Raw genomic sequence first — 72,089 nt, 5'->3', positions numbered from 1 at the left:
CTCCTACGGTCTCTGAATGAGGATCGGATAAGTGAAAGGGTGAGTTTCTTTAGAGAGAAGATAGAACTCTTAGAGAGAAGAAGGAGAATTCGAAAGATCAGGATTTTTGGAGAAGATGAGTGCATGCAGAGAGTGTGAGAAGAAGGTTTCAGAAGATCATTTTTCTCCCCATGTAACACGAACGTCCGCTCTCCTGCTGACACCTGCATTCCACTATCTGATTTCAGATTCTCGTTTCTTGACACTTGGCTTCAGCGCAGAGGGGTTTTGAGTGCGTTTTAATGAGATTAGACAGGTGGGTTCTGGGTGCATATTTACGAGGTCTGACAGGGTTCTTCAGAAACGAGAAAGGAAGGTATGTGTAGAGAGTGGAGCGTTTTCTGAAAACTTCAGTTTTGCTTCCCCCGCTGATAACAGTTGAAAAACTGTTATTTTCATGATTAAAATTGACACTAAAAGCAACCTTCACACTTAGAAATTAGCTTGAAATCATGTTTTTCTTTATATTTTTATAAATAAGAGAGTTGGACAGGTTTATGCTTGATTTCAGTGTTTTTGTGCAGGTTTTAAGGTGAATTTGGTAAAATAAGTGAAGAAGGAGAGAGATGAAATCAGAAAAGACAATAAAAAGTGCAAAAGGAGAAGCCGAAGTCACCGCTCAGCGGCAGTTTACCGCTGAGCGGCACTCAGGAGTTTGCGGGAGGTCCGCTGAGGGGAGAAAACAAGTCACGCACTCACCGCTGAGCGGTATTTTACCGCTGAGCTGTACTATGGAAGTCACGGGAGATCCGCTGAGGGGCAAAATGGCCGCTGAGGGGAGAAAACAAGTCACGCAATCACCGCTGAGCGGTAGTTTACCGCTGAGCGGCACTTTAATGGGCTTGGACTTGACTTTTTGTAATTTACGAATGATACATAAGCTTTAGGGTTTCTTAGGGTTAGGTATCTCTGGCTGGAACGAGGCAAACACTCTCTCTACCACCCCTTTGAAGGAGGATCTTGGATGCTGAGGCTTCCGCTTCACCTTTTTAGGGTTTATTCTTTCATTCTTTCATTGTAATTCATCTAGGTTCACCATGAATATGGTGAACTAACCTCTTTATGTTTGTTGGGGAATCAATGTAGTCTTGTGAAACTCTCATATATGGAATCTGTGTTTACATCTTTTAATTAAGACTTATGCTTTCTTTCATCATTAGTTAGGGTTTTTCCTCTTTGTTTAATGCTTGCATGGTTTAACTCATTCGATGCATGATTATTGGTTTTTGTTGATACGGGAACGTACGGGGAAATCTAGATCCGGGGAATTTCTCCCAATTTTATATTGGTTGTCGTTAAGCTCTTGAACTTATGAACTAATCATTAGGAATGCTAGGAATTGTATGAACTCGTGATTAGGGAGAAGCCTTCTGGAAAGGTACATTAGAGAGTGGCATTAACAATGGTGATTTGATCGTTGAATTCCTAAAATATATGAGAGTGGATAAGATGAAATTGAACCCCAACAACATATCCATACATAAATTTCATTGAAAGTGTTTATCTTTTGCTTTTTGCCATTGATCACAATTCATGCATACATGTTTATTTTCTGTCTTGCATTTTAAACCCCAATTAATTCATTTGTAAGTCTTAGTTAATTAAGAAATCACATAACTAAACTAGGCCGTGAGTCCTTTGGGAAGAACGATACTTGGTCTTACCAAGTTTTATTACTTGAACGATTCGGTCATACTTGCCGATTAAAAACAAGTTTGTGACATCATAATTTGGTGTTCATAAATTTGTCCATCAAGTTTTTGGCGCCGTTGCCGGGGACTCGTGGTTTAACTGGTTAATTTGTGTGATTATTAATTATCTTTGACTTATTTTTTTATTTTATTTTTAAATTTCGAATTTTTATTTTATTTTATTTTTCCTATTTTTTATCTTTATTTTCTTTTATATTATTTTGTGCTAACCAAATCTTCTAGGGTTTTGTGTTCTTGTGTATGCAGGAGGCAATTCGAACTAGGAGCAAGAAAACAACAGAACCGTTGCTTGAAGGATTAGAAGACAGTAGACGGAGGAGAAGAATCAGAACATCTAGAGAACTTTTCCCTCCTCCGGAAACTCTGTTGCAACCATCACCACAAGGTTCTGACAATAGCACAGAAAATATGGAGAATAATCATATCAGAAGAACTCTTGCTGATTACACCAATGTAGCTGGACCTCAACATTTTAACAGCATAGCTAGACCTAGAGTCAATGCAGCCAATATGGAGGTCAAACCAGCATTGATCCAACTGGTGAAGAGTAATCAATTCAATGGGTTATCTCATGAAAGCCCATATGAGCACCTGACTACATTTAATGAAATTTGCAACACAGTGAAAATCAATGGGGTGCCAGACGAAGCAATCAAACTTAGTTTGTTTCCTTTCTCATTGGGAGGCAATGCTAAGCTTTGGTTGAACTCTTTTCCAGAAGGAAGTTTCACAGAGTGGGAAGCAGTGGTAACAAAGTTTTTGAACAAGTACTTTCCACAATCAAAGGTGACAAAAGGCAAGCAAGAGATATCTTCATTTAAGCAGGGCATGGAAGAATCACTGGGGCATGCATGGGATAGATACAAAAGTCTGCTAAGAAAAACACCCACGCATGGCTTTGAAGAACAAGAAGTAGTCTTAACTTTCCTTGGAGGGCTTGGTTCACAAACCAAGATGATGCTTGATGCCTCAGCAGGAGGCAATATTAAATGGAAAACTCCAGAGGAAGCTATAGAAATTATTGACAACATGGCTACTAGTGATAATGAGCTCAACAGCGAAAGAGGAGTTCCTATGCAACAAAAAGGGGTTCTCCAATTACAGACACATGATGCCTTGCTAGCTCAAAATAAAATTCTAACTCAACAGCTGGAGACTCTGACTAAAACTCTTGCACAATTACCTAAAGAGTTGAAAACTGCTGCACAGGTGCAAACCTTCTTCTACACATATTCTTTTATATATCTTATTGGGTCAAAGAAAACTAATTAGAGATATGTTTGATGCTTATTGCAGATGGATATTTGACCCAGGAGGAACCCTTATGACGCTAACAAAAATAAGTCTTCAAAAGCACCATCAGATTTGAGGACAAATCCTTTCCAAGGGGGAGGGGATGATACGCGGGGACCAAGGCTAATTAGTTTAGTATAGTATTTCTTTTACTTTTATTAAAAACATGTGTTAGGCATGTGCTAGATAGGAGGGACTTTTAGTCCTATATATAGACATGCCACCACCTATTGTAAGGTACTTTTGAGCATAATGAATTGTTATTCTGTTGAGAACACTCCAGATCAATTCTACCTTGAAAGTCAAAGCTAGAGAATCCCAAAGGATCTCCTCTAGCCACCTTCCATTCACACCATCCATTCTCTCATTTTCCATTATCAGATTCTCTCTCCTCCGTAGCATCCATCTCACGCCACTCTCATCAATTGAAAGCTTCCTCGGGGCTTGCATCATATCTAATGCCACGCGTGCCTTATTCCCTCACGAGATTTCATCAGCGAAGCCTCCGAATCCTTTTCCTCATGAGATTCGTCACCTCCGAATCTCAAACTTCTCACGTCTGATAGATCCCTCCGAACCACATCTTCATCTCTGCTTCACGACCATTCTCCACCGATTAGATCCTTTCTCATCGCCTAAAACACTTCTCCATCGCTTAAACCGCTTCCGCATCAAACCTTAGGTTTTCAACCGAACAAACCTCGAATCTCTGGTTTGTTCCTCGCTGTTCATCTTCGAATCCAAATGCTAGGGTTCTTGACTACGTCTGTTTCTTCCACTGCTTCCCGGTCTTCATCTCGAGCAAATCCCGGTTTCTCGTCGTTTCCGGATTCAGCTCAAGCCGTCGCCTATCAAAATGGAAAACTCCAGAGGAAGCAATAGAAATCATTGACAACATGGCTACTAGTGATAATGAGCTGCACAGTGAGAGAGGAGCTCCTATGCAACAAAAAGGGGTTCTCCAATTACAAACACATGATGCCTTGCTAGCTCAAAATAAAATTCTAACTCAACAGCTGGAGACTCTGACTAAAACTCTTGCACAATTACCTAAAGAGTTGAAAACTGCTGCACAGGTACAAACCCAGTTGTGCGAATTATGTGGAGGTGACCATATCAATGGTCAATATGCTTTTCCAGTGGAAGCCGTGGAGGATGTTAATTTCATGGCTAATCAATTTCCATATCGTCAAGGGAATTACAATCAAGGGTGGAAACCACACCCAAGTATTGGCCAAGGACAAACTGGGCAAGCTAATCAATATAATAAGCAGTAGCAGCAACCCAACTTTTGGCAACAGTTATCTATGCTTAATGAAAGATCAACAAGGTTGGAAGAAACTCTTCAGCAATTCATACAGAAAACTGAATCTTCTCAAAAGAGCACTGAAGCTGCTATAAAGAATTTGGAGATTCAAATGGGTCAGATTACCAAGCAATTGGAAGAAAGACCAAATAGAAATTTTGGGGCTAATACTGAGGTTAAACCCACAGAAGAGTGCAAGGTGGTAAAGAGTGTGAATGAAGAGATAATTGAGTTAGAAGAAGGAGAAACAGAAGAAAGAAGAGAAATAGAGAGCGAAAATACTTTTCCTTTTCCAATAAATCAAGAGAAACAACTAGATTTCACAGAATTATTCAATATGTTGGATAATGATGCACCTTGGGAACAGATTCTACAACAGATTACGGTTTACACTAAATCTCATGAAGAAATCTCTACAAAGAAAAGACGTAGAGATGATGAGGCAAAGGAGTGTATAACTGTTAAAAAAGAGTCATTCCCTCCTAAAGCAACAGATCCAGGCAGTTTTTCTATCCCTTGTACCATAGGGAAGAAAAAGGTGAAGAAAGCTCTTCTTGATTTAGGTTCAAGTGTTAACTTGATACCTTACTCTTTACTGGAGCAAATCGGCAATGTTAATGTCAAACCTGTAAAGGTTAATCTAGTAATGGCCGATGGATCTTCAGAGGAGCCATGTGGGATTGTAGAGGACATTATAGTTTGTGTTGGCAAACTTCAGTTCTTGGCAGACTTTGTGGTGATGAAGATGGAGACCGAGAAGATACCTATCATACTTGGAAGACCGTTTATGAAAACGGCTAGGGCTATCATAGATGTAAATGAAGGTATAGTGGTACTCCAGGACAGAGAGGAGAGAGTGGTGGTAGATGTCTTCAAAGATGAGACGCAAGCAAAGGAGGAAGAAGCTAGTTATAAAGCTGCATTTCGAGATGCACCCATGACTAGCCGTAAAGATGAAAATCTTAAGGTTTCAGGTAACCATTGTTTGTTGTTTCAGGTACCCAAGGAAGAAGAGATTGGAAAAGGAGAAGAAATTCCTAGTGACTGGAAGAAAAGAAGACTCCAACTTGGCACAACTGTAAGAATCAAGAACAAGTTGTGGGTTGTGAAGGGCTTTAAAGAGAAGGAGATGATAGAGATAGAGTCTCCATATTCTAGAAGGACCAAAACAGTTCAAAGGAAACAGCTGAGGAGTTGGTGGAATGACAACATCAACTATAAAGATGAAGGAACTTGAGCTTTACTGGGTCAAGCTAATGACGTTAAAAGAGCGCTTGCTGGGAGGCAACCCAATGAATTTAAAAACTTTTGATTTGGTTTTGTAATTTTTAATTTGTGAACATTATTTTTGTAATTATTTTGTTGGAGATAGCATCTACTGAAGGATGCTAGGTGGTTAAGTATCTACTGAAGGATACTATGGATGTAACACCTACTGATGGGTGTTGGTAAGAAAATTTAACACCTACTGAAGGGTGTTGGTGGATTTTGGGTCAGGCTCGTGACATTAAACAAGCGCTACCTGGGAGGCAACCCAGTTGATTGAATATTTCTGTTTGTTTATTTTAGTTAGGGTTTGCATAAGCATTTTGAACATTGAATTGCAGGGAACCAGTGAGGGGCACATATGGGAGGCACGTAAGTTAAGAAAAGAAGGAGAAGAGCACTTCACGAAAGTGCCGCTGAGCGGTACTTTACCGCTGAGCGGTACTCTCGCAGAATAGGGTTTTAGTTCCCCTTAGCGGGACCCGAGCCCATTAGGGTATTTTTAAACCCTAAGCTGCGCATTCTTTCACATTTTCAGATTTTTCTCTGCACAAACACTCCCACATACCTTCTCCAAGGTTTTCCACATCCTTTCACTCTTCCCTCTTAAGAAAATTTCTCTTCTACTCATTTTTTCACTAGTGTGCCATCAAAGTTTGGGGTTGGAACAGAGCATTCTAGCTAGGAAGCATTCTCATTGCATCTAGTATCTCCACCCAAGTGAGTAAAATGCATTTTGTTCATTCTAGGGTTTTTGATTTTGAATATAATTGTCAAAGCATGAATATTTAGGGGTTTTGATTTCTATGTATGATTTGATGATATATTTGATGTTTTGACCGATTAAATTGCATGATTATGATCTGGAAAACTGAAAATTGCATTTGGGTGGAGTTAGGACAGCTTTAAACAAGTTTTTCAAAAATCTGCAGAGTTACCGCTGAGCGGTGATGGACAAATTTGTAAGCACCAAAATATGATGTCACAAACTTGTTTCACAATCGGCAAGTATGACCGAATCGTTTCAAGTAATAAACTTGGTAAGACCAAGTATCGTTCTCCCAAAGGACTCACGGCCTAGTTTAGTTATGTGATTTGTTGATTAGCTAAGACTTAAGAACACAATAATTGAAGTTTAATATGCAAAGACGAAAATTAAATATGTATGCATGAATTGATCAATGACAAAGACAAAAGATAAACACTTTCAAGGAAATATATGAATGAATATGTTGTTGGGGGTCAATTTCATCTCATCCACTCTCATATATTTTAGGAATTCAACATTCAAATCATCATTGTTAATGCCACTCTCTAATGTACCATTCTAGATGGCTTCTCCCTAATCAAATAGTTCATACAATTCCTAGCATTCCTAATGATTAGTTCATGAGTGCAGGAGCTTAAAGGCAACCAATATAATATTGTCAGTATAATATTGGGAGAAATTCCCCGGATCTAGATTTCCCCGTACGTGTCCGTATCAACAAAACCAATAATCATGCATTAGAATGAGTTAAACAATGCAAGCATTGAGCAAAGAGGAAAAACCCTAACTAATGATGAAAGAAAGCATATGTCTTAATTCAAAGATGTACTCAACAAATCCATATATGAGAGCTTCAAGAGATTACTTTGACTCCCCAACAAACATACAAGGTTTAGTTCACCATATTCATGGTGAACCTAGATGAATTACAATGAAAGTATGAAAGAATAAACCCAATAAAGGTGAAGAGGTAGCCTGAGCATCCAAGATCCTCCTTCAAAGGGGTGAAAGAGAGAGTGTTTTCCTCGTTTCTGCCAAAGATGCCTAACTATAGGACGTGCAAGCCCTTATATACTAATCTAGAGTTACAAAAGATTACAAAAGTCCAAGCCCAAAAAGTGCCGCTCAGCGGTATTTACCGCTCAGCGGTGATTGCGCGTCTTCTTTCTTCCCCTCAGCGGCCATTTTGCCCCTCAGCGGTTCCAACGTCACCTCTTGAGTGCCGCTCAGCGGTAGTTTGCCGCTGAGCGGTGCCTTCGACTTCTCCTTTTTGCACTCTTTCTTGTCTTTTCTAATGTCCTCTCTCTTATTCTTCACTTCTTTCACCAAATTCACCTCAAAACCTGCACAAGAACACTTAAATCAAGCATAAACCTGTCCAGCTCTCTTATTTCTGAAAATATAAACAAAAGGCATGATTTCAAGCTAGTTTCTAAGTCTAAAGGTTGCTTTTAGTATCAACTTTAAGCATGAAAATAACAGTTTTTCAACTGTTATCAAGCGGCAGTTTACCGCTGAGCGGTACTCTGCCAGATTAGGTTTTGCTGAATTTTTGCGTGTTGGAATGTGGCACTGGTGGCGCTGAGGGGAAATTCTGGCCCTCAGCGGTGGTTTAGCTTCGAAAGGAGTTATGTTCTGTGGTTTTGTGTTTATGTTTTAAATGTAGGAATGGCATCCTCTTCAGGAAAAAGATTGAAAACCATGGCAACCAAGAGAAAGGAAAAGGAACCAGAGCAACCCCACTCTAGCAGGTTCCCCTCTAGGAAACATGAGAAGCACTTTAGGGTGGTTCAGGACAGAAGACTTTTGATGGAGAGAAAGGTTGGAATGATACCTAACTTTGCTCCTCAATTTGGAGAGCAAGTGTTAGGGAATAACTAGGGAAAGCTAGCCACCTATCCTGCACCTGCCAATATAGCTGTGGTAAAGGAATTTTACGCCAATGCAAAGAAGATTGGTGATTATCCAGCTGAGAATTATTTGGGCTATGTCAGAGGCCATGCTATCAGGTATGATCCTGATTCTATTAATAACTTCCTGGACACTGTATGGGCTGGTGAGCAGTGCCAGTTTGCTCTTTGCATGGAGGAAGGTACTGATTTTGAGGATGTGGAGAGAGTACTGTGTATACCTGGAGGACACTTCCAAAGGAATAGATCTGGCTCAGTGGTTAACATTAGGAGGACGGATTTGACTCCTCTTGCAAAGTATTGGATGGCATTTTCTCATGCCAACATTCAGCCATGTTCACATGTGTCAGATATTACTCTCAGCAGGGCACTATTCATCTACTGTGCTATCAGAAGCTTAAATGTTAATATTGGGCAGGTGATAGCTGATGAAATTAGTATGTGCGCCAACACCTCAAACAACAAAGCACCATTAGGACATCCCTCTTTGATTACTCACCTTTGCAAGCTAGCTGGGGTGGATACTTCTGTTCCACCATTTGAGAGGCCAAGAAAAGCTATTGATGAGGCTTATTATAGACAGTACTGTGGAGGTGAGGATGCAGCTCAGCCAGTTCCACCACGCCGTGCTCGTAGAGAAAGAAGGCAAGCACAGAGCCAGACATCTGCTGAGACACATGAAGCAGAGCCATTCCAGATGAGGGACATGTATATGTCTCTTATAGGTGCTCAGTTGCAGTCCCTTCACAGAGGGCAGGTGGCCACTGCTGAGATGATTGTGGGGATGTATGATACACCTCCAGCCCACAGGTGGACTATGGATGAATTCCATAATGTGGTAGCATGGCCAGAGGAACCAGTGCATGGAGGAGGAGCTGAAGTAGCTGAAGCTTCAGCTAGAGATATGGAAGAAGATGAAGCTGATGAGGATGATGCATTTGAAGATGATGAAGATGAGGAGGAAGAGGAAGATACAGAGGACAACTCAGATTGATGAGGAGCTGAGATAGCATTTACTGATGAATGCTATCATGTGCTTATGTTTTGTGGTTTAAGTTTTCTGAACTTATTTGTTTTGTTTTTAGATTAGGGTTTGAAGTACTCTATTGAACACCTGGTTTGTTATGATGGTTTGCTATTAACTGTGATTGTGTGATAAGTAATTCTGAATGATGCTTATGATTGATTGATGTTGAGATGATGTGCACATTAAAATGCTTATACAGGTGATTCACAAGCTTTGTGAACAAATGCATGATATCATGATGGTGATTGTGAAATTAAGCAGGATGTGTATGTCAAATGTGAATGAGCATATATGTGAGGTTTTGAGCTCCAGAGTTGTTATTGTTAAATGCTATTACTTTGAAAGCATGAATGATTTTGCCCAGGTTTTCTATGATTGAATCAATTGCTTGTTTTGCATCATATGATCAAGGCCGTTTGTTGAAACCCTTTTTATTGGCCAAATTCGTAAAAGTAGCCCACTAAAAGGGAACACTTTGTGTTCTATCCTTTGAACCCTTAGCCTTGAATATACACTGAAAACCCTTGATTGAAAATCTTTACCTTGAGTTAAGTAGAAGATTTTGTGTGGTATTGTTAAATGTTCAAGTTTGGGGTTGTTGGGAAAACATGAAAAGCATTGAGCTAAGAGCTAAAAAGAAAGAATATGCAAAGAAAAAGAAAAGAAAAGAAAAAGAAGCAAAGCTCAATGCAAAGGCAAAAGAAAGTTGGGAATGAATAAGATGATTGTGTTGTTATTCTCTTAACTCAAGGATTTTGTGATCCAGAAAAACCAATTTTCTTGTTAGCCCAGCCACATTATAAGCCATTGAAAAGTCCTTGTAATGATGCATGCTTGTGCATGTTTTTGATTGTGGTAAAATGAAAGGCAAAATTGATTCATGTGACATTGTGATAGTAGAGTGAATGAGTGATTACCTTTTATACACTTGTGTGTTGAGTGAAATACTTTACCTAGTGAGGAAATATTCCATTAGCACATGAACATCCATGCATAATTGATTGGTCATTCATGAAAAAGAGCATTTGTTGGGTATTAACTGATTTTGTGAAACACTAAAGCATGTGCACATCTTGATTGAAATCTTGATCATAAGTTTGATTGATGTTTTTACTTATCTTGAAAAGAGGATTTTTGGAATGAGTGAACCATCATATGAATTGGTTGGAGATTGAGTTACATCTTGTTTGCTTGAGGACAAGCAAAGTTCTAAGTTTGGGGTTGTGATAACAGTTGAAAAACTGTTATTTTCATGATTAAAATTGACACTAAAAGCAACCTTTACACTTAGAAACTAGCTTGAAATCATGTTTTTTTTCATTTTTTTAGAAATAAGAGAGCTGTACAGGTTTATGCTTGATTTCAGTGTTTTTGTGCAGGTTTTAAGGTGAATTTGGTGAAAGAAGTAAAGAAGGAGAGAGATGAAATCAGAAAAGACAATAAAAAGTGCAAAAAGAGAAGCCGAAGTCACCGCTCAGCGGCAGTTTACCGCTGAGCGGTACTCAGGAGCTTGCGGGAGATCCGTTGAGGGGCAAAATGGCCGCTGAGGGGAGAAAACAAGACACGCACTTACCGCTGAGCGGCACTTTAATGGGCTTGGACCCAATTTTCTGTAATGTACGAATATTATATAAGCTTTAGGGTTTCCTAGGGTTAGGTATCTTTGGCAGAAACGAGGCAAACACTCTCTCTTCCACCCCTTTGAAGGAGGATCTTGGATGCTGAGGCTTCCTCTTCACCTTTTTAGGGTTTTATCTTTCATTCTTTCATTGTAATTCATCTAGGTTCACCATGAATATGGTGAACTAAACTCTGTATGTTTGTTGGGGAATCAATGTAATCTTTTGAAGCTCTCATATATGGAATCTGTTTTTTACATCTTTTAATTAAGACTTATGCTTTCTTTCATCATTAGTTAGGGTTTTTCCTCTTTGCTTAATGCTTGCATTGTTTAACTCATTCGATGCATGATTATTGGTTTTGTCGATACGGGCGCGTACGGGGAAGTGTAGATCCGGGGAATTTCTCCCAATTTTATATTGGTTGTCGTTAAGCTCCTGCACTTATGAACTGATCATTAGGAATGCTAGGAATCGTATGAACTCGTGATTAGGGAGAAGCCTTCTTGAAAGGTACATTAGAGAGTGGCATTAACAATGATGATTTGAATGTTGAATTCCTAGAATATATGAGAGTGGATAAGATGAAATTGACCCCCAACAACATATTCATACATATATTTCATTGAAAGTGTTTATCTTTTGTTTTCTTGCCATTGATCAAAAACTTCATGCATACATATTTAATTTTCGTCTTTTGCATATAAAACTCCAAATATTTCGTCTCTAAGTCTTAGCTAATCAATAAACCACACAACTAAACTAGGCCGTGAGTCCTTTGGGAAGAACGATACTTGGTCTTACCAAGTTTATTACTTGAACGATTCGGTCATACTTGCCGATTGAAAAACAAGTTTGTGACATCATAATTTGGTGTTCATAAATTTGTCCATCAGTCTTCAGGCAAAATAGTGAAGACCATGGCATCCAAAAGAAAAGGAACCAGAACAACCCAATTCTAGTAGGTTCCTATCTCGCAAACATGAGAAGCACTTTAAGGTGGGATAGGAGACTCCTTATGGAGAGGAAGGTTGGAATGATACCTAACTTTGCTCCTCAATTTGGAGAGCAATTGTTGGGAAATGATTGGGGGAAGCTAGCCACATACATTGCACCAGCCAATATAGCTGTAGTGAAAGAATTTTACATCAATGCCAGGAAGATTGGTGATTATTCGGTTGAGAATTACCTAGGCTATGTCAGAGGCCATGCTATTAGGTATGATCTTGATTCCATCAACAACTTCTTGGGTACTGTGTGGGCTGGTGAGCGGTGCCAGTTTGCTGTATGTATGGAAGAAGGCACTGATTTTGATGATGTGGAGAGAGTTTTATGTGTACCTGGAGGACATTTTCAGAGGAATAGAACTGGCTCTGTGGTAAACATTAGGAGGATTGACTTGACTCCTCTTGCAAAGTATTGGATGGCATTTTCTCATGCCAACATTCAGCCATGTTCTCATGTTTCAGACATCACTCTTAGCAGGGCACTCCTCCTTTACTGTGCAATCAGGAACTTGAATGTCAATATTGCACAGGAAATAGCTGATGAGATAAGGGTGTGCGCTAACGCAACAAACAGCAAAGCACCCTTAAGACATCCTTCTTTGATTACACACCTCTGCAAGATAGCTGGGGTGGATACTTCTGCTCCACCATTTGAAAGGCCAAGGAAAGCAATTGATGAGGCCTATTACAAAACATATTTTGTGGTATTGACAAATGTTGAAGTTTGGGGTTGTTGGAAAATAGAAAGAGAAATTGAAAGCATTGAGCTAAGAGCTAAGAATTAAGTATGTGAAAAGAAAAAGAAAAAGAAAACGAAAAGAGAAGAAAAAGCAAAGCTCAATGCAAAGGAAAGTTGGGAAAAAGTAAGAATGATTGTGTTTATATGATTCTCTTAACTCAAGGGTTTTGTGATCCAGAAAAACCAATTTTCTTGTTAGCCCAGCCACATTATAAGCCATTGAAAAGTCCTTGTGATGATGCATGCTTGTGAATTTATTTGATTGTGGTTAAATGAAAGGCAAACTCAATTCATGTAACATTGTGATAGTAGAGTGATTGAGTGATTCCCTCTTATACACTTGTGTTTGAGTGAAACACTTTACCTAGTGAGGAAATATTCCATGAGCCCATGAACATCCATGCTTAGTTGATTGATCATTCATGAAAAATAGCATTTGTTGGATATTAAGTGACTTTGTGAACACGAAAGCATGTGTATGTCTTGATTGAAGTCTTTGTCATGAGTTTAATTGAAGTTTTTACTTATCTTGAAAAGAGGATTTTTGAATGGAGTAAACCAATGTATTGATTGGTAGAAGATTGAGTTACATTTTGTTTGCTTGAGGACAAGCAAAGTTCTAAGTTTGGGGTTGTGATAACAGTTGAAAAACTGTTATTTTCATGCTTAAAATTGATACTAAAAGCAACCTTTAACACTTAGAAACTAGCTTGGAATCATGCTTTTGTTTATATTTTTGAAAATAAGAGAGTTGGACAGGTTTATGCGTTATTTCAGTGTTTTATGCAAGTTTTAAGGTGAGTATGGTGAAAGAAGTGAAGAAGGATAGAGATGGAATCAGAAAAGAACTCAAAAAGTGCAAAAGGAGAAGTCACAAGTACCGCTCAACGGCAGTTTACCACTGAGTGGCACTCAGGAACTCCCGTTGGCTCCTTTGAGGGGTGAAAATGTCGCTGAGGGGAAGAATCAACTCACGTACTTACCGCTGAGCGGCACTATTTTGGGCTTGGGCCTCATTTTCTGTATGTTTTAGAATAGTATATAAGCGTTAGGACGTCCTAGGGTTTGTACCTTTGGCTGAGACAAAGCAAACACTCTCTTTTCCACCCCTTGGACGAAGATCTTGGATGCTCAAGCTACCTACTCATCTTTCTAGGGTTTTATCTTTCATTCTTTCATTATTGTTCATCTTGTTTCACCATGAATATGGTGAACTAAAACTTTTTATGATTGTTGGGGAATCAATGTAATCTTGTGAAACTCTCATATATGGAATTTGTGTTTAAACATCTTATTTGAGATACATGCTTTCTATACTATAGGATACCTAATCCTCCAACGGTCGACCAATAACCCGATGACATACGACCACATGGCGTTGTCGACCGCTTGGTGCACGACGTACGACCACATGGCGTTGTCGACCACTTGATGATCGACAATCGAATGAGTTCCGTACGACAAGTCGCCCACTTATGTCGACATGCGAGATGACCGACATATAGAACACGACATCGTGGTCTATCGGTTACAGATAAACAGTTACATATAATTAGCTAACTAATGCCGCGAATCATGGAAATAGGTGACTCAGTATCAGCACACGATCTAGCAGTTATAACTCCTACACAGTCAACTTCAGTAACTGACCGGATTATCAGGTAACCGGATCATCAGGTAACGGTTTATTTTATTACTTTAAATACACACAGCATACCAGAAAAAAGGTACGTTTTTCCCTAAGAAGAATTAAGAAAAGATTTCTTGATCTAATCACTCTCACTGACTTGAGCGTCGGAGTGCCTTTGCAGGTACCCAGCCCACCTTTACCCAAAGAACAGAGCGTAGAAAGAGAGAGGAAACATCATCACAGAGTTCAGAAGAAGAGGCAGTCCGGTTTTATTTGGTTTGTATTTCGGTCTCCACATCTCTACTGAAACATTTTGGCGCCCACCGTGGGGCCGAGACTTAACATCCCAGCGACGACCACCGGAGCTATGGAAGACGCCAACACTCGCGCTTTGATCCAGCAACTGCAAACCCAGATTGAAGCACAAGCACAAACCATACGGGAGCAGCAGGAACTCCAGCGCAAGCAGGCGGAGGAGCTGGCGGCACTGAGGGCGCAACGCCCAGAACAATCTGCCTCTAATCGGCAGGATAATAATGGATCGAGTCACCATGGAAAACCATCAGACCGCTTCGATGGGGGGAGGAAAGGGCCTACTTCGATGCGCCTCACCAACTTACTCCCTTTCACGGAGGCCATCCTGCAAGCGCACATGCCAGATAAACCTCCCCCTACGTTAGAACGTTATGATGGCTCCGCCGATCCTGACAATCACCTACGCAACTTTGTAGACGCCATGGCGTTCTACACAGACAATGACCCTGTCATCTGCAGAGCTTTTTCCTTATCTCTCAAGGATGAGGCCTTGGAGTGGTTCCACACTCTTCCACGGAATTCTGTAGACTATTTTGCGACAGTCGAGACGTTGTTCAGAAAACAATACGCAACCAACAGGAAACCGGAGATGACGGCTGCTGAGTTGGTAAATACCAAGGAGGAGAAGGATGAAACACTGAAAGCGTTCATGCAACGATATAACGAGACGGCCCGGCGTGTGAAAGATATCAATCACACTTTCATCATCAGCAATCTACCTTCATGCTTGAGGCCAGGATATTTTGCAGAACAATTATATGCTGACCCTCCCGCATCTATGGAGGAGCTACAATCCACAATTGCAAAATTCATCCGCATCGAGGATCTCCGAAACTGTCGGAAGAAACAGCAACAAGATACCACCAGTCACGATGTCAAGAAAACCGCAAAACGATCGACCAACGACTACAAACTAGATCGACCGCCACGAAAAGAATCAGGGTGGACACCTAAGTACGATCGTTATGCAACCCTCAACGCACCCAGGGCAAAGGTGCTAGAGGAGGCTTTACATGCAGAACTACTAACTGTGCGACGACGAGCTACTCCCAAAAACGCGGACAGCAGTAAGGCCTGCCGTCTCCACATGAATCGTGGGCATGACACAGAAGAGTGTAACTTGGTGAAAGACGAGCTGGAACGACTCATCCGAGCAGGCTACCTCCAGAACTACGTAAAGGACAGAATTTCTACCAGAGCCACAACTCCTCACCGAAAGGATCCATCCAGACGAAGCCCCGAGCGTTCACCTCCCAGGGATGACTGACGCCGCAGGCGATCGCGCAGTCCACCTCGACGGACGGAGAGAGAACGTTCGGTTAGAGGTCGAATTGACACCATATCGGGTGGCTTCGCCGGAGGGGGAATGTCGTCCTTCGCCAGGAAGCGACATCTTAGACAGCTAAAATCAGTCCATATGGTAGATCGACAGACTCGGTCTATTCCCGATATTACCTTCACCAATGCAGATTTTCACGCGCCCGACCCTGATCACGATGACCCTATGGTCATCACCGCGGAAATAGCTCGATACGACGTCAGTAAGGTACTGGTCGATCAGGGAAGTTCGGTCAACATCTTATATTGGTCCACTTTCAAGAAGATGGACCTATCCGAGGACCTCATCGCCCCTTTTAACGAGCAAATCGTAGGTTTCTCAGGGGAAAGAGTAGACACCAGAGGATACCTTGACCTGCGAACTCGGCTGGGAACAAGTCGAGAGGCACCTGAACTCCGAGTTCGATTCCTCTTAGTCGAGGCAAATACGTCGTACAACGCCTTGCTAGGACGACCTTGTCTAAATGCTTTTGGAGCAATCGTATCTACCCCTCACCTCGCCATGAAGTTTCCGACAGAGAGTGGTACTATTTGTACCGTGAGGGCGGATCAACGAACAGCCCGACAATGTTATGCGGCCGGGCTAAAGGTTACCCCCTTCATACCAACTCGAAGGGCGAAAGGAGCTGAGACGGCGGCAGTCGACTTGGACCCTCGGACCAATATAGACGAACGTCTTCACCCGCAAGGCGAGGTCAAGCTCCTTTCATTGGCGGCGGATACATCCAAAACCACCACCATAGGTGGGAATCTCACTCCGAGTGAAGAGCACGATCTAGGATGTATACTCCGGAACAATGCAGACTTGTTCGCATGGACGGCCGCCGACATGCCTGGAATCCATCCTGGGGTCATGGCTCACAAATTGTCCATCTTCCGCAAGGCATGACCTGTCGCTCAGAAAAAACGACGATTCGGGGAGGAGAAGCGCAAGGCCATTCAAGTCGAAGTCGAAAAGTTGATGACCGCCCGGTTCATCAGGGAGTTGACCTACACTACGTGGTTGTCGAATGTCGTCATGGTCAAGAAGTCGAACGGCCAGTGGAGAATGTGCGTCGACTTCACCGATCTCAACAAAGCGTGTCCCAAAGACTCATATCCCCTACCTAGTATCGATCGTTTGGTAGATGGAGCTTCGGGTCACGTTATACTCAGCTTTCTCGATGGCTATTCGGGATACAACCAAATCCCAATGTATGAACCGGATCAGAACAAGACAGCCTTCATTACCGAACGCGCTAATTACTGTTATGAGGTCATGCCGTTCGGTTTGAAAAATGCCGGGGCCACTTATCAACGCCTCATGGATAAAGTCTTCCATCATCAAATAGGACGATGCATGGACGTGTATGTCGATGACATGGTTATTCGCAGCAATTCTGTGGAACAACACCTGCAGGATTTAAAGGAAGTTTTCGGCCAACTCCGACGGTATAATATGCGCCTTAATCCTTCCAAGTGTACTTTCGGTGTCCCGGCGGGTAAATTCTTGGGCTTCATGCTTACACGGCGAGGCATCGAAGCTAATCCCGACAAGTGCAGAGCTGTACTCGACATGGTTGCTCCAAAAACTTAAAAGGAGGTGCAACGTCTAGTGGGTCGACTCACAGCCCTGTCCCGATTCATTCCGAAGCTGGCTGAGCACATCAAGCCCATCCTGAAGAATTTGAAGAAGAACACCACACGACACTGGGACGATGATTGTGAAACAGCGTTCAACACGGTCAAACGCATTCTCACCAGCCCTCCTATTATGGCTCGACCAGATGATGGGTCCGACTTGCAGCTATATATCGCAGCATCCCCCCATGCTGTCAGTGCGGCCTTGATACAGGAAGCGCCCTCCCTCAAGCTGATATACTTCATCAGTCGTACGCTGCAAGGGGCTGAAGAACGATATTCTCGGATTGAGAAAATTGCTCTAGCCCTGCTCACAGCTTCTCGCCGACTCCGACCATACTTCCAGAGCCACCAGGTAATAGTCCGCACAGATCACCCTATAGCCAAGATCCTCCGCAAACCAGACTTGGCAGGTCGGATGGTTGCCTGGTCCGTGGAACTGTCAGAATTCGGGATCCGTTATGAGCCGCGCGGGTCCATCAAGGGTCAACATTTAGCAGACTTTGCAGCTGAGTTGATACACGCACCAGAGGACTTGACTCCCATGTGGCACCTCAATGTGGATGGTTCCTCCGACAAAAGGGGGGGAGGAGCCGGTGTCGTCCTAGAAGGACCAGATGGTTTAGTCATAGAGCAAGCCATCACGTTCAAGTTTCCAGCTAGCAACAACCAAGCCGAGTACGAAGCCTTAATAGCTGGCCTATCCCTGGCCAGGGAACTCACGGTAAATCGTCTTGAGTGTCAAATGGATTCAAAGTTGGTAGTCGGCCACGTGAACGGCACTTATCAAGTCAAGGATAATAACTTACTCCGCTATTTCCACAAGGCTCAAACTTTACTCCAAGACTTCGTCGAGGTTAGCGTCATCCATGTACCAAGGGAGCAAAACGCAAGAGCAGACCTCTTGTCTAAGTTAACTCATTCTAAAGAGCGAGCGCAACTATCCTCAATCATTAAGATGACGCTCGACCGTCCAATCGTCGAAACTTTTGTCACCAGCACGTCGGCCCCCATAACAGACTGGCGTCAGCACATCAAAGATCTCATGGCGAAGCAAGACCAGGGAGAGAGCATCATTGTGGCCGACTCCCGACGCATTGCACGTTTTGTATGCATCGGCGACGACCTATACCGCCGCGGTCACAACACTCCTCTGTTAAAATGCATATCGGAGGAAGAGACAGACTACGTACTACGCGAATTGCACACCGGGATATGTGGATTCCATTCAGGTAAGCGGACCCTACGGGCACGCGTTCTCCGTGCAGGTTATTACTGGCCTACTCTCGACCACGACTGTGAGACATTTGTCAAGAAATGTATCTCATGTCAGGCCCACGGTCACGACATCCATGCACCTCCTGAAGATTTACACAGTATTGTTTCTCCCTGGCCGTTCGCTCAGTGGGGCCTCGATATAGTTGGACCGTTACCGATCGCCAAAGGGCAAAATAAGTTCCTTCTCGTGGCGGTCGACTACTTCACAAAATGGATAGAAGCCGAACCATTGGCCATCATTAGTGCCCAACGAGTGCAGAAGTTCATTTGGCGCCTCATCTGCCGGTTCGGCCTCCCCCAGAAGATCATCACTGACAACGGTCGACAATTCATCGAGCGAAAGCTAGAAGATTTCCTTAGTAATTTGGGCATTAAACATGTCACCTCGTCCGTCGAACATCCTCAGACGAATGGCCAAGCAGAGGCCGCAAACAAAGCCATATTGACAGAGTTAAAGAAGCGACTCGGTGACGCAAAAGGTTTATGGGTGGAAGAGCTACCAGAGGTTTTGTGGGCATACAGATGCACTCCTCACGGATCGACAGGAGAAACACCATTCAACCTGACTTACGGCACTGACGCCATGCTCCCAGTCGAGGTTGGCGAACCTTCGTTAAGACGAAATATCACTGATATGACACTTAACGAAGAACAGCTGCGGACGAATCTCGATGTACTTCCTGAGCGTCGAGAAATCGCCACCATCCGTGCAGAAGCACAAAAGCGAATGTTATCTCGGCGATACAACACCAAGGTCAAACCCAGAACCTTCAAAACTGGCGATTTGGTTTGGAGAAAACGAGGAGAAGCTAGGAAGAATCGAGCACATGGCAAGCTAGCCGCCAACTGGGAAGGCCCGTTCCGCATCGCCGAGGACATGGCAAATGGAGCATACCGCCTTCAACTCCTCGACGGACAGGCCATTCCCAACACGTGGAACGCTACCCATCTTAAATATTATTTCAGTTAGCATTCAATTTTTCTGAAACATTACTCATTACAGTTTCAAACAACAAGTATATTTCATTATTATTATCATTTCAGTTCATATTTAATTTCTAGCGTGTCGAGTCCCAGGATCATCGTGGATTACCATAAGCATTTCCGAACGCATAGGAATTATTCCCGAGTAACTGTTCTCCCTTGAACACCCAATCCATTCGGGACACACTCCCGCGGGTAACTGTTCTCCCATGAACACCCAGTCCATTCGGGATACACTCCCACGGGTAACTGTTCTCCCTTGAACACCCGATATTCGCCCTCGACCGTGGCGTACGACGCTATGTATGCATTCGACATCGACATGTTAGGTATTATTCAACATCTTTAACATTAGCTAGTTCAGACGAATATTCAACATGCAAACACACATCCCATTTTTTCAACACAAATATCTTACAACCAAAGTTTATCATTCCAAAATTCATAGACACCTAATCTATTACAATATTGGTGGGGTTGCCCACAACATCTTGGACCGTCTCGGCAGCTACCTCATCCACAGCGATTGTTTCCACGGGTTCCTCGGCCACAACCCCCTCTTCATCCTCTTCACCCTCCAAGACAGCGTCTTCAGGGATTTCATTCAAGGGCTTCAACTGACCCTCATGTACATCTTTTCGGACATCAAATTCAGTTCCCTTGGTTGATACCTGGAGTAAGTGCCCGACTTGCCTCAAGGCCTTCCTGAAACCCTTGTTATGTTCCTCCATGATCGCATCCTTCAGCTCCTCGACCAACTCATCTTTTTCGGAGGCCTCGGCCTTCAACGCATTCCTCTCACGGGCCACTATCAGCATTGACCTCTTCGCTTGCTCCAGATCCCTTGCCATCTGGTCACGTTCCTGTTGGAAAGCTAAACCGGATTCCCGAGTCTTCTTTAACAATATTTCGCCCTCTTTCAGAAGCTCTTCTGCGCGCCTCTGCCTGGCCTCACAACTAGCATAAGCCTCGACAACTTCTTTCATTTGGGCACGAGTTTTCTCTAACTCAGCCCGCATCTGACCCCTATCTGAAGCATAAGCCAGATGCCAAGCCAGCGCCTGCGGTCGCGTGGTCATCTCCAGCAAGCTATCAGCAATTTGTTGCTCACTCATGTTTTCTATCACTTTCTTCTCCGAGGTGTCCATATTCAGATCCACCTTATGACTCAGCACGAAAGCGGGATCCCATACTCCAAGTGGGATGGAACGTTCAGTTTCCTCGACCACCTCCTTGCTTTTCTTGGATGCTTCGCGGTTGGTGTCGACTATCTTTGCTTTCCTCTTACGCATCAGAGGCATCTCCGCTGCTATCGTCTCCTCAGCCGACACCGACACTACGAATGGTAAGGGACCAGCTGGTGCCGCCTGGGGACGTTGTGGCCCCACCTCATGTCTCGAAGATGATCCCGGATGGCTCACTTCAGCCCTCTCGTTGTCAATAGACTGAAACCAATTGCGGCCACTTCCTTTTCTCCCCATTATCTCTTCAAACAACAACACCCATCCAAAATGGTCAGCCACGACAAAACAATTTACAAAAATGATAAGCAAAGACACATACCAAACACCCTCGCCCCTGCGTCATCGAACTCGAGGCAATCTATAATCTGACGAGAAGAGAAGGGGCGTGGCAACGAGGTCAACACACTCAAAGCCTCCAACTCTTCAATCGTCATATTATCTTCAGACCACGAGGTAAACCTTAGAGGATCCTGCGTCCAATATAAGGGAAATCTGGGATTCCCCTCACCATCAAAAAAGAACCTTCGACCAACATCAGTGATCGATACCTTAAAAATTTTTTCCTTAAACCCTCTATATGACTGCAGGTACAGCTCTAGTAGCGCGTTACCCGGTTCCGAAATCAATGACACCCATCCCTTAGTAGCCGCCGGTCGACATCTAAAGAAGTACAAAAACAAGCCTACAGTGGGCCTAATATCTAACGCCCGACACACTACAGCAAAAGCCTGCACATACCCCCAACTATTGGGATGCAACTGACTCGGCGCGACGTTTAGGGTGCGCAAAACGTCCATTTGGAATGTGGTAAATGGCAATCTCACATACAAATCGCCGAACAGGGCAGCATAACAATAGAAAAATTCATCAACAGCATTTTCCCTACCATAGCATACCCTTTCATCATCTCGGCAAGCTATCAACCTTACACAGGTTTGATACCCTAGGGTTCTCAACAGGCAACTATCCTCAATCCAGTTTGTTATTACCTCCCTACTCCTAAATTGACTCCTAAGTTCTTTCACCTCACGTGCCACCCAGGCATACTCATCTCCACTAATCGGAGACATTATGCGTCCCCCTGGACCTTCACCACACACATTTCCATAAATAAATGCCTCCTCACCAAAGGGTATCGTAGTAATTTCAGGGCATTCCGCCGTAGATGACGGCCCCGGAATATCGCCACCGGTGTTTTGCCCTCTTCCCTCCATGGTCAGCACTAAACACACTTAGATGAAGAAAATTTTAGGGTTACCTGGCAAAGTCTCGCAACAACGTAGGCACTGAGGATGGGGGGGACACAATCTCGCTCACGATGCACACTGTCAAACTCTGTTCCTCTGTAAAAGTGACTAAACCCCCTTCTAAATCGTGTTCAAGAAGCTAAACCGTTTAGTCGCCAGGTGCCGTAGGATTCATTTCAATCTGACGGCCACTAATTAACGTCTCTTCACTTCCACTCAGGAGCGGGAAAACCCTAAAATTCGTAAAGCCACACCAGCTGTCACCCACGTCTCCTCATTTCCTCCACGTCTCCTCATTTCCTCCACGTCTCCTCATTTCCTCCATGTCTCCTCGTTTTCTCAAACAATACTCAAAAGTCCTTCGTAACTTTGTCGCCCATTTACTCGGACTTGGGGGGCATGTACTATAGGATACCTAATCCTCCAACGGTCGACCAATAACCCGATGACATACGACCACATGGCGTTGTCGACTGCTTGGTGCACGACGTACGACCACATGGCGTTGTCGACCACTTGATGATCGACAATCGAATGAGTTCCGTACGACAAGTCGCCCACTTATGTCGACATGCGAGATGACCGACATATAGAACACGACATCGTGGTCTATCGGTTACAGATAAACAGTTACATATAATTAGCTAACTAATGCCGCAAATCACGGAAATAGGTGACTCAGTATCAGCACACGATCTAGCAGTTATAACTCCTACACAGTCAACTTCAGTAACTGACCGGATTATCAGGTAACCGGATCATCAGGTAACGATTTATTTTATTACTTTAAATACACACAGCATACCAGAAAAAAGGTACGTTTTTCCCTAAGAAGAATTAAGAAAAGATTTCTTGATCTAATCACTCTCACTGACTTGAGCGTCGGAGTGCCTTTGCAGGTACCCAGCCCACCTTTACCCAAAGAACAGAGCGTAGAAAGAGAGAGGAAACATCATCACAGAGTTCAGAAGAAGAGGCAGTCCGGTTTTATTTGGTTTGTATTTCGGTCTCCACATCTCTACTGAAACACTTTCTTTCATCATTAGTTAGGGTTTTTCCTCTTTGCTCAAAGCATGCATTGTTTAACCCATTCGATGTCATGATTATTTATTTTGTCGATATGGAAACGTACCAGGAAATCTTGATCCGGGGAAATTCTCCCAGTAGCATATTGGCTGGATCCACAAGTTTTAAATAATCAACAAATCATATAACTAACTAGGTCCTGAGTCCTTTGGGAGAACGATACTTGGTCTTATCGAGTTTATTTCTTGATACGATTCGGTCATACTTCCAGCAACTACATCAGTGCACCTACGTCACCGTGCAACTAAAATAAACTCTTGCTTTTGCTTTTGAAACTCTCCATTCCAGCACGTCACCATGTGCACTCTCTCGCTGTCCTTGTGCTTCCTCGTGACACCACTTGGTTGCTGAATCACCATGCTTCCCACTATGCCGCTTCAGCCGTGTGCTTCCTTTCTCAAGCTCTACTCTCACATAACAACATGCTACTCCGCCATGAAGTGAATGAATCCTCCCCCCTTTTCCCAGGTGGCAGCTAGACCTATTTGATGGTTTAATGACCCGTGGAGACCTCCGTGTGAAAGCAGGCCCTAACCATTTTTGCGCGTGCAGCTGCTCCCAGGCCTTGCTGGACGTGCAACTTCGTTTGCCACCACCTACTTGTTGGACCCATGATTCAGCTATTAAAATTGTGAAGCCTATGCTTATTGGACCATCCTTCGACGGGTGTTTCTGCTGCTGAACGAACATCTCCCTCCAAGCTGCTGGATCTCTGAATGAAAGCCACTTCCTTTGCTGGACCCTGCTGTTCGTGTGAAGCCCCTTGCTGGATGCTCCCGTGCTTCTCATTCTCGTGCTGGGCCTCGTTGGACAGCGCTGCTTCTCTTCAATCCTCATTGGGCTCCGCTGCTGCTGTGTTGCTGGACGGTGATGCTTGTTGGACCTGCACCCCTTCATTCATCCATCAAACCATGTCGTGACACCTCCCAAGCTGGACCAGAATTAATTCTCGTGGGCGGCTCGTGTCCTTCTTGCTGTACGTGTGATTTCTTTAAATGAAAGATGACTTCCTCCTTAGGTGGCAGCTGCTGCTTCCTTCCGTGTGCACCTCTGATGACAAATTTATGAACACCGAAAAACGGCGCCACAAACTTGTTGAACAATTGGCAAGTGTGACCGAATCGTTTCAAGTAATAAACTCGGTAAGACCAAGTATCGTTCTCCCAAAGGACTCACGACCTAGTTTAGTTATGTGATTCGTTGATTATTTGAGACTTAAAAACGAAATAAGTGGAGTTTAATATCCAAGACAGAAAATAAACATGTATGCATGAATGTGAGCAATGGCTAAAACAAAATACAAACACTTCAATGGAATATATGGATGAGTATGTTGTTGGGGTTTATCAATTTCATCTTATCCACTATCATATACTTTAGGAATTCTACATTCTTTTCATCATTGTTAATGCCACTCTCTAAATTACCTTGCAAGAAGGCCTATCCCCAATTACGAGTTCATACGATTCCTAGCATTCCTAATAATTAGTTCTTTTAGCGCAGGAGCTTAACGGCAACCAATATACTATTGGGAGAAATTCCCCGGATCTAGACTTCCCCGTACGTTCCCGTATCGACAAAGTCAATAATCATGCATTGAATGAGTTAAACAAAGCAAGCATTGAGCAAAGAGGAAAAACCCTAACTAATGATCAAAGAAAGCTTGTATCTCAAATAAGATGTTTAAACACAAATTCCATATATGAGAGTTTCACAAGACTACATTGATTCCCCAACAACAATACAAGGTTTAGTTCACCATATTCATGGTGAAACTAGATGAATAATAATGAAAGAATGAAAGATAAAACCCTAGAAAGGTGAAGAGGTAGCCTGAGCATCCCAGATCCTCCTTCAAAGGGGTGGAAGAGAGAGTGTTTGCTTCGTTTCTGCCAAAGATACAAACCCTAGGACGTCCTAAAGCTTATATACTATTCTAAAATTACAGAAAATTTTGGCCCAAGCCCATAAGTATGCCGCTCAGCGGTAAAATGCCGCTCAGCAGTAAGTGCGTGAGTTGGTTTCTTCCCCTCAGCGGCCATTTTGCCCCTCAGCGGATCCAACGCGAGCTTCTGAATGCCGCTCAGCGGTAAACTGCCGCTCAGCGGCAGTTGCGGCTTCTCCTTTTGCACTTTTTGATGTCTTTTCTGATTTCATCTCTCTCCTCTTCACTTCTTTCACCAAATTCACCTTAAAACCTGCACAAAAACATTGAAATCAAGCATAAACCTGTCCAACTCTCTTATTTCTTAAAATCTGAATAAAAGCATGATTTCAAGCTAGTTTCTAAGTGTTAAAGGTTGCTTTTAGTATCAATTTCAACATGAAAATAATAGTTTTTCAACTGTTATCAACCTCCTGATTGCACAATAAAGAAGGAGTGCCCTGCTAAGAGTAATGTCTGACACATGAGAACATGGCTGAATGTTGGCATGAGAAATGCCATCCATTACTTTGCAAGAGGAGTCAAGTCAGTTCTCCTAATGTTTACCACATCGCCAGTTCTATTCCTTTGAAAATGTCCTCCAGGCACATATAAAACTCTCTCTACATCCTCAAAATCAGCTCCTTCTTCCATACAGAGAGCAAACTGCACTGCTCACCAGCCCACACAGTATCAAAGAAGTTGTTGATGGAATCAGGATCATACCTAATAGCATGGCCTCTGACATAGCCCAAGTAATTCTCAGCTGGATAATCACCAATCTTTCTTGCATTAGTGTAGAATTCTTTTACCACAGCTATATTGGCAGGTGAAGGGTATGTGGATAGCTTTCCCCAATCATTCCCTAACAATTGCTCTCCAAATTGAGGAGCAAAGTTAGGTATCATTCCCACCTTTCTCTCCATCAGTAACCTCCTATCTTGGACCACCTTGAAGTGCTTCTCCTGCTTACGAGATAGGAACCTACTAGAATGGGGTTGTTCTGGTTCCTTTTCTTTTCTTTTGGATGCCATGGTCTTAAATCTTTTGCCTGAAGAGGATGCCATTCCTACATCAAACACAGATACCAAACCACAAAACATGTTGTTAATCATTAGTAAAAACACAGAAAACACCTAATTTCGAGGCTAAACGACCGCTGAGGGTGAAAATAACCCCTCAGCGTCACCAGTGCAACAATCCAAATCACAACTCAGCAAAAACAACCTATCTGTCAGAGTGCCGCTCAGCGGCAGTTTACCGCTGAGCGGTAACTCTGCAAATTTTTGAAAAATTCATTTTTATTTGCCCTAACTCCACCCATATGCAATTCTCAGTCTTTCAGATCAAAATCATTCAAGTTAATCGGTTCAAACTTCAATTAAATCATCAAATCATGCATAGAAATCAAAACCCCTAAAGATTCATGGTTTAAGGTTTAATCCTTTTATACATCCCTATTTATGTACGAATGTCTCAATTGGGTCCTCGTTTTTTAAAGTGTATCAAAATGGTCCCTAATTTTGAAAATTCATAGCAATTGAGTCCTTTCCGTTAAGTTGGCTGAACGGCGTTAAAAAAATTGCTGAGTGGATGCTGAGATGACGAACGAGCGCTCGTCCAGCAGCGAACGAGCGCTCGTCCAGCAGCGAACGAGCGCTCGTCCAGCAGCGAACGAGCGCTCGTCCAGCAGCGAACGAGCGCTCGTCCAGCAGCGAACCAGCGCTCGACCACCGAACGAACGGTCGTCCAGTGTGGAACGAACGGTTGTCCAGCAGTAAGAGGTCGACGAGCGTCCGTTCTCTGGTGGTCGAGCGCTCGTTCACTGCTGGACGAGCGCTCGTTCGCTGCTGGACGAGCGCTCGTTCGCTGCTGGACGAGCGCTCGTTCGTCATCTCAGCATCCACTCAGCAATTTTTTTAACGCCGTTCAGCCAACTTAACGGAAAGGACTCAATTGCTCTGAATTTTCAAAATTAGGGACCATTTTGATACACTTTAGAAAACGAGGACCCAATTGAGACATTCGTACATAAATAGGGATGTATAAAAGGATTAAACCCATGGTTTAACAATCAAATTCAAATTCAAGAACCCTAGAATGAAAAAAATGCTTGACTTACTTGGGTGGAGATGCTAGATGAACAGAGAAGGCTTTCAAGCTATGATGCTCTCTCTTCCTACCCCAAACTTAGATGGAATTAGTGATAAAATGAGTGAAAGAGAGATTTTCTCAAGAAGGATGAGGGAAAAGTTGTAGAGAACCTTTGAAAAAGTATGTAGGAGTGTGTGTGCAAAGAAAAATATGGAAAGAGACACTAATGCGCAGCTTAGGGTATAAAAATACCCTAATGGGCTCGGGTCCCGCTTAGGGGCAACGTAAGCCCAATCTGCGACACTACCGCTCAGTGATAGTTTGCCGCTCAGCGGCACTTTCGGGAAGTGCTCTTCTTCTTCCTAGTTTAACCTAGGTGCCTCCTACCCATGCCTCTCACTTACTTCATGTGATATTATGCTCAGATTAATCATGCAAAATCCTATTATACAACTACAGCAGAACAAACAAAAATATAGTCAATCAACTGGGTTGCCTCCCAGGTAGCGCTTGTTTAACGTCACGAGCCTGACCCAACATCCACCAGAACCCATCAGTAAATGCAAAATTTTATTACCAACACCCATTAGTAGGTGTAGCAAACCTAGTAACCTTCAGTGGATACTTAAAAAACCTAGCATCTTTCAGTAGATGCTATATCCCAACAAAATATTTACAGAAATAATGTCCAAAAGTTCAAAATTACATCACCAAAACAAAAATTAAAAGTCCTTAAATCATTGGGTTGCCTCCCAGCAAGCGCCATTTTAACGTCATTAGCTTGACCCAATAAAGTTCAAGTTCCTTCTTCCTGGTTGATGTTCATATTCCACCAACTCCTCAACTGCTTCCGGTGTACTATTTTTACTCTTCTAGAATATGGAGACTCTATCTCTATCATCTCCTTTTCTTTATAGCCTTTCACAACCCACAATTTGTTTTTGACTCTCACAGGTGTACCCAGTTGGAGTTGTTCTTTCATCCAGCCATCAGGAACTTTCCTTCCTCTTCCAATCTTCTCTTTTTCTGGTACCTGAAACAATAAACAATGCTTACCTTTAACCTTGGGCTTTTCATCTTGAGAGCTAGTCATGAGTACATCTTGAAATGCAGCTTTATGACTAGCTTCTTCCTCCTGCATCTGCCTCTCCTCTTTGAAGACATCTACAACAACTCTCTCTTCTCTGTCTTGGAGCCCTACTATACCTTCGTTCACATCAATGATGGCTTTGGCCGTTTTCATAAACGGTCTTCCAAGAATAATAGGTATCTTTTCAGTATCCATCTTCATCACCACAAAGTCTACCAAGAACTAGAGTTTGCCCACACAAGCTATAATATCTTCTGCTATTCCACAGGGTTCCTTTGAAGATCCATCTGCCATTACTAAATTAACCTTTACAGGTTTCAAATCAACATCACTGATATGCTCCAGTAGAGAATAAGGTATCAAGTTAACACTTGATCCTAAGTCGAGTAAGGCTTTGTTTATCCTCTTCTTCTCTATTGTACATGGAATGGAGAAACCTCCTGGATCTTTTGCCTTTAGAGGGAATGGCTCCTTTTTCACAGCTTTATACTTTTTTGTATCATCCTCTCTACGTCTTTTTCTTGTGGAGACTTCTTCTTCAGGTTTAGTATAAACTGCAATTTGTTGTAGTATCTGATTCCAAGGTACATCATTGTCCACCATCTTGAATAATTCTCTAAAATCAAATTGCTTCTTTTGATTCATTGGAAAAGGAAAAATATCATTACTCTCTATCTCTTTTCTCTCTCCTTTCTCTTTTCTCTCTTTTTCTCTCTCTTCTTTTTCTTTTTCTTTCTTTTCTCTCTTTTCTTTTAACTCAACTCTCTCATCATTTGTACTCTCTACCACTTTGCATTCCTCCCTGGGGTTAACCTCAGTATTAGCCCCAAAATGTTTGTTTGGCCTCTCTTCTAGTTGCTTGGTAATCTGACCCATTTGAGTCTCCCAATACTTAATAGAAGCGTCAGTGCTCTTTTGAGTAGACTCAGTTTTTTCTATGAACTGATTAAGAGTCTCTTCCATCCTTATTCACCTTTCATTTAATATAGCCATCTGTTGCCATAAGGTTGGTTGTTGTTGTTGCTTATTAAATTGCCCAATTTGTCCGTGACCAATGCTTGGGTGTGGTTTCCACCCTTGATTAAAATTCCCCTGACGGTATTGATTGGCCATGAAATTTACATCTTCTAATGCTTCTACTGGAAAAGCGCATTGACCGTTGATATGGTCTCCTCCACATACTTCACACAACTGTGATTGAGCCTGTGCAACAGTCTTTAACTCTTTTCGTAAGAGTCTCTAGTTGTTGAGTTAGTATCTTATTTTGTGCTAGCAAGGCATCATGGGTTTGTAATTGTAGAACTCCTTTTTGTTGTATAGGAGCTCCTCTTTCACTGTTGAGCTCATTGTCACTAGTAGCCCTATTGTCAATGATTTCGGTAGCTTCCTCTGGAGTTTTCCATTTGATGTTTCCTCCTACTGAGGCGTCAAGCATCATCTTGGTTTGTGGACCAAGACCTCCAAGGAATGTTAGGACTACTTGAACATCATCAAAGCCATGCGTGGGTGTCATTCTTAATAAGCCTTTATACCTATCCCATGCATGCCCTAGTGATTCTTCCATGCCTTGCCTGAATGATGAAATCTCTTGCTTCCCTTTATTAACTTTTGATTGTGGAAAGTATTTGTTTAGAAACTTGGTCACCACTGCTTCCCACTTTGTAAAGCTTTCTTCTGGAAAAGAATTTAACCAAAGCTTAGCATTGCCTCCTAGTGAGAATGGAAACAAGCTAAGTTTGATTGCTTCATCTGGCACCCCATTTATTTTCACCGTGTTGCAAATCTCATTAAAAGTTGTGAGGTGCTCATATGGGCTTTCATGAGACAACCCATTAAATTGATTACTCTTCACCAGTTGAATTAATGCTGGCTTAACCTCCATGTTGACTGCATTGACCCTTGGTCTTGCTATGCTGTTAAAGTGTTGAGGTCCAGCTATATTGGTGTAATCTGCAAGAGTTCTTCTGGCATTATTATTCTCCATATTTTCTGTGCTCTGGTTAGAACCTTGTGGTGATGGTTGTAACAGAGTTTCTGGAGGAGGAAAAAGTTCTCTAGATGTACGGATTCTTCTCCTCCGTCTACTCTCGTCTAAACCTTCAAGAAGAGGTTCTGCAGTTTTCTTGCTCCTAGTTCGGATTGCTTCCTGCATACACAAGAAAACAAAACCCTAGAAAAATTGGTTAGCACAAAAAGATATAAAAGAAGATATAAGATAAGAGAAAAGAAGATAATATAAAAATAGAAAATAAAATAAAATAAAATAAAAATAAAAACAGAAAAAATAAAAACAGAAATTCAAAATTCAAAATTCAAAAACAAGTCAAAGATAATCAACAATCACACAAATGAACTAGTTAAACCACGAGTCCCCGGCAACGGCGCCAAAAACTTGATGACAAATTTATGAACACCGAAAAACGGCGCCACAAACTTGTTTAACAATCGGCAAGTGTGACCGAATCGTATCAAGTAATAAAACAAGGTAAGACCAAGTATCGTTTTCCCAAAGGACTCACGGCCTAGTTTAGCTATGTGATTTGTTGATTATTTAAGACTTAAGAACAAATTGATTATAGGTTTTAATGCAAAAGACAATAACTAAACATGTATGCATGAATGTTGATCAATGGAAAAGAACAAAACAAACACTTCAATGAATTATATGGATGAGTATGTTGTTGGGGTTATCAATTTCATCTTATCCACTCTCATATATTTTCAGGAATTCATCATTCTTATCATCAATGCTAATGCCACTCCCTAAATTACCTTGCAAGAAGGCCTATCCCTAATTACGAGTTCATATAATTCCTAGCATTCCTAGTAATTAGTTCTTAAAGTGCAGGAGCTTAAAGGCAACCAATATGCTATTGGGAGAAATTCCCCGGATCTAGACTTCCCCGTACGTTCCCGTATCGACAAAATCAATAATCATGGCAATGAATGAGTTAAACAAAGCAAGCAATAAGCAAAGAGGAAAAACCCTAGCTAAAGATGAAAGAAAGCATATATCTTAATATAAGACATTAAATCAAATTCCATATATGAGAGTTTCACAAGACTACATTGATTCCCCAACAATAATACAAGGTTTAGTTCACCATATTCATGGTGAAACTAGATGAACAATAATTAAAGAATGAAAGATAAAACCCTAGAAAGAGGAGGAGGTAGCTTGAGCATCCAAGATCTTCCTTCAAGGGGTGGAAAAGAGAGTGTTTGCTTCGTCTCTGCAAAAGATACAAACCCTAGGACGTCCTAAAGCTTATATACTATTCTAAAATTACAGAAAATTAGGCCCAAGCCTAAAAATAGTGCCGCTCAGCGGTAAGTGCGTGAGTTGTTTTCTTCCCCTCAGCGGCCAAATCACCCCTCAGCGGATCCAACGTGACTGCTTGAGTGCCGCTCAGCGGTAAACTGCCGCTGAGCGGCAGTTGCGGCTTCTCCTTTTGCACTTTTTGATGTCTTTTCTGATTCCATCTCTATCCTTCTTCACTTCTTTCACCAAATTCACCTTAAAACCTGCACAAAAACACTGAAATCAAGCATAAATTTGTCCAGCTCTCTTATTTCTAAAAGTATGACCAAAAGCATGATTTCAAGCTAGTTTCTAAGTGTTAAAGGTTACTTTAAGTATCAATTTTAAGCATGAAAATAACAGTTTTTCAACTGTTATCAATTCCCAATCCTTTGCTGCTCCTTGTAATGAATGCGAAAAAGCCCTTACGAAAATGAGATCATCTGGGACATCTGGAGGTTTCACTACAGAGCAAATGAGATTGAGCTTCTCCAAATGTTTATGTGGGCATTCACCTGCAAAACCATGAAACTAGGGCAACAAATGTATCAGTCCAATGTTGAAAACACAACGAATATCCTCCTCATCAAGTGGAACCGATTCCCAAGGAGCACTCTCAGGAATTAGAGAATGAGTCATATTGTCCTCAACATAAAAATCAGCATGAGAACCATAATCAGAGTAACATGCAGAAGGAGAATCATAGTTATAGGCACAGGCAGAAGAAGCAGTATTTACAAAATCAAAACACAACACAATAAAACATGCGACACGCACACACAATAACACACACACAAAACAAAACATCACACTCACAACACAAGACAAAACACAACACACTAACACAACAAAAGACCTAAGACCGAACCGTTGGTCCCCGGCAGCGGCACCAAAATTTGATGTGGCTGTCGCGGCCCATCAAATTTGATGTGCATTAAAGAATACAGTATAGTGCTAAGAAGTGAGTCCTAGGTTGTCTCTCAAGGACCAAATGTGGTTCGAGACTTAGGTCAGACACGTAGTGGGGGGTTTTGGAAGTGTTTTTGTTATTAGAAATTGAACTAAATTAAAATTGGAAATTAAATATGACCAAACATAATATAAAACATTGACAAAAATGAACAAAGCATGAAGACGGAAGGATCCTACGTATCGAACGGTTCTACATTGAGATTGAACGGTCTCTAAAGCAAGTGAGAAAATTGGAAATATAGGAATATAAAGAAGCTGAACAAAAATAGACAGCAGCATAGTCAACAGAAACAGTAAATTGAACGGTCCTAAAGCAAGATGTATGAAGTAATTAACATGCAATAAATAAATGACAAAATGCATCAATGCTCTTAAATTGCAATGTTAAACTAACAAATTCAATGCACATTGGAATAAAGCTTGGAAATTATAAAACAAAATCACCACCGATTCAAGCATCAACACAATACAAAGAAACCTTTCAGAGCTAAAGCAAAATAAAAGACAAATCTGCAACGCTTAATGTGACAATGACACTGCTAAAAAATAAAATGCATCTTCTTGGAAGAATAGCCATGAAGATTCTAGCCAGGCCGTGAAACCTCTTCACCCAAAATCCAAAGAACCGTGAGCGCACCAAGCTGAAATCAGTTCTTGTTGGATGGACGTTACCGAGTGCATCTCTTTTGGAAGGAAGGAAATAAGTGGCTCCAAAAATAAATCCTAGCATCATGTTGCTTCCTCCAATTAAAGTCCACGTTTTTCCCTTCCAGCAAACTGAAATGCCCGCCTCCTTCCAGCACCTACATCAGCGCATCTTTCAAGCAAGGACGTCACCATGCAGCTAAAATAAACTCTTGCTTTTGCTTTTGAAACTCGCCATTCCAGCACGTCACCATGTGCACTCTCTCATTGTCCGTGTGCTTCCTCGTGACACTACTTGCTTGCTGAATCACCATGCTTCCCACTACGCCGCTTGCTGCGGGCTGTCGCGGCCCATCAAATTTGATGTGCATTAAAGAATGCAATATAGTGCTAGGAAGTGACTCCTAGGTCGTCTCTCAAGGACCAAATGTGGTTCATGGCTTAGGTCAAACACGTAGTGGGGGGTTTTGAAAGTGTTTTTGTGATTCAAAATGAACTAAATTAAAAGTGGAAATTAAATACAACCAAACATAATTGAAAACACTAAAATAAATGAACAGAGCATGAAGACCGAACGGTCCTACAGATGACCGAACGGTTCTACATTGAGACCGAACAGTTTCTAAAACAAGTGAGGAAATTGGAAATGCAAGAAGATAAAGAAGTCGAACAGAATAGACAACATTAAAGTGAACGGAAACAGTAAACCAAACATAATAGACAACATAGTGAATAAAACAGTAAATTGAATTGTCCTTAATCAAGATGTGTGAACTAATTAAAATACAGCAGATAATAAAGAAACACTTAGCATGCTATTCAATTGGAACACTTAAACTAAAGAAATGAAATGCCATTCATAACAGAAAAGCTAAGAAAAAAAAACGCATGAACAGTATAATAAACCGAATGAAACTAAATGAGTAAGCTACTTTAACCTCAAATGCATTCCAATATATAATATAAAAGATTTTCGGTGCAAGACAAAGTAAGCAAAACTGAGATCCCTTTCCCTAGACGTAACATTGCTGGAATCAAAAACATTTAAAGATCTCTAAATTCCAAATTAAAACAGTTTAAAAGGGTGGTTAGCAATGTGTGCTCTTTCTTCCTGCAAAGATGAATGGCCGAGCACTTCTTGCAGGATGTCCAGCGTGACTCCATGTGCACCATTCCACTAAATGAATCACCGTATGTTCTCATTCTCCCATTACCGTGCACACACCTTTCTTCTCCAATGCAAAAGAGTTAATTTTCTTCTTCCAAAATAAAGATCATCGTGCACCACTTTTCTCCAAGAAAGGAAAAAGTAATCAATCACCGCTTAAATCAAATCACGTGTTTCCTTCTTCCAGCTCCACTCTCCCGTAACAGCATGCTACTCCTACCAAAAGTGAATGAATCCTACACTCCTCCCCCTCGGTGGCTGCTCCAACACGTCCAACTGCTTATGCTGGACGTTGCTGCTGGCTGGACCGTGAGCGTGGACGTCTGGTGGGTCATGGTGAAGCTGGATGCTGCTTGCTGGACACCGTGGGAAGGCCTGCTGCTGGACGCATATCTCTCTCCAAGCTATTAGATGCTTGAAGGCTACTAGACGCTCCCCATTTGGGCCGTGGCTTCTTCGTGCACACCCGCTGCTGCCATCCATGTGGTGTTGCTGGATGCACCTCCTAATCTCTCTAAGCTTGCTGGATGGGAGCTGCTGGACGTTAGTGATAACAGTTGAAAAACTGTTATTTTCATGATTAAAATTGACACTAAAAGCAACCTTTACACTTAGAAACTAGCTTGAAATCATGCTTTTCTTTATATTTTTGGAAATAAGAGAGCTGGACAGGTTTATGCTTGATTTCAGTGTTTTTGTGCAGGTTTTAAGGTGAATTTGATGAAAGAAGTGAAGAAGGAGAGAGATGAAATCAGAAAAGACAACAAAAAGTGCAAAAAGGAGAAGCCGAAGTCACCGCTCAGCGGCAGTTTACCGCTGAGCGGCACTCAGGAGCTTGCGGGAGGTCCGCTGAGGGGCAAAATGGCCGCTGAGGGGAGAAAACAAGTCACGCACTCACCGCTGAGCGGTATTTTACCGCTGAGCGGTACTCTGGAAGTCACGTAAGGTCCGCTGAGGGGCAAAATGGCCGCTGAGGGGAGAAAACAAGTCACGCACTCACCGCTGAGCGGTATTTTACCGCTGAGCGGCATTTTAATGGGCTTGGATTTGACTTTTTGTAATTTACGAATGATATATAAGCTTTAGGGTTTCCTAGGGTTAGGCATCTTTGGCAGAAACGAAGCAAACACTCTCTCTTCCACCCCTTTGAAGGAGGATCTTGGATGCTGAGGCTTCCTCTTCACCTTTTTAGGGTTTATTCTTTCATTCTTTCATTGTAATTCATCTAGGTTCACCATGAATATGGTGAACTAAACTCTGTATGTTTGTTGGGGAATCAATGTAATCTTGTGAAACTCTCATATATGGAATCTGTTTTTACATCTTTTAATTAAGACTTATGCTTTCTTTCATCATTAGTTAGGGTTTTTCCTCTTTGCTTAATGCTTGCATTGTTTAACTCATTCGATGCATGATTATTGGTTTTGTCGATACGGGAACGTACGGGGAAGTCTAGATCCGGGGAATTTCTCCCAATTTTATATTGGTTGTCGTTAAGCTCCTGTACTTATGAACTGATCATTAGGAATGCTAGGAATTGTATGAACTCGTGATTAGGGAGAAGCCTTCTGGAAAGGTACATTAGAGAGTGGCATTAACAATGATGATTTGACTGTTGAATTCCTTAAAATATATGAGAGTAGATAAGATGAAATTGACCCCCAACAAACATATTCATATCTATAATTCATTGAAAGTGTTTAGCTTTTGATTTTTGCCATTGATCAATATTCATGCATACATGTTTATTTTCTGTCTTGCATATTAAACTCCAAATATTTCGTCTGTAAGTCTTAGCTAATCAAGAAACCACATAACTAAACTAGGCCGTGAGTCCTTTGGGAAGAACGATACTTGGTCTTACCAAGTTTATTACTTGAACGATTCGGTCATACTTGCCGATTGAAAAACAAGTTTGTGACATCATAATTTGGTGTTCATAAATTTGTCCATCAGTTAGCTGGGCCAAACACGTGTGCTGCTCCCTTTTTCTTTCAATCCCAAATGATCTTGCACCTCCTTGCAGCCTTTGTTGTCCTTGAGTGCTTTCTTTCTTCCAGCACCCCCGTCTTCATCTCATTTAACCTCCAAATGTCCCAAATTATATTTCCAAAATTTTTTGTCCAATCAATGATGAAAATAATTAGCTCAAATAATTCAAATTAATTAAAATAAGAATTTTTGGTCAAATTAAGCACAATTAGCAAAAACGGAAAAATACCAGACATTTAAGCATAATTCCCTGATTAATTCTAGCACACTAAACTAAGTGAAGTTAAGAAAATATTGACTCATTACCGCTTCAGCCGTGTGCTTCCTTTCTCCAGCTCTACTCTCCCATAACAACATGCTACTCCTCCATGAAGTGAACGAATCCTCCCCCCTTTTCCCAGGTGGTGGCTGGACCTATTTGATGGTTTAATGACCCGTGAAGACCTCCGTGTGAAAGTAGGCCCTAACCATTTTTGCGCGTGCAACTTCTTTTGCCACCACCTGCTTGCTGGACCCGTAATTCAGTTATTAAAAGTGTGAAGCCTAAGCTTGTTGGACCATCCTTGGACGGGTGTTTCTGCTGCTGGATGAACATCTCCCTCCAAGCCGCTGGATCTGCGAATGAAAGCCACTTCCTTTGCTGGACCCTGCTGTTCGCGTGAAGCCCTTTGCTGGATCCTCCCATGCTTCTCATTGTCGTGTTGGGCCTCGCAGGACAGCGCTACTTCACTTCAATCCTCATTGGGCTCCGTTACTGCTGTGTTGCTGGACGGTGATGCTTGTTGGACCTGCACCCTGATAACAGTTGAAAAACTGTTATTTTCATGCTTAAAAATGATACTAAAAGCAACCTTTAACACTTAGAAACTAGCTTGAAATCATGCTTTTGGTTATGTTTTTAGAAATAAGAGAGCTGAACAGGTTTATGCTTGATTTCAGTGTTTTTATGCAGGTTTTAAGGTGAATTTGGTGAAAGAAGTGAAGAAGGATAGAGATGGAATCAGAAAAGACATGAAAAAGTGCAAAAGGAGCAGCCGCAATTACCGCTCAGCGGCAGTTTACCGCTGAGCGGCACTCAGAAACTCACGTTGGATCCGCTCAGGGGTGAAAAGGCCGCTGAGGGGAAGAAAACAACTCACGCACTTACTGTTGAGAGGGTCGCACCTCCCACAAAAGTTGTGCATAAAAGAATGCAGTATAGACTAGGAAGTGACTCCTAGGTCGTCTCTCAAGGACCAAATTGTGGTTCAGTATCAGATCAAACACATAGTGGGGGGTTTGATGGTTTGGTGGCGAATAAATAAAAAAAGCGTTTTAAATAAAATTCAAAATAGTAAAACTAGATTAAGACAGTAAAAACGAAACTGATACATTAAAATGAAATTACAGCAACTTGAAATAGTAAAATCAATCTGAAACATCTAAAATACAGAAAATGAGTTCAAAATATGATATAAAATATTTTAAAGCAAAGGAAATGAAAGAAAATAAAACTTATGACCCATTCATCTACCAAAAGAAATTAAACATTGCAAATGCCTATAAAGAACTACCTCCTTAACCGTGACACCACATCTCCAACGTATCCTACTTCTTTTCCCAAATAAAAATTCCACACCTCTGCACCATCTTCCTTCAATGATTAACTAAAGAGAATAAAACTTTCTAGCCTCTTGAAAGTGCTCCATCACCGTGCACACTATGGTCCACATTCACGTGAATCACTCTTCTACCTAATCTACTTCTTCATTGCATAAATCCAAAGCCATTCTCTTTTCTTCCAGCATGGCCCCTACCACCGTGACACCTACTGCAGCTTTCCTTCTTCCAGCGCAACACGCCTACACCATGCACAAGCCAAATTAATTCTCCATTTCCAGCTCCACCTCACGGGCACCTACTCATTCAATGAAAGACAAAAAAAACATCAATCCTCATTATTGCAATCCCATGATGTGCTGCACCGTGTGCTTCTAGAAAGAATTAAATGTGCTTCTACTTAATCCACGTTCTCTTTCCGTGAGTTGCTGCTGTGCTTCCAAATGAGTCACCACTTCCTTTCCATTACAGCTGCAACACTTCCCAACATTCCAACACTGCTTCGCTTCTCTTCCAGCTCTCCGTGCTGCTCTAATGCTTCATCTAAGAATAAATTCATATTAAAGTGTAATGCAAATTCTAGAAGAATGTAGAAGCTCCTTAAATAGAAGAATTGAAATGTAATACAAGTTCTAGAATATTCTAGGAAAACCTAAGATAGGAAGAAAAATCAAGAATATTCTACATAGGTAAAAATCTAGAACATTCCACATAAGTTGTGGCTAGTATGTTCTAGAATAATCTATGGGTCTATAAATACCCATGAACTCTACCATTTGATGTATGAAGCCAACATCTACCATTTGTATGAGCTAACATCTACTACAACTAAAGACAACTACAACACTTCTTTCAACTACTACTTCTACATTCTACTATCTCTACATTTTCTCTACCACATCAACTACTCCTTTCACAACCATCAAAATACTAACAGTGGTACCAGAGCTACGTTCGGTCATCTACTGGGCGTAGATAAAATTTTCAACTACCTCAAACAAAACTATAACTCATTCTACTACTTCCAAATATATTCTCAACACATGGCTACTACTAATCAAACATCATCAATTCCAGTACCTATTTTCAAAGGAGAAAATTATGATTTTTGGAGTGTCAAAATGAAGACATTCTTCCGCTCTCAAGATTTATGGGATATCATAGAAGAGGGATTCAATATTCCAGAAGACACCTCTACTCTTACTGCAGCTCAAAAGAAGGAGTTGAAAGAAAACAAGCAGAAGGATTCAAGGGCTTTATTTGTTCTTCAACAAGCAGTTGATGAGACAATTTTTCCAAGGATAATTGGTGCCACAAGTGCAAAACAAGCTTGGAATACAATACAAGAGGAGTTTCAAGGAAGTGACGAGGTACGCAATATTAAACTTCATTCTCTAAGACGAGAGTTTGAATTATTAAGAATGAAAGAATCTGAGACCATTAAAGACTACTATTGTAGAATAAAAGAAATAGTTAGTCAGATGAGAGCCTATGGGGAAAATATTCTTGACAAAAAGATCGTTGAGAAAATTTTAATTTCTATTCCCCAAAAGTATGATGCAATCGCAACCGCGATTGAACAAACAAAAGATTTGGCTACATTGTCAGTCACACAACTAATGGGCTCTCTTGAAGCTTATGAACAAAGATTGAAAAGGCATGAAGAAGACTCGGTTGAAAATGCCTTTCAATCAAAACTAAAATTACGGTCTCAGAATAAAGAATATGAAGGAAATAAAAGTAGAGAAGAAATTTCTAGAAATAAAGAAAATCCTAGAAGCTTCTCTAAGACTCGTCAAGAAAAATATCCTCCATGTGGCATATGTAAAAAGACAAGTCACTTGGAAAAAGATTGTTGGCATCATGGAAAACCTCAATGCCACTATTGCAAGAAATTTGGTCACGTAGAAAAGTATTGTCGTAATAAAAATAAGTATCAAGCAAACTTTGCGGAAGAAGATAATCAAGAGAAACTCTTATTCTACGCCAATCAAGAATCTTCTGGTAGAGAAGGAAGTTGGTACTTGGATAGTGGATGCAGCAATCACATGGCGAAAGATCAAAGCATCTTCAAAGACATTGATAAATCTGTCAATGTCAAAGTTCGGCTAGGAAATGGATCCACAGTGGAGTCTCGAGGCAAAGGAACTGTCATGGTGGAGACAAAGAAAGGTACTAAATTCATCAAAGACGTTTTACTAGTTCCAAATCTTAAAGAAAATCTTTTAAGTATTGGCCAAATGATGGAGAATGGATATTCTCTTCATTTTGAGAAAGATACATGCAAAATTTATGACAATAAAATGATAGAAATTGGCCAAGTAAAAATGGAGAAGAGAAATAGAAGCTTTCCTATAAGCTTCAAACCTAGAACTAATATTGCCATGAAGGTAGAAGTTGATGACTCATGGCTTTGGCATAGGAGATTTGGCCACTTCAACACACATGCCTTAAAACTTCTATATACGAAAAACATGATGAGAGATCTTCCATGCTTGAAGGAGAATAATGAATCATGTGAAGGATGTCTCCTCGGAAAACAACATCGATTACCATTCTCGACAGACAAAGCATGGAGAGCAAAAGACTTATTGGAGTTGATTCATACCGATGTTTGCGGACCGATGAGAACACCTTCACATCATAACAACAGGTATTTCATCCTCTTCATTGATGACTTCTCTAGAATGACATGGGTCTATTTCTTAAAGGCAAAGTCAGAAGTTTTTGGAGTATTCAAGAAATTCAAGGCCCTTGTTGAGAAGCAAAGTGGAAAACAGCTAAAAGTACTTAGAAGTGATCGTGGCAAGGAGTACACATCTCACGAGTTTGACAAATTCTGTGAAGATGAAGGCATAGAGCGACAACTTACAGTCGCATATACTCCACAACAAAATGGCGTGTCAGAGAGAAAGAATCGCACAGTTATGGAGATGGCAAGATCAATGCTGAAAGAGAAAAGTATGCCTAATACTTTTTGGGCTGAAGCAGTTTACACTGCAGTTTATATTCTAAACAGATGTCCAACTAAAGCAGTCCAAGATAAGACTCCTATTGAAGCTTGGAGTGGGAGAAAGCCATCGGCTAAACACCTACGAGTATTTGGATCTATCTGCTACATACATGTTCCTGATCAAAGGAGGCACAAGCTTGAAGACAAAACTATACGAGGAATATTTTTGGGATATAGCACACAGTCAAAAGGCTATCGAGTTTACAACCTACAAACTAAAAAGCTCATCATCAGTCGAGATGTTGAAGTTGATGAAAATGCTTCTTGGAATTGGGAAGAAGAAAAAGTTGTTAAAAGCAACATTCTACTTCCAGTGCAACAATCTCAAGAAGAAACTCAAGAAGAGGAAGAAAATTTAGGTACGCTTTCTTCACCTCCACAACAAGATTCTTCACCTGAATCTAGTCCAAGAAGAGTAAGATCTTTGGTAGACATATATGAAACTTGCAATATGGCTATGATTGAACCTAACTGTTATGAAGAAACATCAAAGCAAGAAGTATGGTCAAGGAAATGGAGGAAGAAGATCAAACTGAAGATATGTTACCAAGACAAAGATTTGAACTACTATGCACAATGCTTGGAGTTACCGAATTTGCATTAAGGAGGAGTATTAAAGTGTAATGCAAATTCTAGAAGAATGTAGAAGCTCCTTAAATAGAAGAATTGAAATGTAATACAAGTTCTAGAATATTCTAGGAAAACCTAAGATAGGAAGAAAAATCAAGAATATTCTACATAGGTAAAAATCTAGAACATTCCACATAAGTTGTGGCTAGTATGTTCTAGAATAATCTATGGGTCTATAAATACCCATGAACTCTACCATTTGATGTATGAAGCCAACATCTACCATTTGTATGAGCTAACATCTACTACAACTAAAGACAACTACAACACTTCTTTCAACTACTACTTCTACATTCTACTATCTCTACATTTTCTCTACCACATCAACTACTCCTTTCACAACCTTCAAAATACTAACAATTCATCTTCTAATTTCAGTGGCTTCTCCCTGCCGTGACAGCATCAAGAAACAGCGCATGTTTTCCTAGCTTCCAGCCATGACCGTGCAGCTATGTGCTTGAATGAAACACCAGGCCGTGACTCCTCCTTCCAGCACCGTGACACCACACCGCTTGAGCAGCTGTATGCTCCTTCAAAGATCAATCAAGTTTCCTCTTCTTTCCAGGATGTTCTGTGTGCATCTCACGTCCAGCAAGGATCCAGCAGTTTGCAGGTTCATTCACGTGCACCCCTTCCGTGACACCACACACTCGAAATCCATCACCGTTTCAGCATTCATTCTTCTCCAAGGATGCAAACCGAGAAAGAAAGGGGGCTACTGGAATGAAAAAACACGAGAGCTTTCCCAAGGAACCGAATGCTTCTCCAGGTGTACCCAACGTTCAACGTTTCTCTAAAAGAAAAAAAAAATATTGCTTGAACCAAAGAAAATGAAAATGCCAATGAGTAAATCAGCCAAATTTAAATGAAGTTCTTTCATCCATTTCCAACGTGAATACACTCTCCAGCTCTCACATTCCCCAAAACGTTCAAAGCAAAAGCCAAAAAAACCAAAACCGAGAGCTGGGAGTGAGTGGCGGCTCCTGTTTCCAAGGGCCGTGGGTCACCTTTAATAAGGGTGGAGTCCACACAAAAACCCTAAGGTGCCAAGTCATTTTTCCTTCACATTTTGGGTCTAGTCTACTTTACCAAAAATTGTCCCAAAATGTAAAAGTTGATACAGAAATTCTAAACTACTGAATTACAATTTAATTAATTCTAAAATGTCTATGTGGAGAGTCTTGAATTTTCCTGATGTCCCAAAATGTATTTCCGAATTTTTCCTGCACTTCAAAAATGCACTTAATCAGCTCAGAAAATCCAAATTAGCACAATTACAAATTTCCGACCAAATTAAGCAGAATTCGGAAAACGGGGAAATAACAAACAATTAAACACAATTCCCTGGTTTATTTAAGTGCAATAAACTAAATATAATTCAAGAAGTAACGACTCATCAAAATAGACCACACTTAGTCTTTTGCACTCCTGGGCAAAACCAAAACGAAAACCAGGGAACTACTCAACATCAGGGAGCTGACACAGACTCGATAGACAGACAACAAAGACTCCAAAACAGAAACACAGTTGCACAATTCTCACAAAATCTGGACGGTAAAAGGTATAGGCAGAATCCCAAACAGAGTCAATGAAAGCAAATACTCAAAGAATCATCCAAACAGTTCAGTACAAGGAAAACATTTAATCAGTTCAAGAGATGAATCAAAAGCAACAGAGCCTCACAGATGCACACAATCAGTGTTTCTCTCAAGTGTTTAAGGTAAATCAATGTCACTCAATGCACTCAAGAAAGCAATCACAAACAGACTTGGCAAGCCTCTAATATCAACACTCAAGCACATACGCATGTTCAAATCAAAAGGTCTTTTCATGGTTGTAATGGGGCCAAGGACAAGGGAGGATATATCTGGATAAGAAGCTACAAACCATAAGGAACAGAGGAGCAATGGGGAACAAGTGTAAACACATTCAAACACACCCACAACCTCTAATTCCATCCTCTTCTTGACTCCATTATTCACAATTATTCACTATTTTTTTATTTTTCTGCTCTTCTTTTTTTTTCATCCTGTCTCTTTTCTTTTCTCTCTTTTCAAAACAAAACTGTAAAAGACAAGATACACATATATTTACCAAAACAAAACAAGAAGAGGAACCAACTAGCCAACTCATCAGAAACCCCCAAGAGACCACACTTGTTCCCAAAACACTTCCAAAGCTCCAAAATTCTCTAAGGTTAAGGTAATCATGGTTTTTCACTTAGGGCTAGTGTATGAGCATTCGAAATAAAGAAGTGGAGGAAAGTATAGGCTCAAAAAGGGTTTTCAAAGGATTAGAACAAGGTGAGCTTATTTGGCTAGAGAGGCTCAAGAACAAAACTGCCTTTATCACTTCCAAACATGCATATCAATCAAGAATTATCAACAAGAGTCAAGCCAAGGCATATGTGTAAGCAATCAAGAGACATATCACACACAAGAAAGAACATAAAGTGGCTCAAATTCTCACACAGGGCATTTGTGTCACTATCAATTCAACTCTCAAACATCATGATCATCTTCCAAGCAAAGAAAAGCAAGGAATCCAACATCTTAGAGTATCAATGAAGTGAAGGAAAACTGATAACCTAACCACAATCCAGAATTTACGAAAAGCATGCAAAACTGTACACAAGACACAACAAACTACATAAAAACCGAAACATCAATTTGGATTTGGACCTTCCACAGTTTGCAAAGCAATAACTAAATGCTCTGAACCAAAACCGTGTGGGTGGTGGCCCCTCTTTTCCATTCAGCATTCACGGCTCATTCTTCCAAAACCAAAGAAAAATTCTCCAATCTCCATGCTATATAAAACAAAACCGTATGGCCCCTCCACTTTCCGTGCCTTTTGCACATGGGCTGCACCTCCTAATCTCTCTCGGTGCCTTTCTTTCTAATCACCATGCACCAAATTTAAAAGAAAGAAATGATGTTTCTGATCACTTTCTCCAATTCATGCGTGCTGCCATCCATTCTCCGTAACACTCCACTTTCCAATTTTAAAATCCAAAAGCTTTCCATGTGGGCCGTTATGTGCATGTGGCTGCTTTTTTTTTCTTTGCCATTCAATAAAGTCAAGCTGTTGTATGCCTTGTTTAAGAGTGTTGGAAGGTTTTAGCACTATCCAATTATCAATTCCTAGCCGCCACAAGAACCTAACAGCAAGCAAATGCAAACAGATTAGAAATCACTCAAACAGTAATCACTGGACTGACATATGAGAGTAAAATAAATACTGGGAACAACACAGCACGAATTTGAACAAAGTAAAAACTATACGTTAAAATAGACATCCAGACGAAACTATGAAAAAAAATTGCATGGAAAACGGATAAGAATTGAACTAAAACGAAGACACACAAGTTGACACAACATTCACGCGGCAGGCAGCGAAAATAAAAATGGCTAAGATGCATTGGCTCAATTGCCATTTCTCATTTAGCTTTCAAATGTCCCAAAAAGTTATCCAAAATTTTCCCGTAATTAATAATGCAAAATAATAAGCTCAGATAATTCAAATTAGTTAAAATAAGAATTTCCGATCAAATTAAGCACAATTAAGAAAAACAAGAAAATACCGGACGTTTAAGCATAATTCCCCGACTAATTCTAGCACATAAAACTAAGTGAAGTGAGGAAAAATATTGGTTCATCACTCGTAATTAGGGAGAAGCCTTCTTGAAAGGTACTTTAGAGAGTGGCATTAACAATGATGATTTGAATGTTGAATTCCTAAAATATATGAGAGTGGATAAGATGAAATTGAACCCCAACAACATATTCATACATATATTTCATTGAAAGTGTTTATCTTTTGCTTTTGCCATTGAACAAAACCTCATGCATACATGTTTATTTTCGTCTTTTGCATAATATAATCCAAATATTTCGTCCATAAGTCTTAGCTAATCAACAAACCACACAATTAAACTAGGCCGTGAGTCCTTTGGGAGAACGATACTTGGTCTTACCAAGTTTATTACTTGACCGATTCGGTCATACTTGCCATTGTAAAACAAGTTTGTGACATCATATTTTGGTGATCATAAATTTGTCCATCAAGTTTTTGGCGCCGTTGCCGGGGACTCGTGGTTTAACTGGTTAATTTGTGTGATTATTGATTATCTGACTTTAATTTTGAATTTCTGTTTTTATTTTCTGTTTTTTATTTTTCGGTTTTTATTTGATTTGATTTTATTAGATTTTATTTTATTTTATTTTCTGTTTTTATTTTTATTTTTATTTTTCTGTTTTTTGTTTTTATCTTCTGAATCTATATCTTCTCCTATATCTTTTTGTGCTAACCAAATATTCTAGGGTTTTGTGTTCTTGTGTATGCAGGAAGCAATTCACACAAGGAGTAAGAAAACAACAGAACCTCTTCTTGAAGGTTTAGACGAGAGTAGACGGAGGAGAAGAATCCGAACATCTAGAGAACTTTTCCCTCCTCCGGAAACTCTGTTGCAACCATCACCACAAGGTTCTGACAATAGCACAAAAAATATGGAGAATAACAATGTTAGAAGAACTCTTGCTGATTACACCAATATAGCTGGACCTCAGCACTTTAACAGCATAGCTAGACCAAGAGTCAATGCAGCTAATATGGAGGTCAAACCAGCACTGATCCAACTGGTGAAAAGCAACCAATTCAATGGGTTATCTCATGAAAGCCCATATGAGCACCTTACTACATTCAATGAGATTTGCAATACAGTGAAGATTAATGGGGTGCCAGATGAAGCGATCAAACTTAGTTTGTTTCCTTTCTCATTGGGAGGCAATGCTAAACTTTGGTTGAATTCTTTCCCAGAAGGAAGTTTCACAGAGTGGGAAGCAGTGGTAACAAAGTTTTTAAACAAGTACTTTCCACAATCAAAGGTGACAAAAGGCAAGCAAGAAATTTCTTCATTTAGGCAAGGCATGGAAGAATTACTGGGGCATGCATGGGATAGATACAAAAGCTTGCTAAGAAAAACACCCACGCATGGCTTTGAAGAACAGGAAGTAGTCTTAACTTTCCTTGGAGGGCTTGGTTCACAAACCAAGATGATGCTGGACGCCTCAGCAGGAGGCAATATTAAATGGAAAACTCCAGAGGAAGCCACAGAAATTATAGAAAACATGGCTACTAGTGATAATGAGCTGCACATAGAGAGAGGAGCTCCTATGCAACAAAAAGGAGTTCTCCAATTACAGACACATGATGCCTTGCTAGCTCAAAATAAAATTCTAACTCAACAGCTGGAGACTCTGACTAAAACTCTTGCACAATTACCTAAAGAGTTGAAAACTGCTGCACAGGTACAAACCCAGTTATGCGAATTCTGTTGAGGCGACCATATCAATGGTCAATGTGCTTTTCTAGTTGAAGCCGTAGAGGATGTTAATTTCATGGCCAATCAATTTCCATACCGTCAAGGGAACTACAATCAAGGGTGGAAACCGCACCCAAGCATTGGTCAAGGACAAACTGGGCAAGCTAGTCAATATAATAAGCAGCAGCAGCAACCCACCTTTTGGCAACAACTATCTATGCTTAATGAAAGATCAACAAGGTTGGAAGAAACTCTTCAGCAATTCATACAGAAAACTGAATCTTCTCAAAAGAGCACTAAAGCTGCTATAAAGAACTTGGAGATTCAAATGGGTCAGATTACCAAGCAATTGGAAGAAAGGCCAAATAGAAATTTTGGGGCTAATACTAAGGTTAACCCCAGAGAAGAGTGCAAGGTGGTAAAGAGTGTTGATGATGAGAAAGTTGAGTTAGATACAGAAGAGAGAAGAGAAATAGAGAGCAAAAGTGCTTTTCCTTTTCCAATCCATCCAGGGAAACAACTTGACTTCACAGAATTATTCAGAATGGTGGATAATGAAGCACCTTGGGAACAGATTCTATAGCAAATCACAGTTTACACAAAATCTGATGAAGAAATCTCTACAAAGAAGAGACGTAGAGATGATGAGGCAAAAGAGTGTATAACTATTAAAAAGAGTCATTCCCTCCTAAAGCATCAGATCCAGGCAGTTTTTCTATCCCTTGTACCATAGGGAAGAAAAAGGTAAGAAAGCTCTCCTTGATTTAGGTTCAAGTGTTAACTTGATACCTTATTCTTTACTGGAGCAAATCGGCAATGTTAAAGTGAAACCTGTAAAGGTTAAAATAGTAATGGCCGATGGATCTTCAAAGGAGCCATGTGGGATTGTAGAGGACATTATAGTTTGTGTTGGCAAACTTCAGTTCTTGGCAGACTTTGTGGTGATGAAGATGGAGACAGAGAAGATACCTATCATACTTGGAAGACCGTTTATGAAAACGGCCAAGCTATCATTGATGTAAATGAAGGTATAGTGTGCTCCAGGACAGAGAGGAGAGAGTGGTGGTAGACGTCTTCAAAGATGAGACGCAAGCAAGGAGGAAGAAGCTAGTTATAAAGCTGCATTTCAATGCACCCATGACTAGCCGTAAAGATGAAAATCTCAAGGTTTCAGGTAACCATTGTTTGTTGTTTCAGGTACCCAAGGAAGAAAAGATTGGAAGAGGAGGAGAAATTCCTAGTGACTGGGAGAAAAGAAGACTCCAACTTGGCACACCTGTAAGAATCAAGAACAAGTTGTGGGTTGTGAAGGGCTTTAAAGAGAAGGAGATGATAGAGATAGAGTCTCCATATTCTAGAAGGACCAAAACAGTTCAAGGAAACAGCTGAGGAGTTGGTGGAATGACAACATCAACTATAAAGAAGATGGAACTTGAACTTTATTGGGTCAAGCTAATGACGTTAAAAGAGCGCTTGCTGGGAGGCAACCCAGTGGATTTAAAAACTTTTGATTTGGTTTTGTAATTTTTAATTTGTGGACATTATTTTGTAATATTTTGTTGGAGATAGCATCTACTGAAGGATGCTAGGTGGTTAAGTATCTACTGAAGGATACTATGTTTGTAACACCTACTGATGGGTGTTGGTGGATTTTGGGTCAGGCTCGTGACGTTAAACAAGCGCTACCTGGGAGGCAACCCAGTTGATTGAATATTTCTGTTTGTTTTTTTAGTTAGGGTTTGCATAAGCATTTTAAATTGAATTGCAGGGAACCAGTGAGGGGCATGTATGGGAGGCACGTAGGTTAAGAAAAGAAGGAGAAGAGCACATCACGAAAGTGCCGCTGAGCGGTACTTACCGCTGAGCGGTACTCTCGCAGATGGGTTTAGTTCCCCTTAGCGGGACCCGAGCCCATTAGGGTATTTTTAAACCCTAAGCTGCGCAATTCTCATACTTTCAGGCTTTTCTCTGCACAAACACTCCCACATACCTTCTCCAAGGTTTTCCACATCTTTTCACTCTTCCCTCTTAAGAAAATTTCTCTTCCACTCACTTTTTCACTAGTGTGCCATCAAAGTTTGGGGTTGGAAGAGAGCATTCTAGCTTGGAAGCATTCTCATTGCATCTAGTATCTCCACCCAAGTAAGTAAAATGCATTTTGTTCATTCTAGGGTTCTTGATTTGAATGTGATTGTCAAAGCATGAATATTTAGGGGTTTTGATTTCTATGCATGATTTGATGATATATTTGATGTTTGAACCGATTAAACTGCATGATTATGAACTGGAAAACTGAAAATTGCATTTGGGTGGAGTTAGGACAGCTTTAAAACAAGATTTTCAAAAATCTGCAGAGTTACCGCTGAGGGGTAAACTGCCGCTGAGCGGCACTCTGCCAGATTTGGTTTTTTGGATTTTTTTGATCTGGAATGTGGACTGGTGGCGCTGAGGGGAAATTTGGCCCTCAGCGGTGGTTTAGCTTCGAAAGGAGTTGTGTCTATGTTTTACTAATGATTAACATCATGTTCTGTGGTTTTGTATTTGTGTTGAATGTAGGAATGGCATCCTCTTCAGGAAAAGATTGAAAACCATGGCAACCAAGAGAAAGGAAAAGGAACCAGAGCAACCCCACTCTAGCAGGTTCCTCTCTAGGAAACATGAGAAGCACTTTAGGGTGGTTCAGACAGGAGACTTCTGATGGAGAGAAAGGTTGGAATGATACCTAACTTTGCTCCTCAATTTGGAGAGCAAGTGTTAGGGAATGACTGGGGAAAGCTAGCCTATCCTGTACCTGCCAACATAGTTGTGGTAAAGGAATTTTACACCAATGCAAAGAAGATTGGTGATTATCCAGCTGAGAATTATTTGGGCTATGTCAGAGGCCATGCTATCAGGTATGATCCTGATTCTATCAATAACTTCCTGGACACTGTGTGGGCTGGTGAGCAGTGCCAGTTTGCTCTTTGCATGGAGGAAGGTGCTGATTATGAGGATGTAGAGAGAGTACTGTGTATACCTGGAGTAGAAAATATTTTGTGGTATTAATAAATGTTCAAGTTTGGGGTTGTTGGAAAATAGAAAGGGAAATTGAAAGCATTGAGCTAAGAGCTAAGAAATAAGAATGTGAAAAGAAAGAAAAAAGAGAAAGAAAAGAAAAGAAAAGAAAAAGCAAAGCTCAATGCAAAAGAAAGTTGGGAATAAATAAGAATGATTGTGTTGATATGATTCTCTTAACTCAAGGGTTTTGTGATCTAGAAAAACCAATTTTCTTGTTAGCCCAGCCACATTATAAGCCATTGAAAAAGTCCTTGTGATGATGCATGCTTGTAAATTTATTTCATTGTGGTTAAATGAAAGGCAAAGACAATTCATGTGACATTGTGATAGTAGAGTGAATGAGTGATTACCTCTTATACACTTGTGTTTGAGTGAAACACTTTACCTAGTGAGGAAATATTCATTGAGCACATGAACATCCATGCTTAGTTGATTGATCATTCATGAAAAATATCATTTGTTGGATATTAAGTGACTTTGTGAACACCAAAGCATGTGCACGTCTTGATTGAAATCTTTGTCATGAGTTTGATTGAAGCTTTTACTTATCTTGAAAAGAGGATTTTTGAATGAGTGAACCATTATATGGATTGGTAGAAAATTGAGTTACATCTTGTTTGCTTGAGGACAAGCAAAGTTCTAAGTTTGGGGTTGTGATAATAGTTGAAACACATTTATTTTCATGCTTAAAATTGATACTAAAAGCAACCTTTCACACTTAGAAACTAGCTTGAAATCATGCTTTTGGTCATATTTTTAGAAATAAGAGAGTTGGACAGGTTTATGCTTGATTTCGGTGTTTTATGCAGGTTTTAAGGTGAATTTGGTGAAAGAAGTGAAGAAGGATAGAGATGGAATCAGAAAAGACATCAAAAAGTGCAAAAGGAGAAGCCGCAAGTACCGCTCAGCGGCAGTTTACCGCTTAGCGGCACTCAGAAACCCACGTTGGCTCCGCTGAGGGGTGAAAAGGCCGCTGAGGGGAGGAAAACAACTCACGCACTTACCGCTGAGCGGTAGTTTACCGCTGAGCGGCACTATTTTGGGCTTGGGCCTAATTTTCTGTATTTTAGAATAGTATATAAGCTTTAGGACGTCCTAGGGTTTGTATCTTTGGCTGAGACGAAGCGAACACTCACTTTTCCACCCGTTGAAGGAAGATCTATGATGCTCAGGCTACCTCTCCTCTTTCTAGGGTTCTATCTTCCATTCTTTCATTATTGTTCATCTAGCTTCACCATGAATATGGTGAACTAAACCTTGTATTGTTGTTTGGGAATCAATGTAGTCTTGTGAAACTCTCATATATGGAATTTGTTTTAACGTCTTATATTAAGATACATGCTTTCTTTCATCTTTAGTTAGAGTTTTTCCTTTTTGCTTAATGCTTGCTTTGTTTAACTCATTCATTGCCATGATTATTGATTTTGTCGATATGGGAACGTACGGGGAAATCTAGATCCGGGGGAATTTCTCCCAATAGCATATTGGTTGCCTTTAAGCTCCTGCACTTCAGAACTAATTACTAGGAATGCTAGGAATTGTATGAATTCGTAATTAAGGATAGACCTTCTTGCAAGGTGATTTAGAGAGTGGCATTAACATTGATGAAAAGAATGATGAATTCCTAAAGGTATATGAGAGTGGACAAGATGAAATTGATAAACCCAACAACATACTCATCCATCTAAATCATTAAAGTGTTTGTTTTCCTCTTGTCCATTGATCAAATTCATGCATACATGTTTATTTACTGTCTTTTGCATTGAAACATATAATCAATTGTTTACAAGTCTTAAATAATCAACAAATCATATAACTAACTAGGCCGTGAGTCCTTTGGGAAAACGATACTTGGTCTTACCTAGTTTTATTACTTGATACGATTCGGTCACACTTGCCGATTGTTAAACAAGTTTGTGGCGCCGTTTTTCGGTGTTCATAAATTTGTCATTACTGCTCCCTCCAATTTTATTAATCCTACCAAGCAAAGAAAAATGTGCTTTTAATTATGGGAAGAAGGATTAATGTAAATTACCTTCCATAGAAGCAAAATGGTAGGTGTTCCTTCTTCCTCTTGAATCCTCTTTGCAATGGCTCTAGTAAGAGGTCCATTGTGTGTCTTAGATGGTCTTCCATCACTTCGTCAACTTTGTCCACTTCCTCCACTTCCTTCACTTCCCCAACTTCTTCAACTTGGTCCACTTCGTCAACTTCCTCCACTTCCTCCACTTCCTTAAGTTCCTCAACTTCCTCAACTTCGTCCACGTCGTCCACCTCGTCGACTTCGTCCACTTCCTCAACTTCGTCCATTTCGTTCACTTCGTCCACTTCGTCCACGTCGTCCACTCCTGCACTTCCTTCACATGCTCCACTTCCTCAACTTCCTCCACGTCGTCCACCTCGTCCACTTCCTGCAGTTCCTCCACTTCCTCCACTTCGACCACTTCGGCCACTTCGTCAACTTCCTCCACCTCGTAGACTTCGTCAACTTCCTCCACTTCCTCTACTTCCTCCACTTCCTCAACTTCGTCAACTTCGTCCACTTCGTCCACTTTGTCCACTTCCTTAACTTTGTCAACTTCGTCCACTTCCTCCACTTGCTTCACTTCGTCCACTTCCTCCACTTCCTCCACTTCGTCAACTTCCTCCACTTCCTCCACTTCCTCAACTTCGTCCACTTCCTCCACTTCGATCACTTCCTCCAGTTCCTCAACTTCCTCAACTTCGTCCACTTCCTTCACTTCCTCAACTTCGTCAACTTCGTCAGCTTCGTCCACTTCATCCACTTCGTCCACTTCGTCTACTTCGTCCACTTCGTTCACTTCGTCCACTTCGTTCACTTCGTCCACTTCGTCCACTTCGTCCACTTCCTTAACTTCGTCAACTTCGTCCACTTCGTCCACTTCCTCCACTTCCTCCACTTCGTCAACTTCCTCCAGTTCCTCAACTTCCTCAACTTCGTCCACTTCCTCAACTACCTCAACTTCCTCCACTTCTTGAACTTTGTCCACTTCCTCAAGTTCCTCAACTTGCTCAACTTCGTCCACTTCCTCCACTTCGTCCTCATCGTCCACTTCGATCACTTCCTCCAGTTCCTCAGCTTCCTCAACTTCGTCCACTTCCTCCACTTCCTCAACTTCGCCAACTTCGTCAGCTTCGTCAGCTTCGTCCACTTCGTCCACTTCGTCGACTTTGTCTACTTCGTCCACTTCGTTCACTTCGTCCACTTCGTTCACTTCGTCCACTTCGTCCACTTCCTTAACTTCGTCAAGTTCGTCCACTTCGTCAACTTTGTCCACTTCGTCCACTTCCTCCACTTCGTAAACTTCCTCCAGTTCCTCAACTCCCTCAACTTCATCCACTTCCTCAACTACCTGACCTTCGTCCACTTCTTGAACTTTGTCCACTTCCTCAAGTTCCTCAACTTGCTCAACTTCGTCCACTTCCTCCACTTCGTCCTCATCGTCCACTTGCTCAACTTCCTTGATGGAAAAATTTATGATCACCAAAATATGATGTCACAAACTTGTTTAACAATCGGCAAGTATGACCGAATCGTTTCAAGTAATAAACTCGGTAAGACCAAGTATCGTTCTCCGAAAGGACTCACGGCCTAGTTTAGTTATGTGATTTGTTGATTAGCTAAGACTTAAGAACAAAATAAATGGAGTTTAATATGCAAAAGACGAAAATAAACATGTATGCATGAGGTTGATCAATGGCTAAAACAAAAGACAAGCACTTTCAATGAAATATATTGATGAATATGTTGTTGGGGGTCAATTTCATCTTATCCATTCTCATATATTTTAGGAATTCAACATTCAAGTCATCATTGTTAATGCCACTCTCTAAATTACCTTTCAAGAAGGTTTCTCCCTAATCACGAGTTCATACGATTCCTAGCATTCCTAATAATTAGTTTTTTTAGCACAGGAGCTTAAGGCAACCAATATACTATTGGGAGAAATTCCCCGGATCTAGACTTCCCCGTACGTTCCCTGATGAGTCAATATTTTGTTCACTTCACTTAGTTTATTGTGCTAGAATTAATCGGGGAATTGTGCTTAATTGTCCAGTATTTTCCCATTTTTACTAATTGTGCTTAATTTGACCAAAAATTCTAATTTTAATTAATTTGGATTATTTGAGCAAATTATTTGCATTATTAATTTCAGGGAAAATGTTGGAAATACAATTTGGAATATTTGGAGTTCAAAAGAAAATGTCACATCAATTTTATTTTAAGCTAAGATGAGAGGAGGTGTGGATTTAAATTTTAGGGGTGCGTCCAGCAAAGAAAGGAAGCATTCACGGGCTGCATTGAAGCACACGCCCACGACGAGCGCCCAACAAAGATGGAGCGCACGTCCGCACAAATCCAGGACGAGCGTCCGCACACATCCAGGACGAGCGTCCGCACACATCCAGGACGAGCGTCCGCACACATCCAGGACGAGCGTCCGCATACATCCAGGACGAGCGTCCTGATTTGGCTTCTCGCGGATAGCACGCACGTCCAGCACGTCCGCACACTTCCAGAACGAGCGTCCAAAGATGAAGTGCTACGTCCGCACACATCCACAGCGCACGTCTACGTCCTTGGGTTTTTATTTGGCTTGAATGAAAGTTTGGAATTAATGAAGAGAGAGGTGTGAAGTGTTCAGCCACCATCAACGTGAAGTGACATCCAGCAACGCGGAGGGGCACCAAGAATTAGTTCAGGAAGCTCTGATGAAAGCTTGAAGCACACGGGCTGAATCCAGAAGCCACGTCCCAGCAGCGTTGTGTCCAGCAAGGAGAGCAAGCGGTGCAGGGAAAAATGGGCTGCACGGAGATGAGGGAAGCCCACACAGAAACGGTCCAGAAATTCAAGCGGACTCATCGTCCATCAGCAACATCCACGGCCTGGTGACAGCAAGCAAAAATGGGGGTGCATCCAGCAGCTGACGTGTCCAAAGTGAATAGGGCATGCTATATTAAATGAAAAAAATGAGAGGGCTGGGGGTGGAGCGTCAGCCGCCACCCTTTCTTTTCTGCTTTGAACATTTGGGGGGTGCGTGCAGCTGCCACAGAGAAGAAGCTTTTGATTGAATTTATTGAGTACAGTTTCCAGAGGTTTTGCTTGTATCTTAATGCTTGACCAAGAATCATTTGCTCATTCTAAACGTTGGAAAGCATTTACTGAAATAGCTTTATTTCCTTCTCTGTTGACGTTTTTATGTGGTGCCATCTTCTCTAAGAATTGTATTTGAATGCTTGTTTTACTTGTTGCTTCTTTATTTTATTCCATGAGCCTTGTCACTGCTGCTGGAAGAATGGTTTACGGGAATGTGATGCAGGAAAGAGAATGAGATGCGGTGGTTTATGAATGAAGGGATGTGCACTGCGCTTTTCATTTTTGCTGGAGAAATTTTATTGGAGCACGCGGAGGAAGGGCAGCATCGTGTGGGAAGCAAGAGAGGAAAAAAGGATTGCATTTTCTTTATTTGAAGGCTACGGTCAAGCTGCTACAAGAGATTGGGTTTTTATCATTATTTTGCTGCTTTTACAATTGAAGTTTGCGCGATTTTCAATGAAGAAAAGGGGATACAGTATTTTCGTACTTTTAATTTAGAAGCTCGGTGATTTATTTGCTACAAGGTGCTTGATGTATTGTTTGAAGTCTCGTTTTTTTTTATCATGGTTTATGCATTTAATTAGTTTATGTATTTAATTTGTTTATAATCTAGTACTCCGTAGGCTAACATAGAGCGTTCGATCTCGTAGGCTAGTTCTTTCATGTGTTTTTTTTTAGTCACTAGTTGTTTGGTTTTATTTCATTTCGAATTTTAATTTAGTCAATTGCATTCACAAAAATTTTTCAAAACCCCCCCCACTACGTGTTGATCTAAGACTGAACCCAATTTGGTCCTTGAGAGACGACCTAGGAGTCACTTCCTAGTCTATACTGCATTCTTTTATGTACAACTTTTGTTGGGAGGTGCGACCCTCTCAACATTCCCCGTATCGACAAAACCAATAATCATGCATTGAATGAGTTAAACAAAGCAAGCATTGAGCAAAGAGGAAAAACCCTAACTAATGATGAAAGAAAGCATAAGTCTTAGATTAAGATGCAAGCACAAATTCCATATATGAGAGCTTCAAAAGATTACATTGATTCCCCAACAAACATACAAGGTTTAGTTCACCATATTAATAGTGAAACTAGATGAATAATAATGAAAGAATGAAAGAGATAGAAAAACCCGAGAAAGAGAAGAGGAGAGCTGTCACCATCTCCCAACCTACCCGAAGGGGTGAAAAGAGAGTGTTTGCTTCGTCTTTGCCAAAGATACCAAACCCTAAGACATCTAGGTCTTTAAATAGGACATAAAAATAATAGAAAACGGGTCCAAGCCCAAACAGATCATAAAATCGCAGAAAACTGGCCCAAAACTCGTATGGGTGACTTTTTCCGTATTCTGGTTGACTGGTTGACTTTTTGGTTGACTGGTTGACTTTTCTGGTTGACTGGTTGAATTTTCTGGTTTCTGGTTGACTTTTCTGATTCCATCTCTCTCCTTCTTCACTTCTTTCACTAAATTCACCTTAAAACCTGCACAAAAACACTGAAATCAAGCATAAACCTGTCCAGCTCTCTTATTTATGAAAATATGGATAAAAGCATGATTTCAAGCTAGTTTCTAAGTGTAAAGGTTGCTTTTTGTGTCAATTTTAAGCATGAAAATAATAGTTTTTCAACTGTTATCATTCCTCAACATCGTCCACTCTGTCCACTTCATGCACTTCGTCAAATTCGTCCACTTCCTCCACTTCCTTCAGTTCCCCCACTTTCTCCACTTCCTCCACTTCCTCAAATTCCTCAACTTCGACCACTTCGTCAACGTCGTCCACTTCCGCCACTTTGTCAACTTCGTCCACTTCGTCAACTTCTTCAAGTTCATCAACTTCGTCCACTTTGTCCACTTCCTCAACTTCGTCAACTTCCTCCACTTCCTCCACATCCTCCACTTCCTTCACTTCCTCACTTCCTCCACTTCGTCAACTTCGTCCACTTCTTCCACTTCGTCAACTTCGTCCACTTTGTCAGCTTCGTCCACTTCCTCAAGTTCCTCAACTCCCTCAACTTCGTCCACTTCGTCTACTTCCTCAACTTCTTCAACTTCGGCCACTTGGTCCACTTGGTTCACTTCTTCAACTTCGTCCACTTCATGCACTTCTTCAACTTCGTCAACTTCCTCCACTTCCTTCACTTGCTCCACTTTCTCTACTTCCTCGACTTCCTCGACTTCCTCAACTTCCTCAACTTCGACCACTTCGTCCACTTCCGCCACTTCGTCCACTTGCTCCACTTTCTCCACTCGCTCCACTTTCTCCACTTCCTCCACTTCCTCAACTTCCTCAACTTCGGCCACTTCGTCCACTTCCGCTACTTCGTCCACTTCGTCAACTTCATTAACTTCGTCAACTTCATCCACTTCGTCAACTTTGTCCACTCCCTCCACTTCCTTCACTTCCTCACTTCCTCCACTTCCTCCACTTCCTCCACTTCTTCCACTTCGTCCACTTCCTCCACTTCGTGGACTTCCTCCACTTTGTCAATTTCGTCCACTTCCTCAACTTCCTCAACTTCGGCCACTTGGTCCACTTGGTCCACTTCTTCAACTTCGTCCACTTCCTCCACTTCGTCAACTTCCTCAACTTCGTCCACTTGGTCAACTTTGTCCACTTCGTCCACTTCCTCTACTTGCTCCACTTTCTCCACTTCCTCCACTTTCTCCACTTCCTCCACTTCGTCCACTTCGTCCATTTCCTTCACTTCCTCCACTTCCTCCAGTTCCTCAACTTCCTCAACTTCGCCCACTTCTTGAACACCCTCAAATTCGTCCACTTCGTCAACTTCGTCCACTTCATCCACTTCGTCCGCTTCTCCACTTGCTCCACTTCCTCCAGTTCCTCAACTTCATCCACTTCCTCCACTTCTTCAACTTCGTCCAAGTCCTCCACTTCCTCCACTTCCTCCACTTCCTCCACTTCCTCAACTTCCTCACCTTCACCCACTTCCAAAACACCTTCAACTTCGTCCACTCCCTCCACTTGCTCCTCTTTCTCCACTTCCTCCACTTCCTCCACTTCCTCAACTTCGTCCACTGCCTCCACTTCCTGCACTTCCTCAACTTCGTCCATTTCGTCCACTTCGTATAGTTCATCCACTCCTTCACTTCCTTCAGTCCCTCAACTTCCGCCACTTTGTCAACTTCGTCCACTTCGTCAACTTCTTCAAGTTCGTCAACTTCGTCCACTTTGTCCACTTCCTCAACTTCGTCAACTTCCTCCACTTCCTCCACATCCTCCACTTCCTTCACTTCCTCACTTCCTCCACTTCGTGAACTTCGTCCACTTCTTCCACTTCGTCAACTTCGTCCACTTTGTCAGCTTCGTCCACTTCCTCAAGTTCCTCAACTCCCTCAACTTTGTCCACTTCGTCTACTTCCTCAACTTCTTCAACTTCGGCCACTTCGTCCACTGGGTTCACTTCTTCAACTTCGTCCACTTCATGCACTTCTTCAACTTTGTCAACTTCCTCCACTTCCTTCACTTGCTCCACTTTCTCTACTTCCTCGACTTCCTCAACTTCCTCAACTTCCTCAACTTCGACCACTTCGTCCACTTCCGCCACTTCGTCCACTTGCTCCACTTTCTCCACTCGCTCCACTTTCTCCACTTCCTCCACTTCCTCAACTTCCTCAACTTCCTCAACTTCGATCACTTCGTCCACTTCGTCAACTTCATTAACTTCGTCAACTTCATCCACTTCGTCAACTTTTTCCACTTCCTCCACTTCCTTCACTTCCTCACTTCCTCCACTTCCTCCACTTCTTCCACCTCCTCCACTTCCTCCACTTCGTCGACTTCCTCTACTTCGTCCATTTCATCCACTTCCTCAACTTCCTCAACTTCGGCCACTTGGTCCACTTGGTCCACTTCTTCAACTTCGTCCACTTCCTCCTCTTCCTCAACTTCCTCAACTTCGTCCTCTTGGTCAACTTCGTCCACTTCCTCCACTTCCTCTACTTTCTCCACTTTCTCCACTTCCTCCACTTCCTCAACTTCGTCCACTTCGTCCATTTCCTTCACTTCCTCAAGTTCCTCTAGTTCCTCAACTTCCTCAACTTCGCCCACTTCTTGAACACCCTCAAATTCGTCCACTTCGTCAACTTCGTCCACTTCATCCACTTCGTCCGCTTCTCCACTTGCTCCACTTGCTCCACTTCCTCCAGTTCCTCAACTTCGTCCACTTCCTCCACTTCTTCAACTTCGTCCAAGTCCTCCACTTCCTCCACTTCCTCCACTTCCTCAACTTCGTCACCTTCACCCACTTCCAAAACACCTTCAACTTCGTCCACTCCCTCCACTTGCTCCTCTTTCTCCACTTCCTCCACTTCCTCCACTTCCTCAACTTCGTCCGTTTCCTCCACTTCCTACACTTCCTCAACTTCGTCCATTTCGTCCACTTCGTCTAGTTTATCCACTCCTTCACTTCCTTCACTTCCTTCAGTCCCTCAACTTCCTCCACTTCGTGCACTTTGTCCACTTGGTCGACTTCATCCACTTCCTCCACTTTGGTCACCTCGTAGACTTCTTCAACGTCATCCCCTTCCTCCACTTCCTCCATTTCCTCAACTTCGTCAACTTCATCAGCTTTGTTCACTTTGTCCACTTCTTCCACTTCCGCCACTTCGTCCACTTCGTTCACTTCGTCCACTTCCTCAACTTCGTCAACTTCGCCTACTTCGTCCACTTCTTCCACTTCTTTCACTTCCTCCACTTGCTCCACTTCCTCCACTTCTTCCACTTTATCCACTTCCTCAACTTCGTCCACTTCCTGCACTTCCTCCACTTCACCCACTTCATCCACCTCGTAGGCTTCGTCAACTTCCTCCATTTGGTCCACTTCCTCCATTTCCTCCACTTCCTCCACTTCATCCACTTCCTCAACTTCGTCCACTTCCTGCACTTGCTCCACTTCGCCTACTTCATCTACCTCGTAGACTTCGTCAACTTCCTCCATTTCGTCCACTTCTTCCACTTCGTCCACTTCCTGCACTTCCTCCATTTTGGCCACTTCGTCCACTTCCTCCACCTCGTAAACGTCATCAACTTCATCCATTTCGTCCACTTCCTCCAATTCCTCCACGTCCTCCACTTCCTCAACATCGTCCACTTCCTCAATTTCGTCAACTTCGTCCTCTTCATCCACTTCTTCCTCTTCCCTCCTTTCCTCCACTTCATCTACTTCCTCCACTTCGTCCACTTGCTCCACTTCCTCCACTTCTTCCACTTCGTCCACTTTGTAACCTTCGTCCACCTCGCCAATTTCGTCCACTTCGTCAACTTCGTCCCCTTCCTCCAATTCCTCCACTTCCTCCACTTCCTCCACTTCCTCAACTTCTTCCACTTCGTCCACTTCGACCACTTCCTCAACTTCGTGCACTTCCTCAACTTCCTCAACTTCGTCCACTTCCTCAACTTTGTCCACTTCCTCCACTTCCTCTAGTTCCTCAACTTCCTCAATTTCGTCCACTTCCTCCACTTCGTCCACATCGTCCACTTCCTCAACTTCCTCAACTTCATGCACTTCGTCCATTTCGTCCACTTCGTAAACTTCGTCCACTTCCTCCACTTCCTCCACTTCCTCAACTTCGTCCACTTCGCCACTTCGTGCACTTCTTCAACTTCATCCACTTCCTCCACTTCCTGTAATTCCTCAACTTTGCCCACTTTCTCAACTTCGTCAACTTCGTCCATTTCGTCAACTTCGTCCATTTCGTCAACTTCGTCCACTTGCTCCACTTCCTCCACTTGGTCCACTTTCTCCACTTCTTCCACTTCCTCCACTTCCTCAACCACCTAAGTTTCTTGCACTTCGTCCACTTCCTCACCTTCCTCAACTTCCTCCATTTCGTCCACTTCGTCTACTTCATCCACGTCGTCCACTCTTCCACTTCCTTCACTTCCATCACTCCCTCAACTTCCTCCACTTCGTGAACTTCGTCCACTTGGTCGACTTCATCCACTTCGTCCACTTCCTGCACTTCCTCCACTTCCTCCACTTCCTCCACCTCGTAAACGTCATCAACTTCGTCCATTTCATCCACTTCTTCCAATTCCTCCACGTCCTCCTGATGGACAAATTTATGATCACCAAAATATGATGTCACAAACTTGTTTTACAATCGGCAAGTATGACCGAATCGTTCAAGTAATAAACTTGGTAAGACCAAGTATCGTTCTCCCAAAGGACTCACGGCCTAGTTTAGTTATGTGGTTTGTTGATTAGCTAAAACTTAACAACGAAATAATTGAAGTTTAATATGCAAAACAGAAAATAAACGTGTATGCATGAGGTTTTGATCAATGGCAAAAGCAAAAGACAAGCACTTTCAATGAAATATATATATGAATATGTTGTTGGGGGTCAATTTCATCTTATCCACTCTCATATATTTTAGGAATTCAACATTCAAATCATCATTGTTAATGCCCCTCTCTAAAGTACCTTTCAAGAAGGCTTCTCCCTAATTACGAGTTCATACAATTCCTAGCATGAAGAGGATAAAACCCTAGATGAACAATTATGAAAGAATGAAGGATAAAACCCTAGAAAGGTGAAGAGGTAGCCTGAGCATCCAAGATCCTCCTTCAAAGGGGTGGAAGAGAGAGTGTTTGTGTCACGCCCCAATAATTACTCCGCTGAGTCACCACTGTGCTTCCATTAATGCACCGTGACACGCACAACCTTCCATTAAAACGCACTCACACTCACACTGCATGCATGCTGACAAGTGTCACTTTGGAATGTTTCCAAGAGTTAGTGGAATCCAAGTGGCAGCACGCGGATGGACGTTCGTCCTACGTGGGAGGAGAAATTAATTTCTCTGGAAAACCCTTCCCATTCCTCTGCACACTTCATCTTCTTCCTCCAATTCTCTGATCTCAAACTCTCTACCTTCTCTCTAGAACCCTCCCATCTTCTCTCTTCTGCAACTCACCCTTCTTTGCTCCGTTCACGTTTCAGCACCGTGAGAAGCGTCCCTGCACCGTGAGCTTTCCAGCAAACCGATTGGTTTTGGATTCTGAAACGGGTAAGTTTCACGTCCTCAACCACCCTCCAATTCAACATGCAAACTTCCTTTTGAATCTGCACGAGTCTTCTCTGAACCGTTATTTGGGTTTTGAAATTTTAGTTTAAGGAAATCTTGGGTTGAAACGTAAAGGGTAGAAAAGAGGGTACTGGAGTATTGTTTTCTTTCTCTGAAGAACGAACGCACGTTGCTTAATCCGGGTAAGGGAAGCTTATTAGAATTTAATTCGCATGTGATTTTTGTACTGCATGTGCGTTATGTGATGTTTGAAAATATGATTTCTGAAAATGGATTTTTGAAGTATATGAATATGATTCTGAGATGATATATGAAAGTGATGCATGTATGTACTGGAAATTATACGATGGTGTTTATGAATGTTCGGCAAAGTTGTATGTGTATGATTTTGATATTTAAAGTTAGTATATGATTTTGATTAAAAGCTTGAGAAGTATGGAAAATACTATAGTATGATTGATTTAATGACTGTAAGTTATACTGGAAAATGAGTTACTGTAAGAGGAAATTTTAATATAAGAAGTGTATGAAAATGAATGTTCGTTATCGATACGGTCATTGACCGTTCGGTATTCATAGTGAATTCCTTGAAATAGTCAAACCCTTTCATTTGGAAAGGAATTATCCTTGAGGACGAACGCCCTCTTATATAGCGTTACGTTTGAGCATTTGGCCAGACGTACACTTCGTGAGTATGGCGTGAGAATTGAGAAGCTTGATAACATACTTTTGAACACTTAGTCAAATTGTAAGACATAAATTTTAAGTATCTTATCTTATAGAAATCCCAAACTTATTTGATTTAGAATCTGTGAAAATTCCCTACCTAAAAGCTTACGTCCTGAAGTGGCGCTCGGTCTTAGACCGAACACTCGTCCTAAAAGTGTAAATGATAAGTAGCGCTCGGTCTGATATCGAACGCTCGTCCAAATGTGTATGTGGAAAAAGAACGCTCGGTCATATACCGAACGTTCGTGCCTTCTTTAATTATTAACGAAACAGTAATAGCATTCGTCCTGAATTCTCCTAGCGTTCGTCCTAATATCTAAATAGCGTTCGTCCAATAATCCTAGTAACGTTCGTCCAAGATTTCAGTGACGTTCGTCCAAAAAGTTCATTTGTAACGCTCGGTCATTGACTGGCGGTTGATTCTTGAATTTAATCGTGTTTCGGATTCTTTATCCAAACAATTGTGATGTATCTATCCATTTGATTCGATTCCAGAGTTATTGAATTTAAATTATTCTAAGTGTTATTTGGGTCGTACTAAAGTCAGTTCAGTTAACTGATTCAGAAGAGTCTTTCTCGGTCTCGCTCTCGACGTTCGTCCTCGTTATGAAGGGGAGTGAACGTTCGTCTTTTTATGCAAGTGGAACATAGAATGAAAATGTATTTAAGAGGAAGAATTAAGATGTGTGAACACTATAAGAGTGGAAATTGTGATTATGGTTTTTGAACGAGCGTTCCATGGAGGAACGACTCTTGGTTGAAAGATTGAGATTTGTAAAGTATGAATGTGGTAAGCTTAGCTGGCGGGTCATCCTGATATTCCGTGAGTGCTCGTTCTCACGTAGAGAGGAGCATGTCATGCGTGGGAATGGCAGGAGGTCTTAGTCCATAACTGTAACTTGGACAGAACGGACTAACCTCAGGTGGCAGCTGACGAGTATTCCAGCTCTTCCACCTGGGTGCATGGACGTCGTAGCTACACAGAATTCATACATGTCCGGACGGTCGGTCTAGTATCAGGATTTTGGTTGAATTAATGTATGATTTGAATGATCGTGTCGTGATTAAATTTATATGTTGATATGTATAAACTGTATGTTTGACTTGAATTAAATTCAATAAGCTTACCCTTGCATTTTCCTTCGTGTTGTCTTGTCTATGTATATCCGTCTTGTCAAATGCAATGATCATCCGTGTGGATGTGAGCAGAGGGAGATGCGTCTCTGGAGCAAACTCTTGAAGAGGAACTCGTTGCTGAAGAAAATTTAGTAGAAGTTGAGGTGAAGGCCGAACAGTGAGGCGTTCGGTTATTTAGCTAGTGTAATTAGAGTAGCGAGCGGCTGTGAGCGAGCGCCCTTTTTGTTGATTGTAAATAGCTGGACGTTCGGTAAAGTTTTTGTAAACCGTTCGTCCTTGTTCTTTTGTGAACGCTCGTTAATTAATGAAAGGCCGTTCGGCTGTTTATTTAAATCTGTTTTCTTTTCTTTTAAAACTGTTTGAGTTATTGATACGTGTAATTATTCTGAGTATATGGTTGATGACTGTATAATTTTGGGATGTTACATTATTGGTATCAGAGCAGTTTTGTTCTTCTAAAGGACGCTGTAGGTTATGAGTGCATTGCGTTTTGCTGTGTGCTTATTATGTATTTGATGAGTTATTATTTTTAACTCTTGAACAATTCTAACGCTCGTTTTCTGATGAACCAGAGAACGAATGGCCCCTAGACTTCCTCCTCCACCAGCCTAACGAGTCTGACGCTCCCAACAACAATAGGATGTTGGAGGCTGTAATCGAACGGTTGCATCAGCAAAATACTACCCTTATGGAACAGAACGCTGCTGCTCTACAGAGTTTGGAGGCCGCACGCGTCAACTCTGAAGCCACGCAGAGGCAGCTAATGGAGATTATTGCTGCCACAAGAGGCGCGCCGGGGGCGTCCTCTTCTAATACTGCACCACATGCCGAGTGGAGTTTGGAGAGCTTTCTCCAACACCGTCCAGCCAAGTTCAGTGGGACGTGCCTTCCTGATGAGGCAGACCAATGGCTACGTGATATGGAGAGAATTTACAACGCTAAGATGTGCCCAGATGAGAACCGCTTAGCATTCACAGAATACCTACTAACGGGAGAAGCGAGCCACTGGTGGGCGAGCGTGAGGGCCTTATTAACAGACGCTCACAGTCCTATTACTTGGGAAGTTTTCAGGAGCAAATTCTATGAAGAATACTTTCCAGATAGCGTCCGTTTCGCCAAAGAGGTGGAGTTTCTACAGTTGACACAAGGAGGGATGACCGTTTCTGAATATACGAACAAGTTTAAGCACTTGGTTCGTTTTAATACCATGGCAACTAATGCGGAATGGCAGTGTAGGAAATTTGAGAATGGTTTGAGGAGCGATCTAAAGGTGTTAATCTCTAGCTTGTGTATCCGTTCATTTCCTGCATTGGTTGAAAGGGCAAAGATATTGGAGAAGAACATGGCTGAAGCTGAGCAGCGTAAGAAGCAACAGACTTCCAGGGGACCGATATTGACAAGACCAAATATGACTCGGAATATTACTCCATATGCGCGTCCAGGACAGTCAAGGGGATCGCAAGCAGTGGTAGTTACTGGACAGTCGGGACAATCAGGGGCAGTGAGATGTTTTCAATGTGGAGGACCCCATTACAAGTCAGCTTGTCCTCAATTGGTGGGAGTAAAATATTGCACTCGTTGTAGAAGACATGGTCACCTGGAGAACGAGTGTAATACGGGTGGACGTGCGGTGATGAGGCCACCCAACACTGGAAGGAATCAGACGAGAGGTGGTGGACGAGCCCAAGCTGTTGGGCGTGTGTACGCGATTACTGGGGCAGAAGCAGCGAGCTCAGGTACGCTCGTCACTGGCACGTGCTTGTTGTATGGAATAAATTGCTGTGTGTTGTTTGACTCGGGGGCGACGCACTCCTTCATCTCGAAGGCGTGTGTTGATAAATTGGGGTTAGTAGCGAGCGAGATGCAGTTTGATTTGGTGGTATCAACACCAGCAGCTGGGGAAGTTAGGACGTCTACAATGTGTGTTAGATGCCCTATTGAGGTAGAAGGACGTAGGTATAAGGTGAATCTCATCTGTTTGCCTCTCAAGGACTTAGAAGTAATTCTGGGAATGGATTGGCTGAATACCAATCGCATTCTCATAGATTGTGGAGCTAAGGAGTTGATTTTTCCGGAAGAAAATGAAGAAGAGTTGAGTGTGACGCTCGGTCAGTTGAAAGAAGATATCATGGAGGGCGCGAGTTGCTTTTTGATTATGACGCATGAAGACTTAGGGGTTGCGGATAAGAACTGTGAACGTTCGTCCAATAAGTATACTGAAGGACGAGCGGTTGTGGAAGAATTCCCGGACGTCTTTCCGGATGAGGTGCCTGGACTACCACCTGTTCGTGAAGTTGAGTTTACCATTGATTGGTAACAACCGCAGCCCCCATATCCGTTCAACCATACAGAATGGCACCTGCTGAATTGGTTGAGCTTAAAAAGCAAATTGAAGAATTGATGGACAAGAGGTTCATCCGTCCAAGCGTGTCCCCTTGGGGAGCGCCAGTGTTATTGGTGAAGAAGAAGGATGGCAGCTCTCGGCTTTGTATTGATTATCGTCAATTGAATAAGCTGACCATCAAAACAAATACCCATTGCCTCGCATTGACGACTTGCTGGATCAATTGCATGGAGCGAGCGTCTTCTCAAAGATAGACTTGAGATCGGGCTATCATCAGATTCGTGTTAAGGAAGGGGACATCCAGAAGACGGCCTTCCGTTCTCGTTACGGACATTATGAGTATGTGGTCATGCCGTTCGGTGTGACGAACGCTCCAGCAGTCTTCATGGACTACATGAACAGGATCTTTAGGCCGTACTTGGACAAGTTTGTGGTGGTGTTCATTGACGATATTCTCATCTACTCCAAGAGTTGTGAAGAGCATGAAGAGCATTTAAGGGTGGTACTTGGAGTGTTGAGAGAAAAAGAGCTGTACGCTAAGTTGTCAAAATGTGAATTTGGATGAAGGAAGTGCAATTCTTGGGTCATGTTGTATCCGCGGGTGGAATTTCAGTTGATCCGGCTAAGGTACGAGCGGTTTTGGAATGGGAGAGTCCACGCTCGGTCACGGAAGTGAGAAGTTTTGTGGGGCTCGCGGGCTACTATAGACGTTTCATTGAAGGATTTTCTAAGATAGTAGCACCGTTGACTCGTCTTACAAGGAAGGATCAACCGTTCGCATGGACTGATTTGTGTGAAGAGCGCTTCCAAGAGTTGAAGAATAAGTTGACGAACGCTCCAGTTTTGGTGATTCCGGACACCGCCAAACCTTTCGAAGTTTACTGTGACGCATCTCACCAAGGTTTGGGGTGCGTTCTTATGCAAGAGAAGAAGGCAGTGGCGTACGCCTCTCGGCAGTTGAAGATACATGAGAGGAATTATCCGACGCACGACCTGGAGCTGGCAGCGGTCGTCTTCGCTTTGAAGATTTGGAGACACTACTTGTATGGATCCGTTTTCCAAGTATTCAGCGATCACAAGAGCCTCAAGTACCTCTTCGATCAAAAGGAGTTAAACATGAGACAAAGGAGGTGGCTTGAGTTCTTGAAGGATTATGACTTCGAGTTGCTTTACCATCCTGGAAAAGCGAACGTTGTGGCGGACGCCCTAAGCAGGAAGACAGTGCATGTCTCGCTAATGATGGTGAAGGAGCTGCACTTAGTTTGAGAGTTTTCGAGACCTAAGGTTGCAGTTCGAGTTGGAGCCGAACAGTATTAAATGCTGCAACTTGAGGATATCAAGTGATGTGTTCGACCGAATCTGGATGAAACAACGAGAGGATGAAGAATTGATGAAGATTTTAAGCGCGCTCGGTACGGATCAAGCCAAGCATTTCAATGCTGGAACGGACGGCATGTTACGTTACATGGGATTGGACGTGCATTCCAAATGATGGAGAGCTGAAGCGAATCATCTTGGAGGAAGGACATCACAGTCGTCTTAGCATGCATCCTGGCATGACTAAGATGTATCACGATTTAAAGCAGTCGTTCTGGTGGCCAGGAATGAAGAGTGATGTCGCACGTTTTGTGGCTTCATGTCTAACTTGTCAACGTGCCAAAGCTGAATATCAAAGACCGGGCGGCCTACTGCAACCTTTGGAGATTCCAGAATGGAAGTGGGACAGCATCTCAATGGACTTCGTGACACACTTGCCTCGCACATTCAAGAATCACGATTCCATTTGGGTGATAGTGGATCGTTTAACGAAGAGTGCTCACTTCCTACCCATCAACCTGAAGATGTCATTGACTAATTTGGCCAAGCTCTACATCAAAGAGATCGTTCGTCTGCATGGAGTGCCGTCCAGCATTATCTCTGACCGAGACACAAGGTTCACCTCTCGGTTTTGGCAGTCGTTGCAAAGTGAACTGGGCAGCAGACTCCAAATGAGTTCAGCGTACCATCCTCAGACGGACGGTCAATCCGAGAGAACAATCCAGACGCTTGAAGACTTATTGAGAACGTGCGTACTTGATCACATGGGCGTTTGGGATGAAGTCTTGCCTTTAGTGGAGTTCACCTACAACAACAGCTTCCAGTCAAGCATTGGAATGGCTCCCTTCGAAGCTCTGTACGGACGCAAATGCCGCACACCACTTTGCTGGTTTCAAGAAGGAGAGAACGTATTAACAGGACCGGAGCTCGTTCAACAAACGACTGAAAAGGTGAAGTTAATTCAAGAGAGGTTGAAGACATCCAGAAGCAGGCAGAAGTCATACGCAGATAAGAGGAGGCGACCCTTGGAGTTCAAAGCTGACGATCATGTCTTTCTGAGATTAAATCCAACTACTGGAGTAGGCAGAGCGTTGCGATCAAAGAAGTTGTCTCCCAAGTTCGTAGGGCCGTACCAGATCACAAGGAAGATTGGACCAGTTGCATACGAGATTGCTTTACCTCCACAATTGTCCAACCTTCATCCGGTATTTCACGTGTCTCAACTTAGAAAATACGTATCAGATCCTTCGCACATATTGGAGCTTGAGGACGTTCGTCTTCGCCAAGACCGAACGCTGGAGATGAAGCCAGTTCGTATTGAAGACGAACGCACTAAATTACACAAAGGGAAGGACGTTCGTCTGGTGAAAGTGGTGTGGGACGACAAGACTGGCGATTCTACTTGGGAAGTTGAGGATGCCATGAAGGACTTATACCCTCATCTATTCCCTGGTAAGTTTTCGATTTTCGAGGACGAAAATTTTGTAGATAGGGGGATTGTCACGCCCCAATAATTACTCCGCTGAGTCACCACTGTGCTTCCATTAATGCACCGTGACACGCACAACCTTCCATTAAAACGCACTCACACTCACACTGCATGCATGCTGACAAGTGTCACTTTAGAACGTTCCAAGAGTTAGTGGAATCCAAGTGGCAGCACGCGGATGGACGTTCGTCCTACGTGGGGGGAGAAATTAATTTCTCTGGAAAACTTTTCCCATTCCCCTGCACACTTCATCTTCTTCCTCCAACTCTCTGATCTCAAACTCTCTACCTTCTCTCTAGAACCCCTGCATCTTCTCTCTTCTGCAACTCACCCTTCTTTGCTCCGTTCGCATTTCAGCACCGTGAGAAGCGTCCCTGCACCGTGAGCTTTCCAGCAAACCGATTGGTTTTGGATTCTGAAACGGGTAAGTTTCACGTCCTCAACCACCCTCCATTTCAACATGCAAACTTCCTTTTGAATCTGCACGAGTCTTCTCTGAACCGTTATTTGGGTTTTGAAATTTTAGTTTAAGGAAATCTTGGGTTGAAACGTAAAGGGTAGAAAAGAGGGTACTGGGTATTGTTTTCTTTCTCTGAAGAACGAACGCACGTTGCTTAATCCGGGTAAGGGAAGCTTATTAGAATTTAATTCGCATGATTTTTGTACTGCATGTGCGTTATGTGATGTTTGAAAATATGATTTCTGAAAATGGATTTTTGAAGTATATGAATATGATTCTGAGATGATATGTGAAAGTGATGCATGTATGTGCTGCTGGAAATTATACGATGGTGTTTATGAATGTTCGACAAAGTTGTATGTGTATGATTTTGATATTTAAAGTTAGTATATGATTTTGATTAAAAGCTTGAGAAGTATGGAAAATACTATAGTATGATTGATTTAATGACTGTAAGTTATACTGGAAAATGAGTTACTGTAAGAGGAAATTTTAATATAAGAAGTGTATGAAAATGAATGTTCGTTATCGATACGGTCATTGACCGTTCGGTATTCATAGTGAATTTTCTTGAAATAGTCAAACCCTTTCATTTGGAAAGGAATTATCCTTGAGGACGAACGCCCTCTTATATAGCGTTACGTTTGAGCATTTGGCCAGACGTACACTTCATGAGTGTGGCGTGAGAATTGAGAAGCTTGATAACATACTTTTGAACACTTAGTCAAATTGTAAGACATAAATTTTAAGTATCTTATCTTATAGAAATCCCAAACTTATTTGATTTAGAATCTGTGAAAATTCCCTACCTAAAAGCGTACGTCCTGAAGTGGCGCTCGGTCTTAGACCGAACACTCGTCCTAAAAGTGTAAATGATAAGTAGCGCTCGGTCTGATATCGAACGCTCGTCCAAATGTGTATGTGGAAAAAGAACGCTCGGTCATATACCGAACGTTCGTGCCTTCTTTAATTATTAACGAAACAGTAATAGCATTCGTCCTGAATTCTCCTAGCGTTCGTCCTAATATCTAAATAGCGTTCGTCCAATAATCCTAGTAACATTCGTCCAAGATTTCAGTGACGTTCGTCCAAAAGTTCATTTGTAACGCTCGGTCATTGACTGGCGGTTGATTCTTGAATTTAATCGTGTTTCGGATTCTTTATCCAAACAATTGTGATGTATCTATCCATTTGATTCGATTCCAGAGTTATTGAATTTAAATTATTCTAAGTGTTATTTGGGTCGTATTAAAGTCAATTCAGTTAACTGATTCAGAAGAGTCTTTCTCGGTCTCGCTCTCGACGTTCGTCCTCGTTATGAAGGGGAATGAACGTTCGTCTTTTTATGCAAGTGGAACATAGAATGAAAATGTATTTAAGAGGAAGAATTAAGATGTGCGAACACTATAAGAGTGGAAATTGTGATTATGGTTTTTGAACGAGCGTTCCATGGAGGAACGACTCTTGGTTGAAAGATTGAGATTTGTAAAGTATGAATGTGGTAAGCTTAGCTGGCGGGTCATCCTGATATTCCGTGAGTGCTCGTTCTCACGTAGAGAGGAGCATGTCATGCGTGGGAATGGCAGGAGGTCTTAGTCCATAACTGTAACTTGGACAGAACGGACTAACCTCAGGTGGCAGCTGACGAGTATTCCAGCTCTTCCACCTGGGTGCATGGACGTCGTAGCTACACAGAATTCATACATGTCCGGACGGTCGGTCTAGTATCAGGATTTTGGTTGAATTAATGTATGATTTGAATGATCGTGTCGTGATTAAATTTATATGTTGATATGTATAAACTGTATGTTGACTTGAATTAAATTCAATAAGCTTACCCTTGCATTTTCCTTCGTGTTGTCTTGTCTATGTATATCTGTCTTGTCAAATGCAATGATCATCCGTGTGGATGTGAGCAGAGGGAGATGCGTCTCTGGAGCAAACTCTTGAAGAGGAACTCGTTGCTGAAGAAAATTTAGTAGAAGTTGAGGTGAAGGCCGAACAGTGAGGCGTTCGGTTATTTAGCTAGTGTAATTAGAGTAGCGAGCGGCTGTGAGCGAGCGCTCTTGTTGTTGATTGTAAATAGTTGGACGTTCGGTAAAGTTTTTGTAAACCGTTCGTCCTTTTTCTTTTGTGAACGCTCGTTAATTAATGAAAGGCCGTTCGGCCGTTTATTTAAATCTGTTTTCTTTTCTTTTAAAACTGT

At 41.9% G+C, this 72,089-nt stretch overlaps 3 protein-coding genes across 3 annotated transcripts; all 3 read left to right on the top strand.

Moving 5' to 3' along the window:
• The first annotated feature begins 14,684 nt into the window (after positions 1-14,684).
• On the top strand, positions 14,685-15,899 carry LOC148195251 (uncharacterized). Its single transcript, XM_088095140.1, has one exon. The coding sequence runs from the start codon at positions 14,685-14,687 to the stop codon at positions 15,897-15,899; it is 1,215 nt and encodes a 404-aa protein (XP_087951266.1).
• Positions 15,900-40,262: 24,363 nt separating this feature from the next.
• LOC148195250 (uncharacterized) lies at positions 40,263-67,883 on the top strand. Its single transcript, XM_088095139.1, has 4 exons — positions 40,263-40,386; positions 64,846-66,236; positions 67,185-67,244; positions 67,350-67,883. The coding sequence occupies exons 1-4, from the start codon at positions 40,263-40,265 to the stop codon at positions 67,881-67,883; spliced, it is 2,109 nt and encodes a 702-aa protein (XP_087951265.1).
• An 887-nt stretch (positions 67,884-68,770) lies between these two features.
• Positions 68,771-69,448, top strand: LOC148195249 (uncharacterized). The gene has a single exon (XM_088095138.1). The coding sequence runs from the start codon at positions 68,771-68,773 to the stop codon at positions 69,446-69,448; it is 678 nt and encodes a 225-aa protein (XP_087951264.1).
• Positions 69,449-72,089: the final 2,641 nt, after the last annotated feature.

The sequence above is a fragment of the Vigna umbellata genome, chromosome 7 (assembly GCF_029865625.1).
Source record: "Vigna umbellata cultivar VRB3 chromosome 7, Vumbellata_1.0, whole genome shotgun sequence".
Taxonomy (NCBI): domain Eukaryota; kingdom Viridiplantae; phylum Streptophyta; class Magnoliopsida; order Fabales; family Fabaceae; genus Vigna; species Vigna umbellata.
The sequence above is the reverse complement of the archived record's forward strand: the minus strand, read 5'-3'. Positions and strand labels throughout refer to the sequence as shown.

Bases quoted from the DNA above. Each gene is read 5' to 3' on its own strand.
- LOC148195251 (XM_088095140.1), top strand. From the start codon at position 14,685: ATGGAAGACGCCAACACTCGCGCTTTGATCCAGCAACTGCAAACCCAG.
- LOC148195250 (XM_088095139.1), top strand. From the start codon at position 40,263: ATGGCGAAAGATCAAAGCATCTTCAAAGACATTGATAAATCTGTCAAT. The intron at 40,387-64,845 runs GTACTAAATTCA...CTGATGAACCAG, and splicing joins CATGGTGGAGACAAAGAAAG to AGAACGAATGGCCCCTAGAC. The intron at 67,245-67,349 runs GTACGAGCGGTT...GGATTTTCTAAG, and splicing joins TTTCAGTTGATCCGGCTAAG to ATAGTAGCACCGTTGACTCG.
- LOC148195249 (XM_088095138.1), top strand. From the start codon at position 68,771: ATGGCTCCCTTCGAAGCTCTGTACGGACGCAAATGCCGCACACCACTT.